At 36.0% G+C, this 71,744-nt stretch overlaps 5 protein-coding genes, 1 long non-coding RNA gene and 1 pseudogene across 7 annotated transcripts; 3 read left to right on the top strand and 4 right to left on the bottom strand.

Annotated features, from left to right (window-relative positions):
* Positions 1 to 8,885: 8,885 nt before the first annotated feature.
* LOC113724255 (uncharacterized) lies at positions 8,886 to 12,789 on the top strand. The gene is made up of 6 exons (XM_027247176.1): positions 8,886 to 9,839; positions 10,090 to 10,237; positions 10,321 to 10,519; positions 10,590 to 11,928; positions 12,097 to 12,240; positions 12,367 to 12,789. The coding sequence occupies exons 1-6, from the start codon at positions 8,886 to 8,888 to the stop codon at positions 12,787 to 12,789; spliced, it is 3,207 nt and encodes a 1,068-aa protein (XP_027102977.1).
* A 13,648-nt stretch (positions 12,790 to 26,437) lies between these two features.
* On the bottom strand, positions 26,438 to 28,540 carry LOC140035611 (uncharacterized). Its single transcript, XM_072076910.1, has 7 exons — positions 28,287 to 28,540; positions 28,167 to 28,236; positions 28,005 to 28,079; positions 27,653 to 27,822; positions 27,314 to 27,557; positions 27,003 to 27,251; positions 26,438 to 26,602 (listed from the first exon to the last, which is right to left on the bottom strand). Exons 1-7 carry the CDS (start codon positions 28,538 to 28,540, stop codon positions 26,438 to 26,440), a joined length of 1,227 nt encoding a protein of 408 aa, XP_071933011.1.
* Positions 28,541 to 39,707: 11,167 nt separating this feature from the next.
* Positions 39,708 to 44,133, top strand: LOC113727179 (cytochrome P450 CYP72A219). 2 transcript variants are annotated; one of them, XM_072075690.1, is made up of 6 exons: positions 39,708 to 40,053; positions 41,417 to 41,634; positions 41,905 to 42,149; positions 42,302 to 42,686; positions 42,886 to 42,964; positions 43,490 to 43,767. In XM_072075690.1, exons 1-6 carry the CDS (start codon positions 39,726 to 39,728, stop codon positions 43,633 to 43,635), a joined length of 1,401 nt encoding a protein of 466 aa, XP_071931791.1. In that variant the 5' UTR covers positions 39,708 to 39,725; the 3' UTR covers positions 43,636 to 43,767. The 2 variants fall into 2 exon arrangements, with proteins under 2 accessions (XP_071931791.1, XP_027106997.2); XM_027251196.2 differs by lacking the exon at positions 42,886 to 42,964 and having other exon boundaries at positions 43,490 to 44,133.
* Positions 44,134 to 44,972: 839 nt separating this feature from the next.
* Positions 44,973 to 51,201, top strand: LOC113724254 (uncharacterized; annotated as a pseudogene).
* A 2,180-nt stretch (positions 51,202 to 53,381) lies between these two features.
* LOC113723059 (L-type lectin-domain containing receptor kinase IV.1-like) lies at positions 53,382 to 55,704 on the bottom strand. The gene has a single exon (XM_027246325.2). The coding sequence runs from the start codon at positions 55,529 to 55,531 to the stop codon at positions 53,510 to 53,512; it is 2,022 nt and encodes a 673-aa protein (XP_027102126.2). The 5' UTR covers positions 55,532 to 55,704; the 3' UTR covers positions 53,382 to 53,509.
* Positions 55,705 to 58,342: 2,638 nt separating this feature from the next.
* Positions 58,343 to 60,169, bottom strand: LOC113724253 (uncharacterized). Its single transcript, XM_027247175.1, has 4 exons — positions 59,828 to 60,169; positions 59,545 to 59,724; positions 59,111 to 59,455; positions 58,343 to 58,774 (listed from the first exon to the last, which is right to left on the bottom strand). The coding sequence occupies exons 1-4, from the start codon at positions 60,167 to 60,169 to the stop codon at positions 58,343 to 58,345; spliced, it is 1,299 nt and encodes a 432-aa protein (XP_027102976.1).
* Positions 60,170 to 63,896: 3,727 nt separating this feature from the next.
* LOC140035298 (uncharacterized) lies at positions 63,897 to 68,452 on the bottom strand. The gene is made up of 2 exons (XR_011839319.1): positions 68,114 to 68,452; positions 63,897 to 64,410 (listed from the first exon to the last, which is right to left on the bottom strand). It is a non-coding gene; the product is annotated as an uncharacterized lncRNA (long non-coding RNA).
* Positions 68,453 to 71,744: the final 3,292 nt, after the last annotated feature.

Here is a 71,744-nt window from a genome sequence, read left to right as displayed (position 1 = left end):
ATGTATAGAAGTTACAATTCATAAATCCATTCATGTAGTGGAGAAACCGTTTCATAGGTTTCTTCATATTATTGTAGTAATGGATGTTTAACAAGATTTATGTACCTTTAATCTTGTAGTGCCTATATATAGAGGTACATTGAGACCCTTTGGGAGGATTTTTGTATCTTGTTAAAATATAAGGATATCATTATCCCTTTCTCTACTCCTTTCTCTAATACTTCTTTAATTTCTATTGTAGTATTTCATTTTATTAATTTTATAACACTATTGCGTTTAATTGGCTTGCACCTAGTACACATACCTTGGAAGAAAGGGCAGGAAATGAAAGCAATTCTCCAGTCTCGACTGCTATGTAGTGCGAGTTCGGGGCTTCAACCTAGTCTTGCTTCTAAACACGTTTACCCCAACACCAAGCCAATTTATACGCCCAACCACGTGTTAAAGATGAACTAAGTTTTTTGATACTTGAATTGCGTTTGGTTGTGTGAGAACTCATTTTGATTTTGGTTTGGCAATTAACCAAATCAGACATGAATAATATTTTTTATTGGGTAAAATTTCAAATTCAGTTTGAATTTGGCTCAATTAGCACATGATTTGAAACTTATATCTAAGAAATTCAAATTACATGAATTTGATTCGAGTTTAACTTGATAAAAACTCTTCTAAATTTAGTTTATCAAATAAACAAACCAAAATTAAATAATATTTCAAATTCATTAACATAAACAAACAGGCATTTGAGGGTCCAACCCAAAATACATTCACCTTTTTTATAAGTTTTATACACACACACACACACACAATTAAAAAGGTGTAATGGGTGATTTGTTTTGGTTGGGTTTTTTAAATTTATTTTGAATTTGCCTATTTTTGCCCATAAAACCGAAAAAGTATGAACTCAAGATAATCCATAAAAATGTCATACTGAATGTAGTCTAATAGATAGACATAGGACTTAGCTAATTGGACTGATGCATGCTCATACGAAAAGTACAATTCAGACATTAATTCATTAATTCAATCGATACTTTAAAACAATCCTAATTTTGCAAATGAAGTTAGATATGGAATCTATCAGAGTTGAAAGGGTTAAATCCAACTTTCGAAAGATAGATCGATGAGGTGAAAATTAGTAAAATACGTACTAAATCTTATTTAAATGATAGATCGATCAGTAGAACATGAAGCTGAAGTCCTGATTCTTTTCCACCGACAAAGACCTCAAAACCACAATCATGGCAAAGGGCATACTTATACTTTCTTCGATGCAGTTCATTGAACATCATCATATGGAATGACTTCCTTGCAGTTAATTACTATTTTGTCCTCCTCAATTTTCTTAGGACAGATTTTTTTTTTTTTTTTTTTATAAACAAGGGGTACTTAAATTTATTAATGGAATTGCTGAAAATTATCAAACACGATTTACTTTACAAAATCAGGAGGGAAATTCCAAAGAGATTCGTTAAGGTTGACAATTCTAACACAGTGAACTAAGTTATGCACAATCTTAATTGATATCAATACAGTGTTGACCTAATAAAGCAAGACAGATATTCTCAAGTATTGCATCTCTTATGATAGAGTTAATAGTAGGTTACTATAGGTGACTGACTAAACTATTTTTTTATGCCAAATAGCACACTGAACTCATAATAGAATTTTATCTTGATCATTCTGCCAACTTCCGCTATTCAAATAGATGAAAGTTAACCCTCGTGAGAGTCACGGCCATTCTCAATGAACAATTTAGATGTTTGGCATAAAACCCACTAGTTTTGTAACTGCATTTTAGGGAGTACAATACTTCTTGAGACCGGACCCAGTGAAATCATGATTGCTGCTCAATCAATTTATGTTTTCCTTTAATGTCATTGACTAGATAGCAAATATGAAAGTTTACATATTGGAAGTTGACCAGTAAAAAAAATTTTAAAATTGGAAACTCTAAAGTTCAGTATTTTACATCAGGTGATGTTTAGGAACACTATTGGTTACTGAAGCCTTTTTTAATCAAATTATGGAATTGAAGCATAAGAATTATTATAGAGTCGACTATACTGCTGGGCAATGAAGGCTACAATAAGGAACCAGTGCATTTGCATGGCAAAGCAACAAGAAGTTAATTTTTTTTTTTTTTGGTTTAATATTCATTCTGTAACACGACGGAAAGTAGCATAAGTAGTGTATAGACTAGCAATTGGATGGATTAGGAGATTTTTTGGACAAGTTAGTGATGCTGGAGGTCAGGGGTTCAACCCCTGCCTCCCACAAAAACTTGTCACTTTACGTGGCTGGTCTTCTGCCCCTACGGGATAGCTCGAACGGTCCGCTCCTCCTCCTTAGGGTATGGCGATTTTCCTGACTTGTCCAGGGTTCGAGTCCCATTGTTAACGTACTCGGAGTAGAGTGGGACCTCCTCTACCGGGCCGCAGGGGATTAGTCGAGCCCGTAAAAATTGATCCGGACACCCCTGTGTTGACAAAAAAAAAAAAGGTATTGAATTTATATTTAAATAGGTTGTGTCCAACCCACCCAACTATAGATTGGGTTGGGTCATATTGGATCAATCAAACTTATGATCCAGATATGATTCAACATATTATTTTATATATTTTGATATATAATACTCTTTCACACGTATTTGCACATATAAAATAATTTTTTCACATATATAAACAAATTTTCGCACACTAGAAGACTTTCACCCATACTAACACACAATCAATTTTTCAATTTCTTTGATGGAAATACATCATTTTCATACACAGACATACCAAAACATATACTAACATACTTTCACATATACAAACTTACACATACCAACTTTTTAAATTGCTTTGATGGATAAAATAAGGGCAGAAATTCTTTTTGTAAAAGCAAATCAAATCATGTAGAAATGCAATCAAAGGAAACACCAAATTGAACTGAAGAATTATAGAATTCAAGCAAATGGAGTTATCTAAACAATTTTTTTTCCTCTTTTCTTTGAACAACATCTAAATTGATGTTAGGCATAAAGACATTTTCGTCTAATTGATAAAATAGAGGTTATTACACATGCTTTATGGGCAAAAAAGGATAGAATTGTAAATTATAATTTATTTTTTGGCAAGTTATGGCATTAAGAATGTTTTACACGTGTACTATTTTTTAAACAAATCTTTCAATGTATAAAGCATGAGGCGTGAATCTGGTGTTAAAATTTTTTTATCTTTTTTTAGTTTTTCAATATTATCCTTATAAAAATAAAAATCTATTAAAGATAACTACTAGTTCAGTAACTTTCAATAACTTCCACTATTTTTACTTCCAAATTCCAATAACTTTTTTCTGTTCGCTAAAAAAATTCATAATATCTTTTTCTATTGTTTGCAAAATAAATGAATTAAACTTTTAATAACTTCCATTGGCTTTAATAAGACAACTTGACCTTTTCCTTTAATTTGCACACTCAAACAACTTGATTTAACAAAGTTAGCACACTCGAAGAAAGTAGAGAAAACCAAACTATAACTTTGAGAATTAATTTATAGGTGATATCTAAACAAACGCCTGTGAAATTCCTGACAGTGATAGTATGGCTAGTCCAAGAATCAGGTGTGAGATTCAGTTCAGTAAGTGGAAGTGGTGGCTTGGCTTTAAAACTTTGTGAGATGGAGTCTCGTCAAGTCTCGTCAAGATGGAGTCTCGCCAAATACTAAAGACAGCATTTTTTTTTTTTTGTATAAATCAAAGTTTGGGTGGATTCGGTTCCGATTATCACAATGGGTCAAGATATGCTTCTAAGACCATAGATGACTTATAAAGATTCTTATAGATTATCCACTAATACCACCCTCACATCGATAGTGAAATTCGGACACATAATCTTTTGTAAAAAAGTAAACCGAATACTAAAAACAGATAGCTTTCTCTTATTTGTTTGAATTTAAATATTATTAAAAAATAACAGGTTGGATAATGGATACCAAGGAGAGTAACCCGACCCACCCAATAAAACTTGTGGGGCTTGCTTGACCCAACCTACTAAAACTAATCATTCAGTTGACCCAAGTCAACCTTTGAAATGAGTTGAGCTGATTATTGGGTTTCGCATGTAATCACCAGCCCTAGTAGTGTAGTTGAGAATCTCTACAGTGAGATGTTAATCAAGAGAAGAACTATTGAACAAGCTGTTCACGTTCTTTTCATGCCAAACGGTTTATAAATGTAAATGAGTTTAAAATGAAAAAAAAAAGTAAAAATTTTGACGGCCATTAAACTATTCCTTGCATCTACTTTTAACCATCAAATTATTTTTCATCTCAATTTAGCCACTCAACTAACTAATCAGTATACTCATGATCATTTCGTCAGATTTTGCATTAATCTACAAAATAAACCAAACACATGCAATTCACGTGTCAAAATCTAAGGGTAAATATATTTACTGAACTTCTTAATTCGAATCTAAAAATTTCAGCGTGCACTAAACTATCCTACTTGTACACTTTTCACCACTCAAATATTTTTTATTTCAATATAGTCATTGAACTCTTAAATAGGAATATTCGTGGTCATTCCATCAAATATTTCTAGTACTGCTAATGGAGTGAGCTCCATTTTTATTTTGTGCACCAAAAAATTAGGACAATTTTGTAAGGAGTGAGCTCCATTTTTCATTTTGTGTACCAAAAAATAAGGACAATTTTTTGTTTACCAAAAAAATAGGAATATTCGTGGTCATTCCATCAAATATTTCTAGCAATGCTAATGGAGTGAGCTCCATTTTCATTTTTTGTACCAAAAAATAAGGACAATTTTTTAGATTTTTTTCCTCTAGAGCTTTATATTTTTTAAATTAAAGATCTATAATAGTTTCTTTAATATATTCTAATTTATAAATTTTTACAAAAATACTAAATTATATGCTCAAGTTCTTGTGAATTATTTCCAAGAATTCTAAAATTAAAATGAAAATGAAAATAATCGATATAATGAAAAAATTTAAATGAAAGCTTGCTAATATACTATTTTTTTTCTGAGTTGAGTGGACATTTTGAATGAAAGATCACTTAAAATATATTGTTTGTATAGTTAAATGGCTATTTAAGATTTTTGTCTCATCTATTTGGACGAATTTACCCATGGTCTTTGGTGTGTGTGCACATGCAATTCATTCTGTTAGGGATAACATCAAATTTGGACAAAATGGCCATTAATATACATATTTGTAAGTTGAGTGGCCATTTTGAATAAAAAATTAATTGAGTGATTAAAATTGTACGACCAGAACAATTTTGTTGCCACTGAGATCTTTTGTCTATAAGTCAAGAAAATCAATGGACATATTTACTCTTAGGTTTTGGCATATGATTTGCATGTGTTCAATTTAATTTCTAAATTAAGAGCAAAATCTGAAAAAATGGTCATAGGCATACTGATTCTGACTTAAGACGAAAAATAGTTTGATGATCAAAAGTAGACGAAAGAAATAGTTTAGTGGTCATTGAGACTCTTTGCTCTTAAAAAAAATGTCATACACTGGTGTCCAATGGCTTAATTAAAAGGCATTAAATTGCTTTAAGATCAATTACACTTATGACTCACAACAGCAAGCGAGATATTTCAAGGAAGAATCACATACTAAATTCTTTCCTAATTTCTCTTTACTTTTCTGTTCCCCAAGTTCTCTCTACTTATTCTTCTCTTCACGAAAAGACCTTCCTCTTCTGGAGGATCCCTCCCATGTTGTCAGAAAGTCTCTTCTAAAATTTCTTAGTGAGAGTTCTTTGGTTTTCTTAAGAATATCTAGTGAGAATTTTCTATTTTTCTAGGAGTTTCTAGTGAGATTTTTGTATAGTTTTTTCTTTGTATTAGATCTAAATTTATTCCTATCTAGTTATTAGATTTGAAAAAATTTTGAACCTTGCATCTATCCTGACAAATCTCATCATTTTTCAGTTTATTCATAATTAAATTGTGGATCTACTATTTCGAGTGCATATATATCCTGCCATTATATATTCTATGATGTAAATCAAATTGTGCTTGATAATTTATAACAATTTCGTCGATAAAATTTGCATTTTATATGCAAAAAAGGATATTCAAAAGAAGAATCAAGCAAATAGATAAATAACATGACGAAATAATGAAAGAGGCATAAATAAAAAATTTTCTAACTTGGAATTGCATTTCCTATAGAATTAAATCTTGGGTTCCGTTTGGTCGGCGAGCTTTTTTGACATGTTTTTAATAGACTAAACAATTTTTTGTCTTAAGTAGCCTTCTAAACACCCTAAAATTTTTTAAAATACACAACCTCAAACACACAATGTTTCCTTTCTTTCCTTTCTTCTTTTTCTTCCTCCTACCCCACCTCAACCCACCACTGCAGGTCTGCATTCTACTAGTGATGGCAATGGCAGCACCTTTCTTTTTTTTTCCTGCTCCCTCTTTCCTCTTCTTCTCCTCCCTCCCTCCCTCCCAACTCCTCCTCTCCTCTCCCTCATCCCTTTCTCCCCCCATGACCAGATGATAGAAACTTTTAACACTAAACTCACATTTCATGCTTTATATATAGAAAGATTTGTTTGAAAAAATAGTACATGCATAAAACATGCATTGCTTCCTTGTACATAAATTGATTGTGTGTATCCAATGTTTTGAAAATCATATCAGACCGGTTGATTTGATTGGTTGAATTGCGAACCAGCCATGCCTTCGATCCGATTCAATGCTAAAGCCAGGATTGACAAAAAACCAATCAAAACCGATGAACCAGTAAAAATCCAATCGAACTGTGACCTGCGTTTTTTGTATCTTTCCAAAATAACCCGACTAAAGGACATAAAGTCATAGTTGTAAACCCTAAAGTTAGCTTCCTAAAGTTCAGCTGTCAGACTTCCCTCTCTCTCTCTCCTCTATTTTTCTCTCTTTTCTCTAGCTTTGCTCCAATTTCTTTTTACTATTTCAAATTTACACAATTTCCATGGCTTCTCCTTAGGACTATAACCTTTTATCTCCTTTCTCTAGTTTGCAATCTCCATGGCTCCATGGAAACCAAAGCTTTTAAATCTCCTTTTTCTTTTTTACGATTTTTATTTTTATATTTCTTGTGTGCTAATTAATTTGCTGTGATTATTGTTTTTCTTGTTTTTCGCGGTTTTGGATTGCCACATCATGACATGGTTTTTCTTAATTTTGGCCGAGGTTAATGTTTTTCCATCAACTCTCTGATTTTGCTCTTTTTTTTTTCAATTTCATTTTTTATTTATTGATTTTCCTGATTTTTGTTGGAAGGTAATAAGATTCGATATGAGGTGGACACTACTTCAGTTATTTTGTTGAAATTAGCTTTTTTTGGGCTGAAGCTATCTTTTTGTTTTTGGCTGAAATTGTCTTTGTGCACACGATGAAACAATTATAGGATTTAACTCTTCCTTGCACAGTAGCTCATCTGAAATTTTTTTTCAGCAAACGCCTCTGACATTTTTGTGGAAGTGTTAAAACATTGGACGAAAGGGTGCAAAGCAAAATAATGGGCCTTTGTTGTTTGAAGCCAGGGTGAACAAGTGGACAAATCTTATTCTTGTTTTCTGTCTTGATCCTAATACTTGGCTCTATCGGCTCATGGGTCCTGGAACGTTAAAGAAGATGCTGTGAAAGTAGGCAAGATTCATAGATTGGTAAAAAAAGGTGAGAGGGTTAGGGTAAAAAAAAGGAAGTGAAGCATGTTTCCATTTTCTACTATTATTTCTCGCAAGATATTTTTTTTTTTGGAGTTGTAATCATGTTCAAGGTTAGATCTAAATACATCATATTAGCTTTGTACTATGGATTTATCATTTATGTGCTATTTTTTTAAAATATGTTTTTTTTCTTCCATTTCTTGTCATTTATCCTTTACTTCTTCCTTGTTTAATACTCCGGCAATTGTGGGATGTATTTTCTCAAGGATATTTATGTTCTTTTAATAGAATACCATATTATTCAGATTTTTAATTTTTAAAAATTAATTTAAAAATATTGAACCAATGAACTGGCTGGTTGAACTGATTGAACTGAGAAAATTGCGAACCGAAAGCTTAGCCAGTTCACTTGGTGGTTCAAGTTTCAAAAGACTGTGTATCAGGTACTGGAAAAACAGTCAACATTTTCAATGCCATAACTTGCGGAAAATAAATTGCATTTGCAATTTTATCCTTTTCAACCCAACGCCATAACTCAAGGTCAGGGAAGGAGGGATGGTAGGGATACTGGTAGCAAGTTGCTGCTTACGTATACAGAGGCTTTCCACAAGGGGGAGGATGGGTGTTATAAGGGAGTGGGAGAGGATATTGGGGAAAAGGCTGGGGGCAGACGGGAGGAGGAGAGAGCTATAGGAATAGGGGAGCAGGTAGGGAGTATGTGGGAGCAGGGGGATGAGGGTGTGGGGAAGGAAGGGTGGGGGGACAAAACTGTCCAGGGGAATGCTTGGGGGGATGGAGGGCAAAAAGAGCTGATGGAGGGCAGGTCAGGGAAGGATGCAGTAGATGAGGTGGTGGATTTACGTGGATTGATGGTGAGAAAAGTGGAAGTAAGATAAGGAGGGAGGGTATGGGGGCTCATGGGATGATGGAAAATAACAAGAAAGTGGAGACAAAGGGGGGGAGGGGAAAAGGGAATCACAAGGTCAGTAAGAGTTGGAAGAGGTTGGTACTGGAGGTTAGCAAAAGGAAGCCACAGGTGGAGGTTAATAGGGATGAGGGTGATTCTGGCAAAGGGAAAAGGAAAGTGGAGGAGCAGGCAGGGAAGGAAAATAAGAAAAAGTGCAAAACGGGAGTAGAGTGGTGTGAGCGGATAGCTTTCCGTGAGGGGATGGAGTCCACCCTTAATGCGGCTCCACATGCTCAATGAGAGCTGTGATGTGGAACTGTCGTGGTGCAGGGAGCCCCTTGACAGTTCCCTATCTGAAGAAGTCTATAAAACTCCACTCTCCATCATTGGTATTTTTATCAGAAACAAAAAAGAAAAAGAGCTATCTGAATAATGTGAAGCAATGGATAAAATTCGATCATCTATTTGTTGTTGATCCTGTGGGTTTGGTTGGTGGCTTGGCAGTGTTCTGGAAGAAGGAATTGCAAGTTAAAAAAGTGTTGTTCTCAAGTTTTACTATAGAATTGTTAATAGAGGATAGGGAAGTAGGTGGTGAATGGTGGTGTGTCTGTGTGTATGCTAGTGCTGATGTTAGGATTAGGAAGGAACAGTGGAAGGTCATAGCTAGGAGAAGTTGTCTGTGGGGAGAAGCATGGGCTATTATGGGAGACTTGAATGATATTACATCAAATAATGAAAAGTGGGGAGGGAGGCACAGGGCTGAGGTTAGTTTCCAGGAGTTTAACTCCTTTATAAATAGCAATGAATTACAGGACATAGGTTTTGAAGGAGTTCCCTGGACTTGGTGTAATAATTGGGGTAGTGAGGGAGAGGTTAAAGAAAGGATTGATAGAGTTTTGGGTAGTCAAGGCGGGATAAAGAGGTTTGAGAAGGCAAAATGTACTCATGTTGAAACTAAGGCTTTTGATCATTGTTTATTGGTACTGGATACAAAACTAGTAGAGAGGAGGTTCACGTTTGACAGGAGATGGTTAGGACATAGGGATATAGGGGAGGTTATTGATAAGGCATGGGGAGAGCAGCAAGGGGGATCTAGGATGTTTAAGGTTCAGAGGAAAATAAAACAGGTCAGATTGAACTTATTGAGTTGGAGCAAGCAGTGTTTTTGTAATTCAAAAAAGCTGATAGAGCAAGTGAAGAAGGAGATAAAGGAAGCTAAGGAACTAAAAAGTGATGGTTATAGGATCAAGGTAGCTTGCCTGAAAAGGAAGTTGGCTGAGGCTTATAAAAAAAGAGGAGATATATTGGAGTTAGAAGGCTAGAGTGGACTGGTTGAAAGAGGGGGATAGAAATACCAAGTTTTTCCGTGCAAAGGTGTCAGGTAGGAGGAGGTGGAACAGGATTAGTATTTTGAGGAGTAGGTCTGGTGATTGGTGTAAAAATGAGAAGGAAACATGCCAAGAGATCACTGATTATTTTCAGCAGGTTTTTACTTCTCAGAATCCTGAGGGCTTTGCTGAGATACTAGAAGGTGTTCCACAGACCATCACTGAGGAGATGAATAGGGAGCTTACCAGGAATGTATCAAAGCAAGAGATCAGCAAAGCAATCTTCTCAATGCACCCACACAAGTCCCCAGGACCAGATGGTATGTCCCCAATTTTTTTCCAAAAGTTTGGCCAGTTATTAAGTCTGACATTGTCTGTGCAGTTGACAGTTTTTTTCATTCAGGTTATTTGCTCAAATCTGTTAATGAAACTTTAATCAGTTTGATTCCCAAAACTAACACTGCTAGTTCCATTTTAGATTTCAGACCTATAAGCTTGTGTAATGTCCTTTACAAAATCATTTCAAAAGTGCTCACCAATAGGTTCAAACTAGTCCTGAGTGCTTGTATTAGTCATTCCCAGTCTGCTTTTGTCCCTGGAAGGCAGATTTTGGATAATGTTTTGATAGCTCATGAATGCATTCATTTCTTAAAAAAATAAGAGGGTTGGCAGGGATGGTTTCATGGCTATTAAATTAGATATGTCAAAGACTAATGATAGAGTAGAATGGAAATTCCTGGCTAAAATGATGATGAAGATGGGATTCTGTCCAAAATGGATTCAGTGGGTGCTGGAGTGTGTATCTAGTGTTACCTACTCTATTAATTTTAATGGGGAGAAAAGGGGGTACATTAAGCCAACAAGAGGGTTGAGACAGGGAGATCCTCTATCTCCCTATTTGCTTTTGATCTGTGCTGAGGGGTTTTCCTCTTTGCTAAACCAAGCAAAGGTACATGGAAGGTTGACTGGCTTGAAGATTGCTCAGGGGGCTCCTAGTCCATCTCATTTGTTTTTTGCAAATGATTCCCTGATCTTCTGTAAAACAAATGTTGATGAAGCTAGTCAGAAAATGAGGATTCTAGAAGTGTATAAACAAGCTTCTGGTCAGTTAGTAAATGTAGAGAAATCCTCTCTGTTCTTTAGCAGGAATATAGGTAGTAGTAGACTGAAGGAGGGGGTTATGAGGAAGTTGCAGGGAATGAGACTTGCTCAGCACAGCAAATATTTGGGGTTACCTCTACCCATTGGACGATCCAAAAGGCAGGCAGTTGAATTCATCAGGAATAAAGCTATGGAGAGGCTGCATGAATGGAAAGAGCAGTTATTGAGTCAGGCAAGGAAGGAGGTTCTGCTTAAATCTGTTATAATGGCCCTGCCCACGTATATAATGTCTTGTTGTTTGTTGCCAAAGGATCTGTGTAAGAAAATTTGCTCAGAGATGGCTAAGTTTTGGTGGGGTCAAAAAGGAGATGAGCAGAAGATTCATTGGCTCAGTTGGGGAAAATTGTCTGAAGTGAAAGCTGAAAGAGGCCTTGGTTTCAGGGATCTTCATGAGTATAATCTAGCCTTGTCGGCAAAGCAACTATGGAGGATTTTAACCAGGCCAAATCTGTTAATGAGTAAGGTTATCAAAGCTAGGTACTTCAAGGGGGTCTCTCTATGGAAGATGGAAAGCAATGGTACTGACTCTTGGTGTTGGAAAAGCCTACTGAGGGCAATGGGGATTTTAGAAGCAGGGCTAAGGAAGAGGGTGGGTGATGGACAATCTATCAGCATATGGGATGATAGGTGGCTTCCGAATTCAGAAGATGGGAGAGTTAAAACTCAAAGAAGGGAGGAGGTGGGTGTTTTTAGAGTTAGTGATCTCATACAAGAGGGGAAGTGGAACAAGGAGTTGATTGTTCAGGTGTTTGAGGAGCAAGAAGGAAAGGAAATTCTGAGAATTCCTCTGAGTGTATTTGAGAGGAAGGACACTGTATACTGGAGTAAGTCTAGCACTGGGAAGTTTAGAGTAAAATTAGGCTACAAGTTAGCTAAAAGTCTTTGAGGGAAGGGGGATCATGGGAGAAGAGGAGCAGAATCAAGCTATAGAGGGAAGTGCATGCCCCAAGGCTGGAGTTTTCTTTGGGGACTGAAGGTAAAGCATAAGCTGAAGCACTTTATCTGGAAGTGCTTGCAGGGTGTGTTGCCTGTAAACGTTGCTATCAAAGAAAGATGCTCAAAAGGGGATCCTGTTTGCAAATGCTGTGGGGAGTCCCCGGAAACTATTGAACATCTGCTCTTTTTCTGTGATAATGCTAAGGCTGTCTGGAAGACAGTACCTGTAAGCTGGGAAGGGTTAGAGTGTTTTAGGAACAGTTTTGGCCATTGGTGGGAGGAGTTGAGGGATGTCAGGGCATTGGAAAGTGGTTAGGAGAGAATTGAGTTGACCATGAATGTTCTATGGTAGATATGGAAATCAAGGAATAGGAGGCAGTTTGAGGATAAAAGGATGGACCCAATGGCAGTAGTGCAGAAGGCAACTAGGGAGTGGAGAGAGTTCCAGGAGGTTCAAGATTTGGAAGGGGGGACGGGTAGCTTTAGGACTAAAGGAAAGGAGGGATTGGGGGGTTGGAAGGCACCAGAGGGAGGTTGGGTTAAGATAAACTCTGATGCAGCAGCGCAACAGAAGACAGACAGTGCTGGTTGGGGGATGATTGCTAGGGACTGTTTTGGAAATGTGTTGAGAGCCTGGCCCGTGCCAAGCTCAGGTTGCTCAAGTGCTAAACAGGAGGAAGCTTTGGCTCTAAGAACTGCTATGCTTATGGCAAAACATCAAGCTAGAGAAGGGTGGTGTTCGAATCAGATTGCAAGCAGCTTATTGATAAAATAAATAGGGCGGGTTGGGGATTTTGATATTGTAACTATCTTGTCTGATATAGTTAGGTTGAAATCCAATTTTTACGAATGTTGTTTTTCCTTCACAAGGAGGTCTAACAACTCTGTTAGTCACTTTTTGGCAAAATTAGCTTTAAGCTTGGAGGGTCCTGCTGAGTAGAAGTCTGTCTTCCCAGCCTGGCTGCTTGAATTACTTCAAGTAGATTGTAAGGGCAGTTGCTCCAACAGTATGTAGTCAGTTTTGGTATATATCAAAGTGTTGCCGTTTTGGGGAAAGAAAAACCCATATAGCATGTGTAACTTCTATTTTATCAAATAGACGAAAATGTCTTTACTGCTAACATCGATTTAGATGTTACTCAAAGAGGGAAATAAACGGGGAGAGAAGAGGAGAGGAGATGGGGGCAAGGGGAGGAGTAGGGATGACAACAGGGCGGGCTTGGAGCGAGAGACCCTCCCCTGTGCTCTCACCCCTGCCCCGCGCTCCCCCCGCCCTACCTTGTTTCTTTCGTGGGTCTAATAAAAATTTGTTATATAATTTTATTATAATCAAATTTTAATAAATAATCAAGTACTAAAATATCAATTCATCACAAAATTATTATCCATTGTAGTTTTACAATTGAAACTCATAAAAATAATTAAACAAAAGTTATTTGAATACGATCTAATATGACGAAACAAATACAACTAAAGTAGTCAAGTTTTCACTTTTGATACAAATACAATTGCTAAATCATTATTTTTTTTGAGAGAAAAATGTTATTGTGTCAAATGTAATTAGAAATTTAGTATAAATATATTAGTAAATTTATTATAACTAATTAATAATGTCTATTAGTAGACATGTATAATTATTAGTATAATTGATAATATCAATTATATTACATATACTAATATACAATATATAATACATATAACGAATAATATCATTATTATAAGTTTGTAACTAATTAAGTTAAATATTATATATATATATATATATGTATATATGTATTTATTAATTTTTTAACGGGTGGCGGGACGGTGGACCCAACCCGTTTCTATACGGGGGAAAAAAATTCCCCCTCCTGTCCCACCTCAACCCCCGCCCCGTTAGCCCCCCACGGGTACCCACTCCAATTGCCATCCCTAGAGAGAGAGAGAGAGAGAGAGAGAGAGAGAGGAGAGACTGCTAGCACCGTCACTGGTAGCCTACGGAAGTGCCAACAACAGTGGCCAGCAATAGGGAGGGAGGGAGAAGGAGAAGAAGAGGAGGGGAAAGAAAAGGAAAAAGAAAAAGAAAGAAAAAAGGAAAAAAAAAGAAAGCTTTACATAACTTTAAAAAATTTTCTAAAAATTCCACCACAAGTTACAATAAAATTTTATACAAACATCCAAAAAACTCATCACCCAAACAGATCCTATATTAAAGGACATACGGGTAGAGATTATTTGAAATAATAAATGATCCATCCTAAGACAGGATTTATGGGGGAAAAAGATGCTTAAGATAGGGAGGATATTACTGTAATATTCTTAGCAAAATCAATCAATCAGACAAGTTATCAAAAACCTAGGACTGCACTCGGCCAGGCAAGAGGAGTGTGTCGTTCCATTACATGTGAGACCCCTCCCTCCATATGTCCCACCTCGGGGATTTGCAAAGGAAATAATTGATATATTAGTTCCAGTTCATGGGTTATTAATTTGTTTTGATTAATCATTTTAAATCTATGATTCCATTCAAAAGTTATTTGGGAAGTTCACGGATTCAAGGCATTATAGTTGGTGCATAGTGAATTTCATGTGATTTTTGCATGGGTGAGTTCGAAATTATGGTCCCTCTCTTTAGGATTTTGTGAGGACGCCAAAATCCTAAGGGGAGGATGAATGTGAGGCCCCCGTTTGTCTGTCCCACATTGGGAGTTTGAAAAGGAAATGATTGATAATGCGTCGGCCAACGGCCAACCAAGTGATGCGTTCGGACAAGAAACCGCAACAACTCAATTTAGCATCGACTAAATTTGATGACCATAACTCAATCCCCCGGGCCCCAAAAAATCACACACACACACAACACCACAAAAACAAAATTCCCATTCCATTTCTGATCACAACCCCAATTTCAATCCCAAACCTGATGAATCCCCGAAGCCTTGAGTAGAATCCAATGCTTCGGAGACCAATTCCAGGTTGGGCAAATACAAAGGCAGCCAAACCTTGACCATGAGAGAATTGTTGAATGAATTGAAGAATGGTGAGATGGTTCCTAGAGGAGGAGAGGAGGGGGACGGACGGGGGAGGATGAAAAGAGAGGGGGAGGAGAAAGGCGGTGGGTAGTAGTGCGCAACGGATCTTCTGTCCCACGCCCTGTGCCACTCTCTGTCTTTTGGGGTAGTAGTGTGGTGTTAATTTTTAATAAAAAAAATAAAAAAAAATTTAAATTCTAAAAATACCCCAAAATATATCCTAAAAATACCTCCAAAAATACCATAAAAAACATTTACAATAAAAATTTTTCACATTTATTGTTACAGTATAATTTTTCAAAAATACTGCCAAAAAGAGCTAATCCATACTAAACCAAAATGTTTTCATGACCGAATCCTCTTACTTACAATCTCTCCTATCATACCATTCAATCCAACCTCCCTTCACTTATAGTATCAAAGGACCTACTTGCAGTAGGGCCAAATCCACTTTGAATTTCATAAACTCACGAAGAACGCTTTCTAAAATATTGTGGGGTGTACTTAGGTCGGATAAACTCTTCTAGAATAAATATTTAGCAATGATGTTCGTGAAAAAAATCTCAAGATCTTATTCACGTAGAAGAAAAACAAAAGTTGCATTTTCATTATGGCCTTCAGAACGATAATTACTTAAATATATTTGTATTGTGGGCCATAACTGATTTTAACCATTAATCACCATTTCATTACGCTTCCAAAAGAATAATTTTCCACAATTTGATTGTTGGAGCATTAACACGTAACTTTCCTTTGACTGTTATACTTATGACCTGCCAATTACAATTGGAATTGCTCATTTTTAAGGCCATTGTTCATCGATAAAAGTACTTTACTATTAAGTTTAATTTGATGACAACGCAAACTAAAACCAAATTCCAAGATATATCACCTTAAACTCCATATCCTAACTTATATGGTCAAAAATAACTTCACAAGCAAGTACCGATATGGTGAAAACAATAAACAACCCAAAAAGAAAAGGTATTTCTTTTTAGAAGACAAAATTTCCATTCCCGCCCTGAGTTCATTAGACGCATATTAGCTGCCGATGTAATACATGTGACTACTTCTAGAGTAGTTCCGGTGCAAGGGTGTAAACCTCCCCCTAGTCACCGAAAAAAAAACTATTTAAAGAATAATTTTTTATGGAGCCAGAATTTTTTTCCGAGTGGGGGCCCAAATTATCCTAACAAAATTATGTGAAAATGTTATGTTCCAAATAATTTCCATCAATTTAAATGCATGACATCTAAAAACATCAAATATCAACTTTAATTATAAAGGTATGTCTATTTCATAAATATGCATCATAGTCGTAACAAAAATTAAAACAAGAAATAACCTTTGATTAAATATCTTATGATATCATAAACCATCTGAGTTACATATTATGAGAAGATGCTCCAATATGTCATTTGTGTAATACATATATATATATATATATATATATATATATATATATATATATGTATATATGTATGTATGTATAAATGTAATATAAATATAACTATTTTCAATTAAAAAAGATAAAAGTTAAGTTAACATATCTTGAAATTTCAACCTCTTTTCTTAAAAATAAATTGAGTTTTATATTCTTTCATAGAACTAAATTCATCCATGATTGAATTAGTGCTAAATTTTTCAATGACTTCCTTTTCTTTGTGCATAGATTAAATCAGTGTTAAATTTTCCAGCAACTTCCTTTTTTATGTTCACAGTTAGGCAACCATTCAAGAAATTATCTTCCATTTTGTTCTGAAACTTTGTTTTGATTATCTTCATGATTGAAATTACATGTTATGTAGTTGTTGTTGATACAGGAAGAACAATAACAAAACTAATCAATTTGTCAACAAGAGAATAGATCACTGATTTTCTTGTCTTCACCAAGCATTGAAGTAATTATTTGTATATGGGTCAACGAGAATACAGGCTAAGTTGAATGTTTGCATATGGGCCAATAAAGTTATTGTTTTAGCCCATTGAAAATTATGAATTAGGTCTTTTATTATAATATATCAAATTGGGTCAATTTATTATGGTATCATCAAATTATACGTTTAATTTTTTGAATGTTAATAATTAGCACAATAAAAAATAAATAACATTTTTTGAAGAAAAAATTTAATTCAAAGGTGGCTAGTTCATGTATGTATATGTGTGTGTGTATAAACTCTCATAATATAAACTAAAATTATAAACAAGCAGGGGGCAACTTTATCTTATACATATATTTGCACACTATAAATTAAATTTTTCAAAATTTAGGGAGGGCCCTGGCCGTCTTCAACCCCCTTGGCTCCATCATTGTCTATGTGTGTGTGTGTGTGTATATATATATAAACTCTTATAATATAAACTAAAATTATAAAAAGTTAGGGGAGACCAACTTTATTTTGCACATATATTTACAAACTATAAATTAAAATTTTCAAAACTTAGGGAGGGCCAAGGCGATGGCCCCTTCAGCCCTTTGGCTCTGTCATTGCATATGACGGAGAGAAGATGGTGATGGGAAAGGAGAGAAGATGAAATGGAGAAATTTCAGGTTTTATTTTCATTTGAAATTCTAACTTGGGTAATGAAAAGATAAATGAAGACACTTGAAAGGATTGAGTAGTTTGATAAAGATGTGAGTCCAAAGCATTTAAGCCACAATTTCTCCAGTTTAACTTTCGATATTTTTTGGATTCTATCGATACAGGGTAAACAATTTTTGCTCAAAAGTGTGAATTTTGTTTATTTACATCAAATATTGAAGAAAATGCAAAAGTTATATGTAAATTAGCATTTTGACCCGTGCTATGCATGGGCTTATATTTCAATTTCAAAATAATAATACATATTTATATATTGTAATATAGGATAAAATATATGAAAAAGACTAAAAAATTATAGTAAATTTATAATGTAGATCAAAATTTATAATCATATATCAAAATATATAATATAAAAACATAAATCATGACTAATTTATTTTCGTCGATTTTAGAAAATTTTTTCTCCTATCTTGTAGCCCTAAAATTGTTGAGTGCTTATAAAATAATGTTTTTCATAGATTTTAGTATAGATTAACAAAATCTTTGTAACCTGTGTTTTTAGAATTTTTAGAATTATTATAAACTATCATCATTTCATCCTCTTTTACTTGTTAGCTGGCTATCTATTGTCTCATATGACCTTTGCAGCTTCAATCACAATGTCATTCTTCCTATTAGGTTTTTACCACCTTTGCCATACCCCATAATTCCCTTCTTTCTTTCCCTTTTTCTCCTCCTAACTTTGTAGTTCACCTTCATTTTTTTTTAACTTTTTCCGCCACTCTTTCACTCCTCAATATTCCATTCCCCTTTCCTCTAACTTCCTAACCCTGCCCCCTAATTTTTTACCCCTTTTTCTTCATCATTCTCCTAAACCCTTGGACAGCCCCTCCAACCTCCATCCCTCACATTCAACCTCCTCCAATTCCTTTTCCCTTACTCCTCTCTTCTTCTTCCACTTGGCCAAACCAAAATAAATTAATATTACAATTTTCCATTTAAGATATATTATGCTATAAAAAATTTATAGTATTCTCTTATATACTTATGAGAATTATATGTACGCGGCATGTATATGCTATGTTGTGTTTGTATTGGAATTGTCTTTTTTAAATAGTAGTAATTGCGATTGGCATTTCCCACTTCATTGGCCCAAAAGTCTTAATTTCTCAATTTTTTTTTATTGAAAGCATAATTTAGCATATTGTCAATGTTACACTGCTATAAAGTAAGTTTGGCAAGTAAAATATAAAAATGAAAATTCAATACAAAAGCATAAAAAATACCAAATTTAGTTATTTTTCATATTAATTTTGAATTGGCCACACACAAAAAAAACATTGAATTAAATGATTTCAAATTTTCAAAGGAGAAATTTTGTGATTGAATCCATATTCAACCTCCAAATTGAGGGGTTAACCTTTGAAGTAAAAGAAAAAATTTCCATAATGAACAATACCCAAGGTTATTCTTAGCATTTGGGCTTTGCACAATTATTCAAATTTAATTAGAGTCAAATTTGGATCAGATATATACAAATTAAGTAGATGCAGTTTAGGGTCAAATGTTCTATATTTTTCCATGCTGAAAGGCCAGTAGGACTTCGTTTATTTAGTGATTTCATACTTTAAACTTCATGAATAGTACTATTCTTGATTTTTTAATCTATGACTAATGAATATTATTTCCTTTTTGTTTTCTATATAACTTGCCATTTCAGTTAAAATTACTAAATTGAAGGGTAAAATATTGTTATTTACTTTTTTTACTTTTAATAGGTGTGGTAATGTTTCCTCTTTATTTACCATCATATTAATAGTTTTCAAACTAAATTTCTATTTAAGTGGAATAGCTTCTTACATTTTAAACTTGAAAGGCGTGAAAAGATATATAACAACTTAGAAAATCCAAATTTCTACCAAAAAAAAAATGAGGAGTTGGAAGCATTTTTACTTAACCATGCTAAAAATCCATTCTCAAATTTATATAGATATAGATGTATACTATATATTGTAAGAAGTACAATAAATAAATACAATTGTACCAAATCATAACCGCTCAATTAGGGTAACTAATAAAATTTTCTCCATTTTTTCCTTTATCATTATAACTTTGATATTTCTAGAACAATGAAAGCCCAAAAATTTGCTCCTAAATTTTCTTCCATGTCTCTTTTCTAAAACCACAAAATAAACCTGCCATTATGCCATATTAAAAAAGAAGTATAATTTACAGATGATTAACATTAGAAATATATACCACATTGCCACCTATTAAAGTTTTCTCGGTTGTCTTTATCATCACAAATTTGATACTTGTAGAACATGAAGGAAAGCCCAATATTTGCTGCTTAAATTTTTTTCATTTCTCCTTTCTAATTTAATAAAGAAATTTTACTCATTTCGCTTTTCTGTCACAAATTTCCAGACTGTGCCTCAACTTTTGATTCCTTTATTATTTTTTCCCCTCAATCTTTGTCAATTTTCACCATAAAATTTCTAAAATTTCTCTTCGGACGTCATAAAGATAACATTCTTCAATTTCCCAGTATAAATATGAATGCAAGACCAGCTGATTACTGTAAACCTTTAACTACACCTCAGTAATGGAGATAGCCTCCAGCCAAATTGCTGTATTTTTTTTCCTTGTATTCTGCTCTTGATTTTAGTGCTAGCATGGAAAGTATTCAACTGGGTGTGATTAACTCCCAAGAAGCTTAAGAAGCGGCTGAAAGAGCAAGGTCTCTGGGGAAATCCTTAAAAACTTCTCTATGGAGACGTCAAAGACATTTCGACCCTGTTCAAGGAAGCTCATTCCAAGCCAATCAACCTCACTGATGACTTCGTCCAGATAGTTATTCCTCATTTTTCTGCATCTGTCAAGAAATATGGTAATCTTCTTTTTCAATCTCCGGATGTTTTCTTTGCAATATTTCATGGATTTCTTCAAAGATTGCAATTTACCTTTCAAGACTTCTCTTTTTTTATTTTCTGTGGACACACACACACACACACACACACACACATATATAAAATATTGCTCTAAGTCTTCCTTAATCATTTATTGTAGTTAAAGGACATTTTAGGAAGTTTAAAAAGGGATTCTCAACAATTGTTAAATATAATCGTACCAAATTGATGAAGAGGTTTTCGTATTGTTTTTTTGCATTCGTCCTTAAAATCAACGACAAGGCGCAATTAAACTACTGAGGCAGAATTCAAGCACGCTAGGTGCCCCGAGGCTTGGTCTGGTGGCAAGGGGTTGCTGAAGATGGGGCTTGGTCTTTGGTTCGAGTCTCGTTGCCAGCAAGTTACGGGGCAGGGAATTTAGTTTACGGGGTCCACTCCTTGCGCGACACCAAAAAAAAAAAAAAAAAAAAAGCACGCTAGGTGCATGCCTTCAAGTATTTCGAGTATGAATATGTATAATATATCGTACATGGGAAAATGAAATCAACAATTACAAGAATTGTTTCACTTGATATTAAATTTGGATAAAAGAAAATATTCCAACTAAAAATGTCACTTGGATGACATACTACGTCTTGTTGAAGTCTGAGTCGAGTTTTCTCTTGGTGGCTAGTCTGGTAACATAATTAACGTTGACAAATCTGGCTAGAAGACTTACGAGTTTCTTGTTTTTCTTCCTCAGATAACTATGATATTACACGACGTCTTAATGTTATATCCACTAGTACCAGTCAATGGTCGAATAACAGCTGCAGAAACAAAATTAGGAAAATTTTCTCTTCCCACTGGTATGGTTTTCTTGTTACAAACCCAATTAGTTCATCATGGTCCTGAAATATGGGGCGAAGATGCGACAGAGTTCAAGCCAGAAAGGTTTTCTCAAGGAGTTTCACATTCAACAAAGGGAAATGTTGCACTCTTCCCATTTGGTTGGGACCTATTGTTGGTGCAAATGAGAGGAATGTAAGCGTGTGATGGAAAACAAGAAGTTGGATTCAAGTCGTGAATTAGATTTACTTTCTTTTAGAATAAATTCATACTCTATATTAGTGCAATACCATAGTCGAATTATCTTTGGGATAAAATGAAACATGTCTTGATAGTACTTTACACTAGTGTTCAATACTTCTAAGTGTTTGGTGTAATTTTACAAAATATCTAGTATTGATAGGATGATTTTTTGCAGCAAATTAGCTCTCAATTGATCTCTTTATAGACTAAGAGATGTCACACATTGGTTACAACCATGAAAATGATAACCTTTCAGTAGTTACTTCAATTGTGAGGATACTAGAACGATACATAACACTTCACACTTGTATGAACAGTCACCTTAAAACCTTTTTTTTTTTTCGAAAATCTTCAACACCTCGTATTGGTCAAAGTCATGCTATGTTGGAAGCTAAGCTGGTGCTGACAATGATTCTGCAACGCTTTTCCGTCGAACTTTCACCATCCTATTCACATGCTACCATCTCATTGATAACACTTAACCAGAGTACGGTGCTCCTTTGATTTTGCACTAGCTATAGATTGAATACATAACTCGAAATTCCACATTTAGTTTTGATATTACTTAACATTAATCCCATTATTACTTTTGTTTGTCTAGAACTGCCAGGCAGTGTAATGTTCTTGTATTTTGAAATTTAAAGAGTTTTTCAGAAAATTGTTCAAAAGTTTCTGCCTGAGTCTTAATCTGCTTCCTCTCCGGGTTTCTTGTTGCTCAGAAGCAGTTTCAAGGGTAATCAATCTTAGGGTGCTAGGAAGATTGAACCTGAAAAATGAAAAAAGAGTTGACCATTTTCATGTTCCTTCAATGAAGAAAAGAAAGTCTAACATTGGCTTCATGGCATGGTATGCTAATGCTTTTAAAAGGCAAACTTGGTTTAACATTTCTAGTTTTCAGTCACAGTATCCTAATCTTGGTTAACAGATTGTCAACGTAATAAAATTATTAAAACCATCTGATTATTTATAAATAGGCATGAAAATAATATGCGATTGAGCCTTTCGGGGGAAAAAAAAAAAAGAAAGAAGAAAGATTCTACGATGCTACTGGGGATGAACGAAAACTTCCTAGAATTATCACCACCATTGGATTGTCTACATAAAAGTCTAGAAGGTACATTGGCATAACACATAAGACCCGAGTCCGGACAATTGTCTGCTGAGATCACTAAGAAACATTCACATAACAAGCTTCTAGATATCATATTGGTAAAATGAGATTATATTACCAATTAAGTGATTTTAATAGATTTTGATAAAATTTATATACCAAACCAAGCCTGTATGTGCATGTTTTGATCAATGATTTATTCAAATACTACATTTTTTTTTAAAAAAAATTTCAGCAGAAGAAGAAGGTGAAATTTAGGGGTGATGATCGGGTCAGAAATGGGTTGGCAGGTCAGGTTGAGACCTAGGTATAACAGGAAATCTGCTGATCCGAACATAATCCGCCAATCCACAATGGGTCAGGATACCTGAACCTAAACCTGTTTGGGTTGGCGGATTGGTACGTCACTCGAATGACATGATATGATTTGAAATATAATTTCAATTTATTAATTTAATGTTGTAGTTTCTAACATAACTAATTTCACACAAGGCTAATTACATAATCAAGTAATAAATATCTCGACAAAATAATTCCAAATCATATCTAAAATAAATTAAAACACTATAAAAGTGTTTTATTCCAAGCCAGATCTAAAATAAATTAAGACATTATACAAGTAGAACATAATGTAATACATTATTTGTCCAAACATAATAATTCCAATTTCACACAAGTTAAAGAAATTCATTTAGAATTAAGTGATTAATGCCTTTGGGAAAAAAGAATAACTTAATTTAGTTAAATAAAATATTTTTATATTCATTAAATTCTTTTTAATTTATAAACGGGCTATCGGATCAATTCATGTGTGACTTGAATTTGACATATTTTCTTTTCGGGTTCATTGGTTCGACCCGATTCTAATCCGAACCAGCAAAATCTCAACCCAAACCCATTAATTTCACGTTAGATTTGTGTTAAAAATTGCCTCCCTTAATAAAATTTAAAAAACAAGAATTGAAAAGAAAAAATTTGAATCCAGAATCTCTAAATACTAGGAATAAACGACTAAATAATTCCTGAACAATCAAACCTTCAATGGAAAAAAATGCATGTAAACCCTTGGATTAAAAAAAGAAAAATAAGGACCGGAAAAAAAAATGTATGTAAACCCAAAGAGAAACAAAATGCAAAAAATGGATTTGACTTTCACGGGTGCGCAAGTGCAACGAATTTTACATGTGTAATTGCATAAGTCGTCTCTTTCAACAATTGTTGAAAATCGGGGTCCACGTCTACTCACGATCCAGGTTTTTTTTTCCATTCCCTCCCCCCCCCCCAAATCCTCTCGCACCCCAACTGACTGGTCAGGGGATCGATCCCCTAACCTGTCAATTAACTCCTTCCCCTGGCCACCAGCCCAAGAGCTAGTGGTTGAAATCTAGTATGTTTGGGTGCCAAGACCCCACCTGATATCTATCATTACTTCTATATTTTCAGGATATATCTTTGGGTTAATTGCATTTTACACTCTCAAACTATCACCAAATTGCAGTGTGACCGCGAACTTTTAATTGCAACAACCTAGTGCCTTCAACTATACATCTTTTGCATATCACCACATGAAAACCAATTTCTGGCAAATTCAATCAGAATCATCCAATCCAAAAATAATGAAAAGACATTTTGAACCCTTCATTTATTTTTCTCCCCAAGATGCCCTTCTTTGTCTGATAATCATTTTCGCCTCAATATCAAAATCCTATCTTCATCCATAATCTATCTTCCCAAATTAACGTAGAACTCTCCCCATCTTGCAACAATTTCATCTAAAGGTGCGGCTGCTTTGTACTTCATCAAATAATAATCAGTACATCATTAATGATGGAACAAATTATCACAATATAGTAATGGGAGTTTCCAGGAAGCCTGTTGAAATTCTCAAAATCAATTTTATCTTGCAAGACAAGATTGTAGTTATCTGATGGTTTTACAGGAAGTGGTGTTGTGGTCATTGATCATGGGCCAGTATTTGTTACCTTTATATGCAATGAAGATGCGCTTCCAGATTCTATCAATGTTATACAAGTGAATCTAGATTCTTGTTATTTTATCCTATGAACTTAAAGTGAGTCCATTAACCATCATGTATCAGTGCGGTAAGTCCAAGATACTGAATATGTAAGATAACTAATGTATGACATTTGTCTAGGTTGAATATAGAAGAAAAAACACTGTGATAGATTTCAATGAACTCCTTATAATTCAATTTTAGCTACATAAATCATGGCCAACAATTGACCAGAATGTCTTGCTTATAAAAGCTATTAGGAAATTACACATCTGAACTTTGGGAGATTGGTTACCAGGGAGAACTATATATTTATACTCTGAAATTTTGTCATCAGTCCATATCATTTATTATATTTTCCTCAATGCAGCGAATTGTGATGCACTCGGTTAATATTCTCTATTGTGGGTTGGAATATACATCATTGAATTAATTCTTAAAGACAATACAGGAATATCCTAGATCTGTAGTTCATCTATTAGTTGTCTACTATATAGATCAACTAGGACTTTGGACCATCTGGTAATGCCTAGATCTATCCTATTTGGCAAATGATGGCTTATTTAAATTCATAGTTATCTCATCTTTACAATCCTTTTCTCGAATTTTCTATGAAGAACTCTCTCTTGGTATTCAACCTAGTCCTCGGCTTCTATTTCACACCGTTCGATCCTATGTACTCCTCTGCAGTCATGTAAGTTGCTATCAAGAGCGATTGAAGTAGTGTTAGAGAAGTGTTTGCATATCATTTCACGTGATTAGTCAAATTATTGCATCATCTTTTTTTTTTTCAAGAGTTATTGCATCATATCTTGCTACTAATGCATGGAAATGAAGCACACCTCATTCTTCTCCTGTCATCCTCTTTTTTGTTCTAAAAATGTCTATATGAGACTGGGACAGTTCTTAAACACTTCCAGCTTATAGATCCTTAGTTGATCATTTTTCAGTGAATTTTCCTATTGGTTTTTCATTCTACAATTAACAGAGGACTAAATGTTAAGAGAGAACCTGTTGAGGCACCATAAACCATCCAAACATAGCAGAAGTATTCTAATCAATCATTATTTAAAGCAGTCCAGTAGGTAAGTACTAAAACATACCAATCCATCATAGTTTTAGAAATAACGCTGGCAAAGTAGACAATATAAATAGGGAACATAAGTTCCCACACAAAACTGAAGTCCTAAACAAAAGACGCCAAATTGTAACTACAAAAAGTCTTCAGAATAGTCAATGAAAATGCTTAGAAAGCAGCATATTCTGAGTTGGATTGAGATAGTCCCGGAAGGTGTAATGTTACTAGATACTTGACTTGAACTTACTCCAACTTCAGTTCTTTGTCCTGAATTGTCACCGGAAACTAGAGTTTGCCTGAACATTGCTCCCCTAAACTTGTTTGCCTTATAATGACTTGTATAGTTCAAGTGAATGTAAATTAAAATCAGAATGATATCATTTTTGTATTGACCTTTAACATGATATAGTGAAGTAACCAAATACCTGAGTAGTTGAAGTTGGTTGATGGGGCTGAAATAGTTGGACTGGGTGAGTGTACATTGGAGTAGCAGAGCTGGACTAATTTGCACCTAGTTAGGATCCTTGAGTTGCAACATTCTAGGTTGGTTGGTTTTTTGATTTCCAGTCTTGAGCAATTCCTCCCAATCCATATGAGCTTCCTCTTTTCCTACTTATAAGGGATTCACCAATGAATGACAATCCATTAGGACCAGGAGGATTACCTCCTCCACTAATTCTTTCCCTTCATCTTCTACCACCCCTACCTCTATTTACTCCTCTAGTTGCATCTCTACCTCTAGCATAGGTGATAGGAACGTCAATTGTTGCAACTCCAGTTTCTATGACTTTTCCCTTACCCTTGTCCTTCCTATTGGCAGTAGTATCTGATTTCTTCCCTTTGTTAGCATCCTAACCAAGCAAAAGACAAATAGTTTGAAATTAAAATATGATGAGAACATACTATGATGAAATAAAGTGGGTGTATTAAAAGACTTAACCTGTTTAGGATGTTCTTTGCATCTTCTCTTATTGTGTCCATATGCACCACAATTACCACATTTTGCTTGTTCATAGTGCCTACTAATTGAAGTAGCACTTTTCAACTCATTGGTGCTTTCTTTCATAACTTTTTTGGCCTACCAGGTTTGATTCTCTTAAAGGGCGGCATAATAGGATCATATTCAACTTCAACCCACATGCTTTCATCTAGAATAGGTGTGATCATATGCTAATATGTCAGTCCATATGCAAGTTTGCTATACTAGGGATGAAAATATTCTAGAATATTAATGTTCATATGCATACTAACTATAGCTGCGTGAACACATGGTATTCCAGTTAAATCATATATTTTGCCGGTACAAGATCTCTTCCCAATGTCAACAATGGCATTTTTAACTCCAATTACAACCTCAAAGATCTCTTTGCCTGCAAGTGAAACATCACATGTAGTTGCTCCAAGTCTTGCCTCCTCAATTTTCTCCATAATCCTAGGACAAATGTCACCAGTAAATGCAGTAAGTGCCTCTCTTTTCTTTTGAAACCCTTTCATCAGTTTCTATACTAGGGATGAACATATTCTAGAATGTTAATGTTTGTATGCACACTAACTACAGCTACGTGAACACATGGCATTCTAGTTAAATCATATATTCTGTCGGTACAAGATATCTTCCCAATGTCAACAATGGCATTTTTAAGTCCAATTACAACCTCAAAGATCTCTTTGCCAGCAAGTGAAACATCACATGTAGTTGCTCCAAGTCTTGCCTCCTCAATTTTCTCCATAATCCTAGGACAAATGTCACCAGTAAATGTAGTAGGTGCCTCCCTTTTCTCTTGAAACGCTTTCATCAGTTGCCTCCTGATCATTTCCATATTGTGAGTATAGGATTGTCCCTTGATTCTTTAATAAGTTGGTTGAAAGACTCGCATACATTGTTGCTTAATGAATCACACTTGGGCCTACATGAGAAATGAGATCTAGCCCATGTGTTTGGAGGAATCTTCATCAACCAATCATGGGCAACTTGATTTGTATTCTTCAAAGCATTCATATGTTGCTTGAATTCCTTCATAGTATATGTTGATGCAGCAAGCCAGAGCAGTTCCTTCAAGTCATTTCCTTTCTACAACAGTTTAAATTTTGCATACAAGTGTCTAATGCAGAACCTATGTTCTACTCTGGGGATGATTTCATTGGAAGTCTCAATAAGTCCCTAAACAATTGAATACTCACAGAATTACGAAAACTAGTAGTAGCATATAAAAGAAGAGATATTTTTTTAAAAAAAATGAATGAATGGTATACCTTTTGCCTATCTGATATAAATACCCATCCCATATCTATTGGTCTTTCAAGTATATCAATCATCAACTTGAGAAACTACATCCAAGAATCTTTGCATTTAGCTTCTATTATAGCCATGGCCATGGCAAGTGGATAGATTTGGTTGTTTGCATCTCTACTCACTATAGCAATCAATTGCCCTCCAAATGGCCCCTTCAAGTGACATGCATCCAAGCCTATGACAGGCTTACACCTAGCCAAAAGTCCATTTTTTGAGCATTAAGCATAATGAATATTCTCTACAAATGTACAGATGCAGTGGGTATTGTTCTTTGAACCTCAACTTTAGCCACACTTCCATTGTTCTGCCTCTTTACCATCTCATAATAAGATCTAACCTTCAAATATTGATTCTCGTGACCTCCCTCAATTCTTTTCTTGGCTTTCCACTTTGCTCTATATGCTTGGTCTAAGGATACAAATATATTGAAATCCCTTTTTGCAGCCTTCATAAGAGCAGTAACATCCATTTTAGGATCATCAATCAACTTATCCATGTATTTTTTCAGCTAGCCAAGTAAAAGTCACAGCATTCATTTTAAACTTTCTAGGATATATTGTGAGGACCCGAATTTTTTATTTTACTTAATTTTATTTCATTTTACTGGCTTATTTAATTATTTATTTATCCGTTTACTCCGAATAATTTATTTCATTCATTTTAAATCCATTTGTATGCAAAAATGTCTCATTTATATTTTAAAACGTTTCGTTAATGAATTTAATTTTTCTGCGGGTCATTTAACGAGAAATAGTAAATGCACATTTTTCGAAGCAATAATCTTGAAAACTAAGGATGATTAATAGTAGACTAAAAAAAAGTTAATTGAGGGTTTAGATGTGAGTGAGTTAAGTTAAGCTCAATTAGGAGCGCTAATTGCACATTAATCGGTTGTTGACTTTTGAGGCCAAGACCACCTTTATGTCATTCCTTCTTACACAACATCACATCACCCAACTGCCACACAAACTCCTTCTTCCTCTCCTCCCCCTTGGCCGATCCTCCTCTTCCCATTTCCCCTCAAAAATTTCAGCTTTTGTCTTCCATTTTTGCTCCACAAAAGCTCTCCAAATTTGTTTCTTGTCTTGGGTCTTCATACAAGCTTGAAATAGGACTTGATCAAGGAAGAAACTTGGTGATCTAAGAGCTCAAATTCAAGTGTTTAGTCTTCATTTTGGCAGCAAAGTAATCATCCAAGAAACCCTCAACTTTTCCTCTCAAATCTTAGTAGTAAGCTAGTTTAGTTAGTTTAGTTGTTGGGTTGTTGATAGGTTCACAAGAACCTTGACATTAGGTAGTGGACTTGAAGTGGCTTGATAGGCAGAGGCCTTGAGGATTTTGTATATTTAATTGCTTGTTTGTTACTTGCTTTGATGAGATATGGTATAGTTCTAGTTGGAAAGTTGAAAAAGCAAGCTAGAGGATGAGAAATGCTTGCTGGCTGAAATTTGCTGGTTGTTCCTCTCTTGTTAATTTCGAAATTTTGATGTTATTTTGGTGCAATAATGCTTGATATGTGATGATGGTTATGTGTGTTAAATGTCTTCCAAAAAGCTTTCCAATTGGTCGTGTTAAAGTGGAGTGAAATTGAGGAAGAAATCTGCAATTTTTCTGATCAAGTGACCCCAACCAGTGTTCACATTTTTGGTCATAACTTTTTTTTCTGATAATCTAAATTGAGTACTGTTTATGGGCATCTGAAACTAGGCTTCGAGAGCTTTCCGTCGGTATAAAATGCACCTCCTAACTCATTTCTTATGAGCCATAGTAAACCGGCAAAAATGACTGAAATTCTTCACTACATTCATCTGAGAAACAATCTTAGCTGCAGTTTGTAGCTCAATTTTGCCTTTCTTGCAAAATGAATTTTGAGACAGTTTCTCCAGTGATTTTCAGCATTTTCAATCTAGTTTTCAATGCCGCAAACCACACTAAATTTCGAGTTGCGTAGCTCTATTTATAATCAGATTCTAAAACTCTGTCAAGTATGTCAAAACTGGAATTTTGTAAAATAGGTCCTAAAAATCAGTTTTCTTAGAACTGTTGTATCTTGGTGTAGAAAGGTCCAAATTGAGTTTTGTTTGTTGAATTTGAAACTAGGTTTGGAGTTTTAATAAGGGCTGATTCTATTCCTAAGAATTTTGCCGAATTTCCAAACTTCACTGAATTTGCAAGCTTGTTTTGCTCTGTCCTGTATAGAAAAGTGACTTTGAGCTAAATTTTGTATGACTTTGAATTGGAGTCTGAGAAAAGTGTCTTCTAAAAATTTTTAGTGCTTTGAGTCTAGTTTCCAAGGGTATAAAGTTTTGAATTTTTGGACTTACGAAACTTGAGATATGATTTTTCCAAATGGTGTTGCTCTAAGCTGGAAAATTTCTGATTTCAAATAAATACACTTTTTAAGAACTTCCTACCTTCCTTTGCGATTGTTGGACTGTTTTAGGTGTAATTTCATGGTTGAATACACGGTTCCTTTGGAATTTTAAACTTTCATTTCAAATCTTGGTTTCTGAAGGTTAAACCTCTCTTGATGTTTTTTCTTAGTCAAATAACTCTCTTGATATATAGCACCTCTCTTCATACTTGAATTAGGGACTTCAACCCCTATTCTTATAATCTCGATTTCCATGAGTTTGAACTCTAAAAAGGGAGCGTTTTGACTAGAGTAATTCTTAGTGAATTTCACTAGTTTATACTTGAACCTTGGGAACCTTAGCCTTGACATTTACTATGAAAGTGAGTGGAGTTGTGGGATGAGTTTGACTCCATTAGTTTGGAAAAATATGAACGCTCTTTATATTCTAAAGTGTGAACATAGGATTTGAAGTTTTGGGAGATAAAAACCATCTACCCTTTTTACTCGATTTTCGTGTCGAAAGTAGAAATGGTACTTTCTTTTAAAATTAATATTTCTTACCACGACTTGAATCTAAAATGACCTTTGAGCTCTTTTGAGCATTATTTCTATGAATTAGCGAGAAAAACTTCTTTTAACTCGACTCGAACTTGTGACATTGAGAGTGGGCAGCGAGAAAATATCTTTCTTATTAACCTTGGTCGAGCACCTAGGTAATCGTGAATGTGCATGTTTCAGGTGGTCACGAGGACGCCGAAGAGCTTGTTTGACTTCTCGCTTCACTATTGTTGTGCCCTTGACTTGTAGTGAGTGCCAAGTGCATATTCAATGCTAAATGATTGAAATGTTATTTGTACAAGTGTTATATGATACGTGAACTTGCCGAGGCGAGAGTGTGCTTTATCGCTCTCATCCTCTCCCACTTATAATTGAATGATACTTGTTAAATAAATGTATATGACTTGCACTTGTACATAAAATGTTTTAACTCGTGAGCATTGACCGGCTAGATGTATCACGCCCTATTTGGGTGGGAGGTACCGCTCAACCCGACTCAGTGTTATGAATGATTATAAGTCGATTGGAACGCTGTCTCATTGACCAATCATGCTTGTGGGGGCGTTCCAACTCATTGGCTAACCTTATAATTCGAGCCGGCAAGGGCTTGATTGAGAAGTTTGGTGAACCTTGGGAAATAATATAGTTTGATCTTTTGAGATTTCGCTAGGCATACTCGAATAGTATCGCCTTTACATGAATGCTTGGTTATGGATCCGAGTGGGTGTTATGTTGGTTAGAGGTAGTAAGTGGAGTACTACGGTCCTATTACTTCTTGAGTTGACGGAGAGTCAACCCTAAATGGTTTAAATCGGTCGAGAAGTGGAATTAGCTCCTGAGAGTTCCCGTTTTCTTCCATGTGTGTTATTTTCTACTTGTGCACTTAAATGAAATGCCATGTTTAGAAGTTGTTTAAAGCATGTTATTTGATTGATTGTGGTACTTGCTTGCCCGTTTATTTTCTTGGCCTCATTTAGCGTTCGCTCACCCTTTTAAATTTGTTTTCCTTAACAGGTTTTGGAGGTGGATTGGGAGTTCTAGACTAGCAACTTGGTGGAAGCTCGTATACCTTTTGTATGAATTTGGTGAATCTTTAAGTGTTGTTATTGTTGGTTGGTGGATTGTAATAATAATTTTTAGCTTAGAAGTTGTGGCTTGTACATTTGAAGTGCTTCTTAATTAAATCGATGGTTGTTTTGTGGCTCTATATTAAGCTTGTACGAGTGCGTGAGTCCTGACAAGAGTTGGGCAGGCATTCTGCTGATACCCTATGGTTTGCCCTAGGGAAAGATGGGGGCGTCACAGTTGGTATCAGAGCACTAGGTTTGAAATACCCGGAAGAGGGTTAGAAGTTCTTAGTTGTGAACTTTTAATCATAGAAACCCGTGGTAGATGTTAGGTTAAATTCTTAAATGGTATCAGTGAATGTCAGGACATAACCTTCAGTTGTGGGTTACTTGTAGGATATGGACAGCAGCAGTGATGATGATGTGGTTGAGGGACCTCTCCCCGTGATCCAGTACTGCCTGGTTGGAGGTGGACCCCTTCTGCGATATTCACCTGCTAGGAGGGGTAGGTCATGCCCATGCCGAACTAGATACTCTTATCCTAACCGTCTGGTATTAGGAGTAGCTGAGGAGTGGAGGCATTTGGTTCGTGACCTCCGGATAGCCCTAGCGGAGAGAGAGGAGATGGAGGCCACTATGAAGGCCCAACTTGCCCGGATCCAGGAGCTAGAGGCAAGAGTACTTGAGGAGTGCCAGAGGGCTGACGCCTCCCATATCCGATTTTAGGAGACTGAGGGACTCCTCATCCAGATTGTCCAGGAGGTAGGGCATTGAGGAGGCTGCGTGTGGAGTCATGTATGACCGTATAGAGGAGGCTCTACTTGGGGATGTACCTGGAGAGGTTGCACCTGCTGTGGAGGTGGAGATTGCACCGATGGAGAAGGATCCCAAGGAGGACCCTTCTGAGGTTGTAGGATCTTCTAGCTAGGTCCACTTGTACTAAAGACCGTTTGGCTTTTGACTTTTGATCAGGATTTCGTAGGGGTGAGCCTCGCTATGAGCCCTTTTGTATTTTGTGCATGTATCCCTGTATTTTGAGGCATTTAGATGCCTATGTCCTGTATTTGATATCACTGACTCGTTGTATGCACTCTTGACATGTGACATGACTTCTAATCTATGTAAATATCTATGCTTTGATTTTAAAGTGTTCTTGCAATCTGTACTTGTTTTTCAATTTATACGCTTAATTTTCCTCTTTTATTATGCATTTAGAATCTTGCTAAATAGATGGGCGAGAGCGTGGACGGAGGCGTGGGCGTGGGTTTCGGCAATCCCGCACTCCCGAGGGAGGTGAGGGATCTGCGACTGGACCAAACCAAAACCCTAAGAACAAAGAGGATGACCAAGTGGCTACGACCATTAACCGCATAACCGATGTTCTTGAGCGTTTAACTGAGCGCCAAGGACCTGAACTAGTCAACCAACTTAAGAATCAAGAGAGAGGTGAGAATAGAACCCTAGAGCGATTTTTGAAATTCGCTCCACCTAGGTTTCATGGAGGGTCTGATCCTGAGGTAGCGGAGAATTGGTTGGAAAGGATGGTAGAGATTTTTGCCGCTTTAAACTATGTCGAGGAAAGGCAAGTAAATTTTGCCATTTTTTAGTTTGAGCGAGCAGCCTGCTCGTGATGGAACGTTGTTAGGGTAAAGTGGAAAAGAGAACAAACCTCTTGGATTTGGGCAAACTTTGAGAGGGAGTTTAATGCCAGATCCCTTCCGCCTTTGATACAAGAAAAGAGGTAAGATTATTTTATTAAATTGAAACAAGGGTTACTAAGTGTGGCCGAATATGAGGAGCGGTTCACTAAACTTTTCAAATTTGCCCCTGATCTTGTGGTCACCAAGTGAAAAAGGATAAGGAGATTTATTCAGGGGTTAAATGTAAAAATCCAAGAATTTGAAGCAGCCGCTCAAATAACGACTTTCACGGACGCCTTAGAGAAGGTACGGAGGGTAGAAAATGCTAAGTCCCAATCTAGAGCTTTTCACGCTAGAAAGAGAGGTAACCCAAGTAACACCCCCGGATCGTCCGAGAAGTCTACCCAACCCTTTAAAATGGGAAGAGGGGCTAGAGGAGTGAGAATACCTGAAAAATCAGTAGGAGCTCCATCAAGGGGAGTCCCGCCGAAAGGAAATTAGGGTGGAAGAGGTCAATAAAGAGGGAATTTTCAAGCTAGTCAGGCGGTGACTCCTCGTGTGATTTGTGGATACTGTAACATGCCTAACCACACTGAGATTGAGTGCTGGAGAAAACAAGGGAAATGTCTGATTTGTGGTAGTGCCGAGCACCAGATTGTGAGTTGCTCTAATGCCTCTAAAAAAGGAGGAAATACCTAACAACCTGCTAGGTCTGCTTCAAACCAGTCAAATATCGGAGGGAGCCAACCGAAAATGCCAGCTAGGATTTACGCTTTAGACGACCAGCAAATACCTAATCCGATCGAAGTGGTGGAATGTACGATTCCTATTTTCATCGCCTAGTTAGGGTTTTAATTGATCCTCGGGCAACCCACTCTTTCATAGATCCTAACTTTGTGAAGGGTATAAATGTAAAATGTGACTTATTACCTTTTGATTTGGAAGTTAAGACTCTTACGGGGAACCAATGCTTGATTGTTAATAAAGTTTATAGAAATTGTGAAATTTGGGTTGGTGAGAGAAGATTGGGAATAGATTTAATGAGTTTAGCAATTAAGGGGTATAATGTGATATTTGGAATGGATTGGTTAACTTAATACCATACTCAATTGGATTGTAAGATGAAGTTAGTAGAGTTGTACATTCCTGGGGAAACAATTTTGAAATTAAACGTGAGAGGTAGACTAGTATCGTCTGCTTTAATTTCAGAGATTCGAGTTAGAAAATTGTTGAGTAGTGGAGCCAAAGGGTATCTAGCCTTTTTTATCAATAAACCTGGGAATAAGGTGAAGTTGGAAAACATACCGGTAGTAAAGGAGTTTTCGGACGTCTTTTTCGAGGAATTAGAGACGTTATCTCCAGAGAGTGAAATAGTGTTTAAGATTGATCTGGCTCTAGGGACAGCCCCTATCGCTAAGACACCTTACAGGATGGCTCCTATTAAATTAAAAGAATTGAAGTTGCAGTTGCAAGATTTATTAGAAAGGGGTTTTATCAAAAAAAGTGACTCACCATGGGGAGCTCCAGTGCTCTTCGTTAAGAAGAAAGATAGGAGTTTGAGACTATGCATAGACTATCGAGGCTTGAATGATGTGACCATTAAGAACAAATATCCTCTGTCTCCCATAGATGAGCTATTTGATCAGTTGCAAGGGGCGGTGGTATTTTCAAATTAGATTTGAGGCAACGTTATTATCAATTGAGGATTCTAGAAGCTGATATGCCTAAAACCGTTTTCAATTCAAGATATGGGCACTTTGAATTTGCAATTATGCCATTTGGGTTAACTAATGCGCTAGCAACGTTTATGGATTTGATGCATTGGTTTTTAAGCCGTACTTGGATCAATTTTTGGTGATATTCATCGATGACATATTAGTGTACTCTAAATCTTGAGAAAATTATGAACGACACCTGAGAATAGTTTTGTAAACTCTGAGGGAGCACAATTTTTTTGCTAAGTTCAATAAATGTGAGTTCTGGTTAGAAGAAGTAGCCTTAAAAAACTTTCTATAATTGATATAAATATAGATATCAGAAAATACAAATAATACATGTAGAAACCAAAGAGGATATGAGAGATAAAGGAAAAAGAATTCACAATAGTAATTTAGATTAGGATAATACATAGCTAAAAATACATGTCAAAAAAAAATTCTTTTTCCTCTTAAACATTAAAGTCGTGTGTATCATCATGTTTTTAGGATTTGAAATAATTTAACTTTTGAAATGATGAGAATATAGTCTATAATCAAGATTTTAAAATCAACTCATTGCATTTTATGAATTAAAATAAATAGAAAATCTCCAGAAAAGGAATTGACATTACATTTTAGGAATTAAATAAATAGAAAATTGAAGAAAAAGTAATTGAGAGTTTGGAGGTCTAGGAAGGCTTCTAACTAAAACGTCCCTCTGCAATTTATATAGATATAGATATTAAAAACACAAATAATACATGTAGAAACCAAAGCTGATCTTGGAGATAAAGAATAAAGAATTGACAATAGTAATTTTAGATTATGATAATACATAACCAAAATTACATGGATTAGAAATTCCCTTTTTCCTCTAAAATGTTAAAGTTGTGTGTGTCATCAAGTTATTAGGATTTGAAATAATTTAAATTTTGAAATGATGAGAATATAGTCTAAAATCAAGATTTTGCAATCAATTCATTGCATTTTAGGAATTAAAATAAATATAAAATCTGGAAAAAAAGGAATTGAGAGTTTGGAGGTCTATGATGGCTTCAACTAAAAGGCCCCTTTGCAATTTATATATACTAGCATTCTGACCCGTGCTATGCATTGATTTATATTTCAATTCAAAACAATACTTAAATATTATAGTATAAGATAAATTATATAAAAAGACAAAAAAATTCAAAGAAGTGTATGCTTAACATGTTAAAAAAATTATTTCATATGTTCAAAATGGACTTTCTTAATTTTAATATCTTAAATAAGTTGAAACCAAATTTTGTTAACCTATTGTTTGTCAATATATGATAACAATTTTAATAAAATAATATAATTTATAACGATTATATGATAGAGCAATTGTAAACTTATTTATCAATATATCATGTTATACCCATATATCATAATTTTTAACATTAAAAATACAAAGTACAACTAATTCATTTTCCTCAATTTTAAAAAAACTTTTCTCTCATTTTGTAATACTAAAATTGTTGAGTGCTTATAGAATAATGTTCTTCATAAATTTTAATATATATTTAAAATAATCTTTGTAAGATGTGTTTCAAATTTTTCAAAATTATTAAAAGCTATCACTCTTTCTATCTTCTCTTACCTGCTAATTAGCTCTCCGTTGCCTTCTATGACTTTTAGACCTCTTACCACGGTGCCATCTTTCCTGTCATATCCCTACAATTCCATTCTTTTTTTCCCCTCTCTTTGTCCAATCTTGTAGTAATTTACCTTTATTTTTCGACTTTTCCCACCACTCTTTAACTTCTTGCTATTCTCTTTCTCTCGTTTATAGCTAACCTATAACTTTCTATTTTTGCCACCCAATTTTCTATTCTTTTCCCTTCACCATTCTCTCAAACCCTATAAATTCATAATTTATTTTTTAGGTTAGTAGTACTTTGTTTTCTATTTAGTAATTTCATAATTTAGGATTCACAAATGGTACTATTATTGATATTTTAAATCCATGACCAATGAATATTATTTTCTTTTTGTTTTCTATATAATTTGCCATTTTACTTAGGATTACTGAGTTGAAAAATAAAATATTGTTATTTACTTTTTTACTTTTAGTAAGGTTGGTGGTTTTCCTCTTTATTTATCCTTACATTAATAGATTTCAAATCAAATTCCTATATAAGTGAGCCACTTCTTACTTTTAATTTCAAAAGACATGAAAAATATATAACAATTAAAAAATTTAAAATTCTATAAAAAAAATAATGAGGAGTTATAAGCATTCTGATTTAATCATCCAAAAAACCCTACCTACAATACCTATAGATATAGATTTTTATAGTATTATGTGTTTTACCCTATTTCTCATGTTAGACAAATTGCATTTTCTATTCCTTATTTTCCTTGTAAGATTGTTAGCTTAATTATTTATTTAATTCAGAGATCAAGAAACGGAATATAAACCCAATGGTGGTCTCACATTTGACTCATTCCCTCTCCATATCTCCACAATTTAGTGCCTGTTCCTCATTCTCTCTAGAAGGAAGTTGAAAGAGATGGTAAATTGCAGTTGTTTGTGAAATTATGTTGTTATCTCGTATTATTGGGTTAGAGGAGTTTTAATTGGAATGGAATTGTTAATTGGAGGAGTATTAATTGGAGTGAGAAGGTGTATGAGGGGAGGAGTGTTAGTTGGAATGGTATTCTTATTTGATGAAAACAAGGACATGATGTATTTTACGAAATAAATTAAATGTAAAATGCTAGAAAAATGGAATTGAGAGTGTGAAGGTATGTAGAAGCTTGTTGTTAAAAATCCCTTCTTAAATTTATATAGATTTAGATATAGATATATCGATATATATATATATAGCTATTAGAAACCACAAATAATATATGTAAAAACTAAAGTGGATCTTGGAAATAAAGAAAAAAGAATTCACAATATTAATTTTTTATTAGGATAATACACAACCAAGAATACATATGGATCAGAAAATCTCTTTTTCCTTTCAAGTATTAAAGTAGTGTGTGCCATCAAGTTATCCAGATTGGAAATAATTTAAATTTTGAAATGATGAGAATATAGTCTAAAATCAAGGATTTTGCAATCAACTCATTACATTTTAGGAATTAAAATAAATAGAAAATCTGCAGAAAAGGAATTGAGAGTTTGGAGATCTAGGATGGCTTCAACTAAAAGGTCTTTTTGCAATTTATATAGATATAGATATCAGAAAACACAAATAATATATGTAAAAACTAAAGTGGATCTTGGAGATAAAGAAAAAAGAATTCTCAAAAGTAATTTTTGATTAGGATAATACGCAACCAAAAATACATATGCATCAGGAAATCTCTTTTTCCTCTCAAGTATTAAAGTAGTGTGTGCCATCAAGTTATGGGATTGGAAATAATTTAATTTTGAAATCATGAGAATATAGTTTAGAATCAAGATTTTGAAATTAAATCATTACATTTTAGGAATTAAAATAAATAGAAAATCTACAAAAATGGAATTGAGAGTTTAGAGATCTAAGAAGGCTTCTAACTGAAAAACCTTCTGTAATTTATATAGATATAGATATAGATATTAGAAAATACAAATAATACATGTAGAAACCAAAGTCGATCTTAGAGATAAAGAAAAAAATTTGCAAATAGTAATTTTAGATTAGGATAATACATAATGAAAGCTCCCTTTTCCCACTCAAATGTTAAAGTTGAGTGTATCATGTTTGGATTTGAAATAATTTGAATTGTAAAATTTTGAAATGATTAGAATATAGTCTACAATGAATCAAGATTTTGAAATCAACTCATTACACTCTAGGAATAAAGATGAGTAGAAAATCTATTAAAACAAAGGAACTGACATTGCATTTTAGGAATTAAAATAAAGAGAAAATATATGAAAAAGGAATTGAAATTATGGAGGTTTAAGAAGGCTTCTAACTAAAAATTCTGCAGTTTATATAGAAACATAAATATTAGAAAACATAAATAATACATGCAGAAGTCAAAAGTCTCTTGGAGATAAAGAAAAAAGAATTCACAATAGTAATTTTAAATTAAGGTAAATATATAACCAAAAATAAATGTGGATAAAAAAATTCCTTTTTCCTCTCAAATTTTAAAGTTTGTGTATCATCAAGTTGTTAGGATTTGAAATAATTTAAATTTTGAAATGATGAGAATATAGTCTATAATCATGATTTTGCAATCAACTCATTACATTTTAGGAATTAAAATAAATAAAAAATCTACAAAAAAGGAATTAAGATTTTGGACTTCTAGAAAGGTGGTAACTAAAAAACCCTTCTACAACTAGGGACTAAAGATTAACTTGCTCTAAAACTGAATTCTTGGCCTTGCCGGTATAAATATGAATGCAAGACCAAATGATCACAATAGACCTTTAACCTCTGTAATGGAAACAGCATGCAGCCCAATTGCTGTATTCTGTTATTGTATTCTGCTCTTGATTTTAGTGCTTGCGTGGAAAGTATTCAACTGGGCGTGGTTAACTCCCAAGAAGCTAGAAAAGCGTCTCAAAGAGCAAGGTCTCAGAGGAAATCCTTACAAACTTCTCTATGGAGACTTCAAAGAGAACTCAACCCTTTTCAAGGAAGCTCACTCCAAGCCAATCAATCTCTCTGGCGACTTCGTCCCAAGAGTTATTCCCCACTTCTGTGCAGTTGTCAAGAAGTATGGTAAGTGGTAGTATCTTCTTTTTCAATCATCCGATGCTTTCTTTGCAAGTGTTCATGGATTTCTTCAATGATTTCACTTTACCTTTCAAGATTTCTTCTGTTAATTTTGTGTGTGTGTATATATATATTTTCTTTAAGTCATAGTTAATCATCTATTGTAGTTAAAGGACCATTTAGGAAGTTTCAAGAGGGATTCTCAACGATTGTTAAATGTAATTATACCAGAGAAGATATGCCACAGATCGTTCTATTTTGAATGTGAGGCAGAGATTTAGTATACCGTGCCTCTTGTGAACATGACATGTTGCTGTGTTGGCATCTTTGTATATAATTCCTTTGGCGTTTACATCTGTTATTGTAGTGCTTACAGTATCTCAAATAATTAAAAGGGATAATTGTTAAGGCCCTTAATTTGGTACTTTCAAAGTTTCACACGTACAACGTGACAATTCATTACAGCTTTACACCTTTGTCCCCCCAAAATATCGCCATCAGTCTGGAAGCATTTCATACGGATAGTTCTATCTTGTCTTGATATGGCAAATAATGCAATCTTGTCCTTACGCTGTGAGGATTGATTTCCTTTTCTTTTTCCATTTTCATTGGCTTTTTATCTTGCCTTGTCCTTTCTTTCTTTCTTTCTTCCTTAGTTACGAGTACCAGTTCATATTTGAGGTTGGAGGAAACTTTTTTGGACTAGTGGATACTAATCTGTTTTCAATATTCAGTAAATGAGACAGCTGTTTCTAGCAAGAAATTTTCTTTTCCCCCTGTTTTGAGTACATGAAGGAGATTGCAGAATAAATGCAAATTGGAGCAACAAGAGAGAGTTGGACCTTGGCATATGAATACAAATGGGAGGATGTGCTAATCTGGACAAGTTATTCTAAATTAGGTTGCTTGTCAACTTTCCAGTCTCAAGAGTTTAAACTCAATGATACTGTAGCACTACAGGAAGCCTCAATCTTCTCATGATTAATGTAAACCTCAAACATGGTGAATCAAATAGATAGCAATACTGAGTATTCAAAAATAAATGAGGCCTTTATATCCTCCTGAGTGATTGGTTAAGATGATCAGAATTAAATATTATGATCATAATTCATCCAAGGAGCCCAATTTATCTACTGTGAATTGTTAGTAATGCAATTGTTTCAATCGTGCTTGTTGTATACATTACTGTCTGATTTTCAGGTACTGGCAGGAGTTCATAAGGTCAAGTACCCTCCAGTATCTTGGTTTCAATATATCCATCTTGTCAAATAATAAAAGAAACGGATAAAGATAGTGGTACTAAGTACCCTTGATTGATTTAAGATGTTTGTTCAATCTTGAGTTGAAACAAGTGGTGAATGACTCTCAGGTAAGAATTCATACATGTGGCTTGGACCAAAACCGATAGTGATGATCATGAACCCTGAACACATAAGGGAGATCACAACAAAGATTTACATCTTTCAAAAGCCTCGTGCTAATCCACTTACCAAATTGCTGACACAAGGGCTGGTGAGCTATGATGGAGATAAATGGGCTAAACACAGAAAACTCATCAATCCCGCTTTCAATGTGGAGAAATTGAAGGTTCTCTCTCATTTTATCTCGGTATTTAATGAATTATCTCTTCATCTTTTATAAGATCTACAAGGTAAGGTTGTCATACCAGAAACCTTGGAAACCTTGATTAGTTCATTGGAACGAATGATTTCCCTGTGATGAAGTGGTAAAGTATCTGATTACAGGAAAAGCGAAAACAACTATGATACCTAGTTGACAAAATGAACTGAGAATTCTTACTGGAGGAATAGCATTGTACATGACCTCTTTTTCGTTTTCCCGTGTTCTTGCCTGTAGCAAATGGTCCCATCATTTTATGCAAGCACTAGTGAGATGTTGGGTAAATGGGAGGAGATTGTTTCAACCAATGGCTCCTGTGAGTTGGATGTTTGGCCGGATCTTCAAGCTCTGACTTCTGATGCAATTTCACGGACGGCATTTGGAAGTAACTATAAAGAAGGAAAAAGGATATTTGAACTTCAAAGAGAACAGTCTGAACATTTCCTAAAGGCTAGAGAATCAATATACATTCCAGGATGGAGGTAAATTTTGTTAACTCACTGCCTTCTCTGTTCTAAAGAAGCTTTTGACTTCTAAACTCAATGTTATTGTTTGGAAAAGATCCCTTTACCCAGTAAATGAAGTTCGATATATAATCTTTTGTCGCTTGTTTGTGAAACTATGTTCTTTGCAGGTTTTTGCCAACAAAAAGAAATAGAAGAATGAAACAAATTGCTAAAGATGTTCAAGAATCTATTAGAGAAATTATAAATGCAAGATTGAAGGCAATGAAAGAAGGGGAAGCATGTGCTGATGACTTATTGGGTATATTACTCGAATCCAATTCTAAAGAAATTGATAATCACGGCAACAAGGATTTTGGCATGACTATTAAAGAAGTTATTGATGAATGCAAGCTGTTCTATTTTGCGGGGCAGGAGACCACCTCAGTGCTGCTTGTATGGACAATGATCTTATTGAGTAGGTATCCAAACTGGCAAGCGCGGGCTAGAGAAGAAGTTTTGCAACACTTTGGGACTAACAAGCCTGATTTTGAAGGGTTAAATCACCTAAAATTGGTAAGTACTATTTACAATTTACATATATCGTTGTATCATTGTGATATTCTAATGCTTTTACAGTTGCTCTGTGAATATTTGCATAGTTCAGCAAATCCAGCAGAATGTGAATACTGAATATTCAGCTTACTATAAAACGTCCGTGGGATTAATACTTATTGTTTCTGTCGATTAAATATCTTTAATGGAAGCCTTGTAGGTTAGGAATTGGACCAGAGCCAAAGGGTTGGTACCTGAGAATGATGATAACATATGGGATGATCCTCAATTACAAATAAGTAATTCTCTTTAGATTTCAATGTTTTTCTTTTATTTCTGTGGTATTTGACAACAAAATTTTGGTTAATCACCAGATAAGTTTTTTTTTTTTTTTTAATTTCTACCTATTTATTCCTTGCAAAGAAGAAATGTATGATCTGCCATTTGGCACGAGACATCTAAGCCAACAACATTTTTTGAAACTTTTCCTTAAAAATTTTTATATTTTCTGTGAACACATTTCTGAATCACTTTTTTATCTCATACACATCGTACCATAGATGTAAAATCTCCTCAAACTCTTGAATATGTACACTCTATAGTTTCTTGCTTAGGAAAAAAAAATACTTGGATGTATATAATGTAGCTTTGCTAAATAGATCTTAATTTACTTTTGACTAATCTTTATTTGCTTTCAATCTTCAATATTAGAACAAAACTCTATGCAATAATCTTGTCCAGTGAGGTCTCAAGAACAGATACTCTTAAAATGGTGCTATGGAGAGCTTTAGTGGGGAATCTGAGTGGTTTATCATCTGTAATAGGTCACCATGATACTACACGAAGTTCTCAGACTATATCCGCCAGCAGCTACCATTGCTCGAAGAGCTGCTGTAGAAATTCAGTTGGGAAATTTAAATCTACCAGCTCAAGTGCTGTTATCATTACCAACAATTTTGTTGCACCATGACCCTGAAATATGGGGCAATGATGTGGAGGAGTTTAAGCCAGAGAGGTTTGCTGATGGAGTCTCAAATGCAACGAAGGGGCAAGTTGCGTTCTTCCCATTTGGTTGGGGACCTCGCATATGCATTGGCCAAAACTTTACCATGGTGGAGGCAAAACTGGCAGTAGCTATGGTTCTCCAGCGTTTCTCCTTTGAACTCTCCCCATCTTATGCTCATGCACCCCGTGAAGTCATAACTATTCAACCGCAGTATGGTGCTCACTTGATTTTGCACAAATTGTAGTAAGTAATTTGCAGCTGTTTGTGTCCATAGCTTGTAAGGATACAAAAATTAAGATGTTCAAATTTGACTTCTCTTCCAAAATCGAGATAGTTCTCATGTACTCCTTCTGGAGTGAACAACAGTTGTATGGAGCAGTTTGTCCCTTCTGCATTTACTGTATCATGTGGTGTTCATAAATGCCTCAAACCTGATCGTAAATTCTAAGCAAGCATTGTTAAGTTTTCTTGTTTGAAGTCATTTACAAATGAACAAAAACTCAGCAGTCACACTTGTCCGCATAGGGCTTCACTTGCTCGAAGTCAGATTCGTGCGCAGCTGCCTAAGTAATGACATGTTAAGCAGAACTAAATCTGCAGTTGCTAATGGTAATAGATGCAACTTAAAATCGTGTTTGACAATTGACAGTGATGAATTACTTAAACACCAACTATTAAAACATGTATTCTTTTTGTAATTGACATCATTCCAGACTTAGCTGTGAGGAATTCGCTTGGTCAATAATCAATACTCAGTTGCCTGGTTCACGAGAGACAAAGAAAAACCATAAATGATTCAATTAACTAATGAAATGAATGCCAGGAGAGTAAATTTCTCGAACTTTGATGATTGTAAAATGCATAAGAACAAAGTATAAAGAGATTAGAGGTGGTCATGCTGTTATTCAATCTCGTACTTAGGCAATATTAGTATTTCAACTAGCAATGTTATAGAGGTTATTTACTGTATCAAGTTTTCAGTTCACATAAAAGATCATAGGGGTGATGTGGATACTTTAAAACATATCCAATCTATGAAATCTACAAAGGCGAAATATGCAAAATCAAATTGTAAGAACCAATACCTGACAAGACAATAGGACATGGGCTAAAATCTCAAATCTGCCCAAAATCATAGCATTGGATTGCCCTTCGGAATGACTTTCCAAAGTCGGCTATCCAATTGAAAATTCTAGCGTTGGATTGCCCATCATCATTATTTACAAGTTTGCCCTTAGATTAATAGAGCGACACATACAAACGGCCATAAATAATGAAAACAATTTAAAGAAGAACAGATCATGGAGTCGAAGCCCCTTCATCCCGCTCCACCAGATAGCCAAGACCCCGACTCACAAAGCTTCTCCTCAAGCAATGGCTCAAGGAAGAAGAGCTAATCGTCAACAAAATAGCCCTCAAGGAGACTTAAATCGACTCCGTCTGCAAAGAAATCTCCCAACTCAACTGTTTCTTCTTCCTCTTCCATTCCACAGCCCTCATCCTCCTCTTCAGCGCTGCCTCCTCTACAGGCCGGGCCTCCTTCTGCCACAGGTCTTGGATCCCATCTTTGTGTTCCCTGTTGTGCTCTCTCGGGATCATATGGGCTGTCAGGTACAAGATTGACGTCCAGGGCCATCTGGAGAGGAGAAGGGGCAGGGACGGTTAATGGCCAAGATTTGGCCAACAAAATTTGTAAGGTCCAGATTTTAACATGTGTGAGACCCACAAAATATTGTTCTAGTGCTACTTGCTGTTATTTCAGTGTTATATCATGTTAGGACCGGCCCCGGAAATAGACAAATTCAAGTTAGAACAAAGTAGACGGTATAACCGACCATATAATAGATAGGCGGTAGATACCAGCCATATAATAATTAGGCGGTAAAACCGACCATATAAAGACAGATAACAAAGCAAATAAAAGACACAGAAGATTTACGTGGTTCGGTCAAATTGACCTACATCCACGGGCGAGGGAGAAGTAATATTTCTACTATGAAAAAGAAATACAAAAACCGTAGAAAAGTGGTTCTTAGGCCAAACGGCACTTATACAAGGTTTAGAAAATATTCCTAAACACAAAACAAGAGAGTCTAAAATATTTGACTACAAATGGGCTATATGACTCAAGAAGCTAATAACCCATATAACTCTCTTGAGTGGTACACCTTAAACCTTCATACTCTTCCCTATTTATAGGAAAACAACAAAAGGCTTTCCTTGGCTGCCATCGATGTGGGACGGAAATGTTTGCCACACAAGTCAAGCCGCAATGCTTGACAATTCAACAAATCTCCACCTTGGCAAAATTTTAGTTCCACTATCGACAATAGTAAAATTGCTCCACCTTCTCCACATAAGCCTCATGGGCATAAATCACCAACAATGAACACCAACCAAATCCAAACACTGCTTGAATTTGTAAACTGGAAGAGGTTTCGTAAACATGTCAGCTGGATTGTCCTTGGTATTGATTTTCTGAATAAGGATCTTTTCTTCAGCAATGATATCCCGAATGAAATGATACTTCACATCAATATGTTTCGTCCTCTCATGATACATCTGATCTTTAGTCAAGTGTATGGCACTTTGACTATCACAGTGAATATCAATAACACCTTGATATAGACTTAGCTCGCTAAATAAACTCTTCAACCACAAGGCTTCTTTGATTGCCTCGGTCACAGCCATATATTCTGCTTCTGTAGTAGACAAAGCTACGACAGGTTGTAGAGTAGCTTTCCAACTAACAGTACAACCGCCAATGCAAAATACATAGCCTGAAAGCGATCTTCACCTGTCAAGATCCCCAGCGTAGTCTGAGTCTACAAAACCAATTAAAGTGTTATTATTTTTTCCAAACTCCAAACATGCATTTGAAGTACCTCGCAAGTATCTGAGAATCCACTTCACAGCCTGCCAATGTGCTTTACCGGGGTAAGACATATATCTGCTAACAACACTGACTGCTTGTGAGATATCTGGACGAGTACAAATCATTGCATACATAACACTGCCGACTGCACTGGAATAAGGAACCAGTGCCATATAATCTTCCTCTTCATCTGATTTTGGTGATTGAGCAGCAGATAACCGAAAATGGCTAGCAAGAGGAGTAGATACTGGTTTAGCATCTTTCATGCCAAAACGCTCCAAGACTTTCTCAAGGTAATTTTTCTGAGTCAAGAACAACTTTTCTACTCCTTGATCTCGCTTAATATCCATGCCAAGAATTTCCTTAGCTGCTCCCAAATCTTTCAGTTCAAATTCACTATTTAACTGCAGTTTCAAAGTGTGAATTTCTGACAAATTCTTGGTAGCAATAAGCATGTCATCAACATAAAGCAGCAAATAAATGAAAGAACCATCATTTAACTTCCGGAAGTAAACACAACTATCATACATGTTCCTTGAATAACCATGACCCAACATAAAGGAATCAAACCTCTTATACCACTGTCTTGGAGACTGCTTCAATCCATATAAGGATTTCTTCAATAAGCAAACATGGTCTTCCTTATCTTCAATTTCAAAACCCTGGGGTTGTTTTATATAAATTTGTTCTTCAAGTTCACCATGCAAAAAAGCTGTTTTAACATCAAGCTGCTCTAACTCCAAATCATACATGGCAACTAAAGCAAGCAAAACACGAATAGAGCTATGTTTAACAATAGGTGAGAATACATCATTAAAATCAACACCTTGTACCTGACTATAGCCCTTTGCAACCAATCGTGCTTTATACCTTGCATCTTCAACCCCTGGAATACCTTCCTTTTTCTTGAAGACCCACTTGCAACCAACAATTTTCTTAGTTGACGACGGCTTTACAAGAACCCAAGTTTCATTTTGATGAAGAGATTCAATTTCTTCATTCATCGCAATTAACCACTTTGCAGAATCATCACAAGAAACTGCTTCTGAATAGGTGGAAGGCTCACCATCTGCATCAGTTTCTTCTGCAACAGACAAAGCATATGCAACTAAATTTGCATATCTTTGTGGTGGTCGAATGTCTCTCCTTTGTCTATCTCTGGCTATGGAATACTCATCTTCTTCTCAACTATCTTCAACAGTAGATTCAAGTGCATCTACTGGCACTTGCTGAATAGAAGATTTGAATTGAGACGGACCAGAACTGCCAATATCAAACTCCACCTGCTTCTGTGTACTATCAGTAGTACAAGAACTAGAAGACTCCTTCTTGGAAGATAACATAGATAATTTATCAAAAATAACATCTCTACTGAATACAAATTTTGGAGATTTGGGATCAGGACACCATAATCTGTATCCTTTCACCCCAGAAGCATACCCAAGAAAAATGCACTTTTTAGCCATAGGCTCCAATTTTTTGTCATTCACGTGCATATATGCTGGACACCCAAAAACTTTTAAATTGGAGTAATCAGCAGGAGTACCTGACCAAACTTCCTCAGGAGTTTTGAAATCAAGAGATGCAGAAGGAGAACGGCTGATAATATAACAGGCCATATTGATCGCATCTGCCCAAAAGTCGTTTGTCAACCCTGCATTGGAGATCATACATCTTGCTCTCTCCAAAAGCGTTCTGTTCATACGTTCAGCCACACCATTTTGTTGAGACGTCATCCTGACGGTGTGATGCCGAACAATTCCTTCATTTTTGCAAAATTCATTAAATTCACCTTCACAAAATTCCATGCCATTATCTGTTCTCAACCGCTTAACATGTTTTCCTGCTTGTTTCTCAATCAAAACTTTCCATTGCTTGAAAGTTAGGAAAACATCATTTTTATACTTAAGAAAATAGACCCAAACTTTTCTTGAATAGTCATCAATGAAAGTCAACATGTACCTGGCACCACCTTTAGAAGGAGCACGAGAAGGATCCCATAGATCTGAATGAATGTAATCAAGAGTACCTTTTGTCTTGTGAGTTGCTGGTAAACTGAAACTGACTCTTTTCTGCTTTCCAAAAATATAATGTTCACAGAATTCCAATGGCCCGGTACTTTGTCCACAAAGAAATCCTTTTTTGCTCAGTATGCCCAAGCCTTTTTCGTCCATATGCCCCAAACGCATATGCTATAATTTAGTGATGTTTGTATCTGACAAAGATGCTGTTGAAACAGCAGCAGCACCTACTACAGTAGATCCCTGTAAAATATACAAAGTGCCAGATCTGTGTGCCTTCATAACAACAAGAGCTCCTCGAGTGATTTTGAGAACTCCATCTCCACCTGAATACCTGCACCCGATAGACTCAAGAGTGCCCAAAGAGATGAGATTTTTCTTCAAATCTGGAACATGTCTAACATTTGTGAGCGTCCTCACAATACTATCGTACATTTTAATCTAGATTGTGTCTTTGCCAACAACTTTACAAACAGCGTTGTTGCCCATTAAGACAACTCCACCTTCAGTTGATTCATATGTTGAAAACCAGTCCTTATTGGGACACATATGATATGAACAACCTGAATCTAAAATTCACTCATTGTTAGACCTAAAATTATTTTCCGTTGCACAGAAAATAGTTCCATCATTCTCATCAACGGCAATACTAGCTTCGGTGGTTTCACTCCTTTTCTCCTTTTGCTTTTCTTTATTTTTCAATTTAAAGCAATCAGAGATAATATGGCCCTTCTTTTTACAATAGTTGCACACCACATTTTTATGCCTGGACTTGGATCTATTTCTATTTTCTGTGTTTCTCTTTTCAGATCTACCCCGAACAAACAAGCCATCGGCTTGACTCCCACTAGTTTCCCCAGTAATATCCCCATCTATCTGCTCTTTAGATTTTAATGCAGATTTAATTTTCCGATACGAAATTGTTTCCTTTCCATATATCATAGTATTACGGAAATGCTTAAAGGACTGGGGAAGGGAACATAAAAGTAATAGAGTCTGATCTTCATCATCAATTTTCGAATCTATATTCTCCAAATCCATAATAATGGAATCAAATTTATCAAGATGGGAGAGTATAGATGTACCTTCAGACATTCGAAGCATATACAAACTCTGTTTCAGATATAGCCGATTCTCGACTGTCTTCTTCATATACAAGGCTTTCAATTTATCCCACAAAGCCTTGACCGAAGTCTCCGTTGCTACCTCACGCAATATCTCATCGGAGAGATTTAACATTATGCTGGATCTGGCCTTCTTATCCATATCGGCGAAATCCGCATCTTTTACATCTTCTGGCTTGTTTTCAATTCCTTGTATTGTCAAATCAACTCCGTCTTGAATAAGAATGGCCTCCATCTTGAGCTGCCACACGCCGAAGTTGACATTTCTGTCGAATTTCTCGACAACCGTCTTTGTTATCATCATTGTTGCCACAAAATCTATAACTTAAAATTTGTCTCAAAAAACTGGCCAAACAAATATGCAAATCTAGTGAGCGGGCCTCACAGGGTAAGCGGACCCCACGAGATAAGCGGGTCCCCCGGGATGAACGGGCCCCACAAGGTGAGTGGATCCCACGGGATGAACGGGCCCCACAAGGTGAGCGGATCACACGGATAAACGGACCCCACAAGATGAGTGGGTCCCACAGGATGGACGGGCCCCACCAGATGAACCTGTCTTGCAAAATATAATAACCAGCTCTGATACCAGTTTGTTAGGACCGGCCCAGGAAATAGACAAATTCAAGTTAGAACAAAGTAGGCGGTATAACCGACCATATAATAGATAGGCGGTAGATACCAGCCATATAATAATTAGGCGGTAAAATCGACCATATAAATACAGATAACAAAGCAAATAAAAGACACAGAAGATTTACGTGGTTCGGTCAAATTGACCTACGTCCACGGGCGAGGGAGGAGTAATATTTCTACTATGAAGAAGAAATACAAAAACCGTAGGAAACTGGTTCTTAGGCCAAAAGGCACTTATACAAGGTTTAGGAAATATTCCTAAATACAAAACAAGAGAGTCTAAAATATTTGACTACAAATGGGCTATATGACTCAAGAAACTAATAACCCATATAACTCTCTTGAGTGGTACACCTTAAACCTTCATACGCTTCCCTATTTATAGGAAAACAACAAAAGGCTTTCCTTGGCTGCCATCGATGTGGGACGGAAATGTTTGCCACACAAGTCAAGCCGCAATGCTTGACAATTCAACATATCATTTACAAATGATATTATATCGTGTACAAAATGCACACAAGCATCCAGAACGGTCGTCTGTGCAACCGTTCCAGCCCAGGTCCATCTGGAGAAAAGCTTCTGTAGAGGGAAAAAGAGGAAGACAAATTGTTGGCCACGTGCGTTGAGGAGGTGAAGAATAAGGGGGCTGAGTTTGACCTGTTGAAACTTGAAAGAAGTGGACGCGCTGAGGAGGGTTGAACCATCCAAAGCAGCCAGGAAATGTTCTAGGGACTTTGTCTCTCTTTTTCTTCACTGTGGCTTGTTTGGATGTTTGAACCATCCAAAGCACCCTATTTTTGTCCTTTGTATAGCATCTTTCTTAACTTTTTCCTCAACTTTCATAGTGTATGTGGAAGTTCCAGTTAGGATTTAAGCGCGGAACAAATAATTATTGAAATATCAAGTACATAATAATTTAATGACAAACAAATCGCAAGCATGAAAGATAAGCAAAACACAATATTTTGTGGTTCGACTCTACCATTGAACCTACGTCCACGAGAAGAAATCCGTTCTTTATTATGAGAGAAAAATCCTATACAAGAATACAATTTAAATTCAAGTCTAGTCCTTATATATCATCTCTAATCTCCTAAGAATTTTCTCTTACCACCCATGTTTAAGGTTTGCCTCTTGTGTATTCTTGTGTACTATGCCAACCCACCTATTTATAGAGAATATTATTTGGCCAAAACCCAAAAAATAATAGAAAATTAGTGTTAATTCCTAAACTAGTTTAGAATGAGAAATAACTTCTATTCCTAAACTCATACAAAAAGGAAATTCCTTGACAACTATTCCAAATAACTATAACCAATTAGAAAATTAGTTATTTCTACACAATAAGAAATATGCCTAAAAGAAATTAAACGAATTTTTTAATTAACAAATCTCCACATTGGCGAAAATTTCTTTTAATAACCATTTATCATCAACTACCAAATAATATAGTACCGAACTACACATCCAAATCAACTACCAAATAATATGGTACCGAACTATATATCCGAATTAGTACAGTCCTGATACCAAATTAATTTAATCGACAAATGAACATGTGTAGTTACCTCAAATCCAACCTCCAGTTGACTCGTGAGAAGATGTCTCAATTCACCATCTTCCTTCGCAGGATTTCTTTTCACCACCACTTGCAACTTGGGATCCCCTTTTGTGAGTTCTAGCCCTAATCAAGTGATAACATCACCATATTTTTTTCCCATCCTTAGAACTGTCTCGTCACATGTAGTTTCCAAGACTCCACCTAACACAAAAAACTCATAACTATCAGTGGTGCATGAAAATTAGATCGTTTTGTTTCTTTAGGACATGTGTCACACTATCCAAAGAACATAATCGAAATCTAAAAGCCACTAGGATGAAGTTCAGCTGTTGGAGGTGTGAAAAAGTTTCCAGCGATTCATATCCAAAATTAAGATTGAATTCCACCTTTTCCTTGACCCTTAAATCATCTGTCTTAGATTCAACGTCAAGTATCTTCATACTTTTCGACTTTCTATTCTTCACCTTCAATGTTTCTTACCAAACTCTTGAAACAAGAATACCACCTATTAAATTGTTCAATTGATAATAGCCGCCAATCCACTTGATCTCAATAGGTAATTAGGATCCAACCATGAACCCCGCTCTGATATTAGTTTGTTAGAATTCAAGTGCTTGTGAGCAATCCAATTTCGTAACCAAGTTCTGATACCACTTGTTAGGATCAAAATATGGAACAAACAACTATTAAGATATCAAGTACATGACAATTTAATGACAAACAAGTCACAAGTATGAAAGATAAGGGACGCACAATATTGAATGTGGTTCGACTCCACCATTGAGTCTATGTCCACGGAGAAAAACCTGTTCCTTATTATGAGAGAAAAACCTTATACAAAAATATAATTTGAATCCAACCCCAATCCTTGTATATCATCTCTCATCTTCTAAGAATTCTCTCTCACCACCCATGTTTAAGGCTCGCCTCTTGTGTGCCTTTGTGTGTCTCTTGTGTAGTATGCTAACCCACCTATTTATAGAGAATATTATTTGGCCAAAACTCAAATAACAATAGGAAACCAGTGCTAATTCCTAAATTAGTTCAGAATAAGAAATAACTCATATTCCTAAAATCATACAAATAGAAAATTCCTTGACATCTATTCTGAGTAACTAAAATCAATTAGAAAACTAGTTACTTTCATACAAAACAAAAAACTTGCCTAAAAGAAATTAAATCAATTTCCTAACAGATCCGTTAGAAGCTTTAGAAACCAAAAGTTATAAACTGCTACATTGTTGGTTTTGGGGCGTGGATGACAGCTGCAGAATCCTCTATTCTGCTTTCTGTTAATTTGGAATTATTTCAGTATTCAATACAGAATTTGGTTTTATTTGCAGAAAATATCTTTCTTGTACTATCATTTTCCAGAAGATATAGTTCAAGCAAGGCCCAGGATGGTGCTATATAGGTTTTGTTATGAATCAATTACTGCTCAATATTATCTACCAATCTCATTTAAACCTACTAAATTCTCATTAATGGCTAGCTTTTGTTCTTTATGTACATCGCTTACTCCCTAATGCCAAACTAAACAGAAAGCCAATGTCTTATTGATCAGCAATTACATCAATTGCATAATTTTCCCAAAGTCATTAACCGAAAGCTTTGTCCTCCATCACCGACCTCCAGACAGTAGCGATTCTGCAGCAGAGGAGGAAGCGTGTGAAAATGGCTTGTCCATTGAGGATGGGTATGATAAGTTAAAATCACTGAAACCTTCTTGACTTGCAAAAGACAGGCCAGTGGCAGAAATCCCAAGTGACTGTAAATCTGGCAGTGCCAAGGCGCTGTCCAAGTATAGAACAACTTGACGCATGCTTGGCCTTGCTGTGGGCTCTGACTGCGAGCACAACAATCCGAGCTTCATAACCAATTCCACCTCCTCTTTCACATAATCAAGTCCCATGTTTGCATCAGCTGCTTCAAGAATTTGCCCTTTCTTCCAGCAAGAAAACACCCGATCAACCAAAATATCATCCTCTGTTGGGGAGTGCGGCTCTATTGGTCTTCTGCCACAAACTACCTCAAGCAAAAAGGCCCCAAAGGCGTATACATCTGTTCTGGTTGTAGCCTTGCCAGTTCTAGTATGCTCTGGCGCGAGGTATCCAAGTGTTCCAACAACATGAGTTGTTTGAGGGTCTGTTCCATGATCATACAATCTGGCAAGCCCAAAATCTCCTAATCTTCCATTCAATTCACTGTCTAACAGGACGTTGCTGGCCTTTACATCTCCATGGATCACTATTTGTTCCCATCCTTCATGTAGATAAAACAATCCAGATGCTACACCTCTTATGACTCGAAATCTTTGGTTCCAGTTCAGAGTGTACTCAGGCTGCTGGTATAGAAACCTGTCCAGGCTTCCATTTGGCATGTATTCATAAACCAATAGCAGTTCATCTTTTCGCCTGCAGTAACCTAAAAGTGGAACCAAATTTCGATGGCGTAACCGGCCTATGCTGACAATTTCTGCCACAAATTGTTTCATTCCTTGCCTGGATTCATGAGATACCCTCTTGACAGCAACCTCAAGTTTGGAGCTAGGCAGGACTCCATGATATACCCTACCAAAACCCCCTCTTCCTAGTAATCCCTTGTCCCTGAAACCCTTTGTAGCGATATACAAATCTTTGTACTTGAATCTGTGAGGACCAAACTCACGCTCCCACTCCTCAAGCACTTCGGTAAACTTCTTCTTTATTCTCACACGATAGATTACACCAGAGATTCCAATTGACAGGGAAGCAATCAAAATTATAGGTAAACCAATTGTTAATGCTTTAGACTTTTTCTTATGTCCAACTCGTGGGAGCTTAGGAAGTTGAGAAAGATCAAGCCCTTGAGCCACACCGTTCATCTTGAAACTCCACCCCAGAAGGTAATGGAATGTTAGCACTGAACCGGTAGATGATGAAAATCCAATATACATGGTTTCATGTAATACTGAAGAAAGATCATAGGTTAAAGATAAAAGAGGTTTGCTTGGTTCACCAGCACGTATTGGAGCTAATGTGACACTAATATGCTTAGCTGTTCCATCATAGTCCACCCAAACTTGCATTGCTTTACCACTAAAAAGAGTCAAATTCTGAAAAATACCGTTGTCATTGGAATAATAACCTGCAGGCTTTGCTTGTTTGGAGTTCAGTCCGTTGATGTCTATCCCAACGTGGTTATCATTGATATCATTGAACTCTTTGCTTTGGATCGTGTCAAGTTCCACTGCAAAAACATGGTTGGTGTCATTTCCTGTGTTGGTTCCGTTGAAGAGGCCGAGATACTGACTAGGAAGAGCTCCTGGAAGGCCTTTTGTCGGTGCAATCACGAAGGCAATTCCGTGGCCGCACAAAATAGGATCTTCAGACACTATAGCAAAGATGAAGGTGGTGGAAAAGGAGAAAGCAGAAGAATTCGGAGGATTCTTGAAGCTGACAGGATTAGGAAAGAAGGCATGACCTTTCTCTTGCCTGGTGGCATTGGTTAGCTTCAAGAGGCCATTTGGCGTGACCTCAGCTATGCCATCCAGACTCAAGTTTGCAGAACGGAATCCATTGTAGGTGATGCTAAGGTCCTGGGAAGATGCAAAGCTAACTAGAGCAGAAACCACAAGCAGTATAAGCTTGATCAGAACCAACATGGCTGATGGCTCAATGCTGATACTAGCTTGAAAATTCCTCCAAAATCCGATGTTGGTTCAAGTAATTTATCAATGTGGAATCAGCAGTATCGATTGACTCTAGCAAACCCGGAAAAGAGGTTTTGATTTCTAGGCCTAGTGGCCCTTGGAAATATTGGATGGTTACGCTAATGGTGGAGCTTGTTTTAATTCCTCCATTCACTATTACGAGTCCATCCGAAAACCATCACTTTCATGTACATCGTACTGTGACTGCATTATCTGCACAAAAGAATTACTTCCATATGTTGACTAATCTATACAATCTTGAGATCACATTCTGAGAAACTTTTAGTATCACTTAGAATAGTTGAACATAATTCCGCGAAGGTGTTAAAAGTCATATTATTTCATCTAGAACATTAGATATATAATTGCACTTGATTCCTGTGTACCTTGATAATACTACGAAATGAATGTCCCCACAATGCTGGTTGCCAGCTGTGCTTTAGGACCAACCCGTTTGTGTGTACGTATCCCCAATTTCAGTGGTCCTTCGTCCCATTTCTGCTGTAGTGAAACGAGACTGTACAACGAAGGGAGGAAATTCTCTACGCAAGATTCCACGACTCTTAAAATCCTTCCAGATAAGTATCGGAATTGGAAAGCTATAGACTCCCGAGTTGACTTTGTGGAAGATTAAAAGAACGGAATTATTAATAGGACTAATTTCACTTTGTACCCTGCACTTGTTAGTGATTCTCACAATGCTTGCTAAATTTTAAGTTTGAATACTTTGCAGTCTAACATCTCAGATTTATCCCACCTAATTCCAATCGATAATAATGTTAGCAAAACTAAATAAAATAGAGGATCATGCAAATTTACACATTTTTGATAGACTGACAGAGATTGTAAGATGATGGTAAATACGCTATCACTTTGTAGAGTGATAGAGGTATAACGATGTGTGTACAATATTTCATGGAATAAATATGAGAAGTTAGTGTGTAAAGGATCTAGAATTAAAGCTTAAGGTACAAAATTAGGATAGGGTATAAGTTTGGAGGTGCAAAATGAAATTAGTCCTTATTAATAACCAAAACAATAGTAGTTAGGTTGCTAGGTTAGGCGTGTGTAACTTTGAAAATTACACACAAGTGTAACACTCCCTCCAACCTTATTTATATTGTTTTGGAATTTAAATAATCCGAAAAATATCTAGAATTAAATTATGTAAAAGATAGGGATTAATTATCTATTCTTTGCGTCATGGAGCTGAAAGGTCTGCAATTAATATGTTCACTATTTTAAAAGGCATTTTTGGGGTGAGCCCCAAATGTCCCAAAACGTTTAAACAAGACATTAGTGCTATTGTGTGTTTGCCCCACGTTACAGGGCAAATCCTCCGCGGGAGGGGGGGGCAAATGCTCGGTAACGTCGGATGAATGCTCGGATGAAACTCTTAGTCAATGTTTTTAAACTCGGATCGGCCAGTAAATCGGAGAAGGGGCCAGTTTGCGGTTCGACCGGTCCGACCGGTTGGTTTATCGGTTCTCTGTTTGTTTTTTTTTTTTGCAACTTTAATGCTAAGTACTTCATGGGTCTTCACTCTACACTTGAATTTAAAACTAAATTTAAATTGAGATAATAATAAATTTCCTAAAAGTTATACATGAAACTCCAAAAAATTGTAAAATTATAATAGTAGATAATACAATTATCACAAGACAAACGGCATCTCTGTCATGGACTAGTTGAAATTTTTCTTTTGATAAAATTTTTTGAATATTTGTACTGAATCATTTGCAAATAGAAATAGAAAACAAAAATCTTGAAAAGGAAAAAAAATTAAACTCATCAAAATGAAAAAACTCTTATGAAAGTTGAAGCTTCCAACTTGCTTATAAATCAACTAAGATTATAACTTGATAATAATGGGGAAGGCTTGAGAAATATTTTGTCATGGGTATTTGATTTGGAGGTGGAAAGGTTACAAAGAAAAAAATGAAAAAAAAAAGAGAAGAAGCAGAGACAGAGAATCGAGGATAAGGGAAACAAAAGCAAAAAGTGTTGTTTAGTGTCCGTGTCTTAGTGCTAGGGTTTCCTTTTGTTTAATTAGATTTTAGTTTTTAACTTAAGATAAATAGCATTGTACACAACAAAAAGCTTGTCTTGTGAATATAGTCCAGTGGTAGCAAGCCTTTGATGTGATTGTGGAGACCTGGGTTCGAATCCCAAGAGCTCCATTCTTATTATTGGTTTGAAAATTTTGGGTGAATATTTGAAAATTTTAAAAAAAATCGCTGGTTTATGGTTTGAAGGGTTCGCTCGGTTTTCAACGGTTTTTCATTACCTTGCGACTTTAACACTAGACCGGACCGGTGACATGTCCGGTTCGCGGTCCAACCGATCGAACCGGCCGGTCTGGTCCGGTTATGAAAACACTGCTCTTAGTTTGTAATTCCATATAATTTCGAATGAAAAATGCACAAATTTAGTGTGATGCGTCACCAAGTTTGCCATTTTTTATAGGAAAGTGAGAAGGTGTCTTAGTAGGTGTAATATTTTTTGTCAAACATCATTTCATAAACTTGATAGTACAAGATTGGATACATCAGAATTGCTTCCTTTGTAATCATTTTGTGCACTCTCATGGAGCCACATGAGAAAGTACTCTTCCCATTCAACATTTTTAGTTAGCTTTACCGCAAACTTTGCCAAACTACGTGCACAACAATTTCCAGTTCTATGGACAAAAGAGAAAGTACATTTTGCAAACAAACATCTCATATTCGCAATGTCCTCAAGGATAATATCTACCCTTTATTGCTACCCAGTTTCCTTGTTTATCATATCCACCACCTCTTTGCAATCAGATTGGAATTCTACTGCCCTCCAGTTTGCTTCTTGAGCCATTTGCATTCCTATCCTAATTGTTGATGCTTCCTCCATTTGTGGTTCACTAGTCTTGTGTGCAGCTCGTGCCCAGGCTTTCACCAGTTTGCCTTCTACATTTCTAGCCACAGCACCTATGCCTGTTCTCCCCATGTTTTGTGAGAATGCAGCATCTGTATTTATCTTTATCAGCCCCCTTGGTGCTGGAATCCATTTCCCTCTACTGCTTGAGTTTGTTGTTTGTTGAATGGACTCTCCATTTATGTCTTTTTGAGCTTCTATATGCTCTTCCCACTCTACTATAGCTTGCTGTACTAACTTTCTGGGATCTGCCTCTTTTGCCTCAAAAGCTTTCCTGTTTCTTGCCTTCCATATTTGCCATAGGATATTTACGGTGAGAGCAATGTGCTCCTATCCGTGATCCCTTTGTTTTGCCCCTAATATCCCTTCCCACCATCTTACAAAATTGCTTCTCATATCCTTCAAACCATCCCATTGCACTGGTTATAGTTTCCAGGTGGTTTCAGCATTTTGGCAGAAGAATAGCATATGCTCGATTGTTTCCGCCTCTTCCCAATAGCTTCTACACATTGGACTACCTTTGCCTGTCCTCTAACTTATCTGTACATTCATTGGCAGACTGTGATGTAGACACCTCCAAATGAAATGCTTTAATTTGTGTTTCAGCTATAAGGACCATACATTCTTCCAGATTTTTGAGCTCTGTTGGTCATAGCTGGTGCTTCCAATATTTGTTTGCATCCTTCCCCTTTGCTGCTCTTGACTTACTTCCATTGCTGCATTATAGGCTGATTTCACAGTGAATACGCCTGATTTGGTGTATCTCCAGTACAATCTATCTTGGCACCCTGTGGTACTTATTGGAATAGCCTTTATGTTTTGGATATCCTCCTCTATAAACCAACGTTTTAGAGTTGCCTGGTTCCATTCTCCATCCGTGATTAGTTCAACTGCTTTCCTGATCGTACATTGTGGATGTCTTTCAGTCTTTAATCTTCCATTGTCACTCCCTGGTATCCATTTATCCTGTCAGATATCAATTGTTTTCCCATCACCTACTCATTTTCCTGTCCCTTCTTTCACCATTTCCTGGTTCCCATTATGCTTTTCCATACCCAAGAGGCTGCTTTTGGGGGATCTTTACTCCAGTTCTGTGGTTTTGTTAGATATTTGGCCTTCATCACCTTACTTACAAGCAGATTAGGATTGGTGAGTATTCTCCACATTTGCTTGGCCAGGAGTGCTTCATTGAATTTTTCTAAGTCTCTAAATCCTAGATCCCCTCTACCTTTCACCTGAGACATTTTTTTCCAACTAGTCCAGTGCATTTTCCTTTCATTTTCTCCCCCCACCCCACCAGAATACAGCTATCATCTTGCTTATGTTCTTGCTCAATACTTTGGGAATCTTGAAGCATGACATGGTGTAGGTGGGGAGTGCCATTGCCACAGATTTGATAAGGGTCTCTTTTCCTGCTGGACTTAACAGGTTTCTCTTCCATCCTTGTAGCTTGTCCTTCATCTTTTGCTCGATGTAGCCAAATACCTGTTGCTTAGACCTACCTATCAGCATAGGTAGGTCTAGGTATTTTCCACTTGCCGCTTCCTTCATATTCCCTAGTGCAGTACAGATGTTCTTTCTCATTTCCTTACTTGTGTTTGCACTAAAGAACACAATAGATTTTTCATAATTGATGGCCTGCCCTGAAGCTCTCTCGTAGATAGCAAACATCCCCTTCATTTGTTCAGCTTCCTGGATACTAGCTTTACAGCAAAAGAGAGAATCATCAGCAAAGAGTAAATGAGACAATTGTGGACATTCCTTTCCCACTTGGACACCTGTTATAGCTTTGTTTTGTATTCCTTGGTTCATCAAGTTGGACAGCCCCTCAGCACATATAAGGAACAAGTAAGGGGATAGGGGATCTCCTTGCCTTATACCCCTCTGTGGTTTGACGTATCCCACCTTTTGGCCATTGACATTCCCCCCACACCAAGACAATGCTTGTCCTCAAGCATTTCAAAACTCAGAGATACAACCACGGTTACATACATATAGCAGTTCACCATGTGAACACAAGTACCTTATCATCCTATCAATGTTATCAAATTCAGAAATTGCAAGACTTAACCCTCTCTTATAGAATGGAGTATGATTACTCACCACACTGATATGAAGCTCAAAAAGGGTCACTCTCATCACACAATAAAATGATGTTACCATATGCTTGCTAATATATCATATCGCTACCACTAAAACCAAATTTAATGCAAAAATCGAAGGGTCTTGATGCGGGTTGTAATGGGGTTTAGGCATGGACAGGATCAAACGGGTAATTTAGGCTCATTATGTTAAACAAAATACTATTGACCCACTGCATGACTTTCAACTTCCTTCTTTATTCCAATGATCTTTTCAGAACATACCCATAATTTTTTCAAAAATTAGCAAGTGCAAGCACAACCAAGGACTTCACCCAATTATCTCAAAAGAACACATGTTGATAACAACACTTCAGAACTCTTTTTTTTTTTTCTTTGTTCTTTTTTTTTTGTGTTTCTTTCTTTCTTGGAGTGCTCTTTTTTTCTCTTTCTCCCCTTCTCTATTTTTTTCTTTCTTTTTCTTTTTTTTTGTTTTTGCTCCTTTTTTTTGATGTTTCATTTTCAATACGCCCAACTACATGGGGATATACACACACTTGCTAATTTCAATCATCCTCTTCAACCCAATTTGAAATCATCATACACTGAAATCAAGGCATTTCTTTGACGCGGGTAAAAAGAAACAAAGAGGGTTCGAACACGAGAAGTTTAGGGGTGACAAAATGAGTTATTAACCAAAGAAAAGGCTAGGCTCAACCATGGCCAAATAGGGGAGATCTGATTAGGGTTGGTCTTTTAGAAAGCCAAAAAGGGTTAACCTAATTGCCTTTGTCATTTTAATGCATCAAACTCAGGAATGTGATCTTGACATGGACAGCAAAGCAAGTTCTAGAACAATCAAATCATGTGTGATATCACTCAATGAAAGAAAATAGAGCAGTTAACAATGAAATGCTCATTGGCTCAATAGCTCACAAAATGGTTACTAATTGTCAAGTCTTGCAAATTCATCATTCAATTCCATTATTAAGAAGACAAGATATTTAACTCGCATAATATCATTGCTCATGCTTGTAGAGTAATTGCAATCATCATCATAGCATAAAGTTCTAAAAACTTTTGACTACTTCCCCCCACACCTGAAACCTACATTGTCCTCAATGTAGCAAAGAAAAATAGAAATCAAGTAGAAAGGAGCTAGATTCTTTGTTTGAATGGTGGAATGGACTTGCAAGGCTCTTTTTTTTTCCTTCCTCGCAATGGTTGGAAGGCGTGGGCATGCCTTGAAATCCATAGTTTTCTGTTCATCAAAATCTAACCCAGTAAAATGTCACAGAACACACCCAGGATCTACAAATAAAGATTTTTTATCAATAGGAATCCAAAACAACTTGCACTTGAACACAAAAATATGAAATAAAAACACAAAAAAAATGACTAAAGATTGAAACTCTTGGGTTGCCTCCCAAGTAGTGCCTTTCTTTAATATCTTTGGCTAGACATTGCCTTGTTTATTTACGGAAGATAAAATCTTGTGGCTCATTTCAATGTTTCATCCTCTGTATAATCCTGATAACCCTCGTAGATAGAGTAATCTTTGAGCACACGATGTACGGTCTTCCATGGATTTGTAGATGGTGCCAAACATACAAGTAATGACCTTAAGTCTTCACTCACTCCTCCATCAAGAGCATTTATTAGTTCGAGATATTTTGTCATCATGACTCTTAACTTATTCCTGTCATGAAACTCAAAATTTTCTGGTATAATAAAATCAATCTCACTAACAGGAATTAAAGAATAAGAATCAAGAGCATATTGATTAAGGAATGGAGGAGATATCACCACATTCGGCGATTATTCACTGGATTTATTCACTTGAACAATTTGATGTTAGGGTCTCATTTCTTGCACTTTAACTTTCTTTTCAACTGTATCTTTAGATCTGTTTTCTTGAGACTTTTGCAGTTTTATGTCATTTGTCAGGATAATTGCACTCTCATCTTTCTCATGATCGATAATAGTCTGTGAGGACAATTCTTCACACATTTGAGAAGTCAATTGCGTTATCCTAGATGCTAATTGATTCACTTGATCTATCAGGTTACGCATGCTCGCTTGTGTCTCCTGATGAAAATCCATTATCTCCTGCTGAAGTTGATATGTCTCCTGTTGAAATCTCTACGAGTCCTGCCACATTTGACAAATGCTATCAGCTAATGATTTAACCATATTTTCAAGAGACATACCTGATATTGATGATGGTTGTTGAGACCCTTTCTGTTGAGAACTTATTGGCCTTTGTTCATAATTAATATTGAAATTATCCCACCATCTTTGATCATATCCGGTTGAATAAGGGTTACTCCATGTCTGATATTGAGGTGAAAAATCTCCAAAAGTTTCGATTGAAGTACTCAGGCCATTTTGAAATGTGGGGTATAGGCAAAATAACTTTCACAATTCGCAACAACCAATTGATAATTAGAAAAGGTATAAGTCCCATAAGCCCTTTTAGAAATAAAATCCAGTTCATCACCAAAATATGAAAGATTAGCAGCCATAACTAGGAAAAAAAAAGTTGGAACGAGCTTGTGCAACAAATCACTTCAAGCACCAGTTCCCCGGCAACGGCGCCAAATTTGGTGGCTGTCAAACTACCAAAGATAAAATTTATAATGATACCTACTCCCAAAACTGAATGAGTATAGTAGTGAGTAGGTCGTTTCCATAGGGAACTGGTAGATTTATCACACATGGATAATTGGAGAATTCTTAAAAGAGAGAGAGATAAATGAAACAAATTAAAGACTTAAAATCACTAAACGAACAATCACAATGAATGCAATAACTTAAGAATGAAATAAACAATTAATTGACACAACCTAGTTAAGGAGATAATCTCGGCACCGGTTCACACAATTGATCATAGATACCAAGGATCACAAATAAATTGGTTCTAACAATTTAGCAACCGCCAAACTCCCAATCTCTCCTTAATCATATGGTAATCCAGAGACGCTCGTAAACTACCCTTTTGTAAAATAGATAACCCCAAAGATGCTCGAACGATTTAATCTAATTATAGGTTTAGGAATTAGAGAGACCCAATTCTAGTTAATAAACACACATGCGGGTTCATTTAAACTAGATTAATTATTCTTACGACCCAGATTAGACTGCTTGCGAGGCAATGAAATTGGTACCGTTTGCCACTAATTTAAGACATTCAAGTGATATGCACCCCTGTCCTAATTGGCAATATATTATTTAGGCAATTGAACAACTGGCCATATTGATCCAATAAATCCAAACAATAATAGGCTGTTCAAAAAAAGAATAATCAAATACTTACAAACACAGAATTTAGAATAAAAAAAATGATCTCACAATTATTCGTGCTCTGGGCCTTGATTACTCCTCAACTAGATAAACGATCTAGCCTTGCCGCATAGTCAGGACAACAAAGCAATTCAAAGTTTTCATGGAGTTTTTGTTGATGAAAAGTAAAAGAGTATCGCCGCCAGTTTAAGACTTGCATTGAGAAGTAAAAGACAAAGATGAAGATGATAGACCCTAGTCTACTGCTATCTTATTTAAAGTCTCGCCGCCGCCTCTTTCTTTGCCAATCGAGAGTTTGTTTCCATAAAGGATAGCTTCCTTATTTTCTTCCTTATGTTGTTGCCAAAGGTATTCTTTGAAGATATTTCCTAATCCCACGTAACTTCAAACACATCTCCCAAGAATTGCGGCAGCTTTCAGGGACAGGTCCCGCAGTCCGTCTTTTTCACGCATCTCTGCGGTCTCTGACGTGGGCATGCTCTGGAATGACTAGTCTTCTGGAATTTGCCTCTTTTTGTCACTTTTAACACCGGTTGCCTGCAAATAACACAAATACCAAATATGAGCAGAAACCCATTACTCTGGACAATAAATGGTCAAAATCAAGACCAAATATCAATGAATAAAGCGTACAATTATCTCCCTATCAGACACTAAAAGAATAAGCTGCAGTAGTGATACAGCTTAGGATCCATTCTACCCAGATGGGGTAGAACCCCATTTTCATTATCATCCTTTCTAGAAACTGCCATTCTACTCTATCGTAGGCCTTGGATAGATCGAGCTTTAGGGTCACAAAACCATTTCTGCCTGTTCTCTTATTTTTCAAGAAGTGAATCAATTCCTGGGCTAGGATAACATTGTCAAGGATATGTCTACCAGGGACAAAAGCAGATTGGACATAGCTAATACATTTTGGGATGACTCTTTTCAGTCTGTTTGCCAACACCCTTGCAATGACTCTATATATGACATTACACAAAGAAATAGGTCGATACTGGGACAAGTTAATAGGGGCTTCTACTTTGGGAATCAGGGTCACTATTGTTTCATTTAAAACTTTGAGCAGAAGTCGACCATATAGAAAACTTTGAATGGCCAACACAATATCAGTTTTGCAAATATTCCAGTACTTTTGGAAGAAGAATGGGGACATAACGTCAGGGCCTGGAGCCTTATCTGGATGCATAGAGAATAAGGCAATCTTCACTTCCCTCTCCTCCACTGGTTTAGTCAGCATTGCATTCATCTCCTTAGTGACTGTACAGCGAACTCCCTCAGTAACTTCTTTGATGTCAGATGGCTGAGAAGATGTGTATACTTTCTTGTAAAAACTGCATATTTCCTCTTCAATTTCCTGTTTTGTCTCACACCATTTCCCAGTTTCATTTTGCAAGCATGTTAGTCTATTTCTTTGCCTTCTAGTTTTCACCCTTGCATGGAAGAAAGCTGTATTTTTGTCTCCCTCTCGCAGCCACTTGCATCTTACCTTTTGTGCCCAGTACATCTCTTCTTGTTTGTAAGCCTGGCTAAGCTTCAGTTTTAATTCAGCTATGATCCCTTTATTCTTTTCATAGTTCCCTGTCTTTGCTTCCATAATCTGCTGCTTCAGGCTCTTTATCTCTTTCCCAAAGTTTGTATTATTTTCCTTACTCCACTCTATCAAGCTCATTTTATAGCTTTTCACCTTCCTTGTCAGGTTAAACATTTTGGATTCTTGTTTAGGTTTTTCCTAGGCTCTACTTATCACTTCCTGAATTTGTTTCTTCTGAGTCCATCTTTTATCAAAATAAAATCTCCTCCCCCCTTTCTCCCTCTTGGCATTGTGTCAATCATAAGCAAACTATGGTTAGATGCCTCTTTTTCAATGTGGATACACTTTTCTTTTTCAAACTGTTGGGTCCATTCCTAGTTTGCTAGTGCTCTATCTAGTCGTTGTTTTATCTCTTGACCTTCCCAATGAGAGCACCAGGTCCAAGGCTTGCCCTCATATTCTATATCTACTAAATTATTCACATTAACTAGTCCCCTAAAGTCAGCAAAATTCCACTCAGGTCTTTGTCTTTCACCCCACTTCTCTCCATTTGACAATATATCATTAAAATCACCTGCTATGATCCATTTCTCACCCCATTTATTCATTTTCCTCTCTATCTCCCTCCACTGGTTTCTTCTCCTTCCATCATCCGTACTAGCATAAATTCCAATAAAAGTCCATTCACACCTGGCCTCTATGTCCATCATACGAGCAGCAATGTAAAAATTTGAGAGTTCCACCTTTATCACCTTGATCCAATGTTTCCAAAATAAAGCTAAGCCTCTAGCTTTGCCTACTGAGTCTACTATAACACTATCTTCAAAGTTCAACTCCTGTTTTACACTTTCCATAAACTTTTTTTGGTTTTTTGTTTCACTTAGAAATAAGACTCACGGGGAGTGAAGATGTATTACCTCCTGAACTTGGGGAACTGTCAAGGGGCTCCTTACACCTCGACAGTTCCACACCCCAACCTTCATTGATACATTGGAGGCCCTTTAGGGATTGCCTCCGTCACCCTCAATAGTGTTTCCAGTTGTACTTCTTTCTTTGGAACCTTTGTTCTTCCCTATTCCATAGGTTCTGAGTCCACCATCATGTCATCTGGTTCATCCCTTAACATGGTCTTCCTTTTCTCTCTCAAGCTGGGCTGCTTTTGTTGCAAACTTATCTCTGTCAGAGGGACTCTTCTTCCTCTCATATTCCCTCTGGCAAGTCGAGACTTCCGTTCAGTTCCCACATTTTCCTTCAGGACCTCCTTCTGTTCTAAATTCTTCCCTTGTTCTCCTGTGCTATTCTCCTCTACCTCATTTCCTCTCTGTCTCTTGTCTAACTCTTGTCCTCCCTCTCCTTCACTTACGTCTACCCACATCTCCTGTACTTTATCTCTTGGCTGATCCCCAACGTATTCATTTGGACATGTGTTTGATGGAGTATTCACCTGATTATGCTCTCCTTGTCCCTCATTCTTCCTTTTTTCCTTCTCCTCCAAGTTCCTTTTTTGTACCATTTCTCTTCCTTCCACCCGTCTTTCCTCTTGATTGTCTCTCCTCAGCATGATCTCTTGTCCTTTCTCCGGCACCCCTTTATTATGAGAGGATCGTTGCTCTGGCCCATCTTTGTTTAATTTGCTCATTTCATGTCCGGAATTTAGTGTTACCAGTCCTTGTATTTGGACTTGTGTTTGTGCCTCCTAAACTGGCACTTTTCCTCCCACTATACTTCGCATGGGCGATGTTATAATGTTTCTTGCTTTCAGCCATGCTCCATACTGACCTTCTCTCAAAAGTCTCCCAGTCTTATTCTCAAAGTTACAAGTTTTATCACTATGTCCAATCACCCCACATCTGTAACAAAAATCCGGACATCTCTCATATTTAAATTCTGCCCATACTTCAACCCCATTGTGTTTGACTGGAAGTCCTCTAATGAGAGGTTGGGATATATCTATTTCAGCCAGGATTTTCATATGCTTTCCGTCTTTTCCTCCCCCCCTGGGGGGATTATAACCTCCTTGACTGATTGAAATACTTCCCCAATTTTAAAGCCTGCTGCTCGGCAAAGCCAGTGAATTGGGAGCTGCCATACTTGTATCCACATGTATGAGGTATTAAACCTCTCTGGATCCATTTCAATTCCCTCACTCCATGGTTTTAGCACTAAGAGCTGATTGTCCAGAACCTAGGGTCTGCCGTTCAGAGCTCTCTCTTTATCTTTTTCCTCCTCAAAGTTAAACAGAAACACATTTGGGCCTAGCTCTGTTACCCTCATGTTCCTAGGGTATCCCCATACGTGGTTTGTGAAATTTTTTACTCCTGTGAAATTTGCAACCTTTTCCCCCATAATGCGCCCCACCAAGCTGAGGCTACACTCCTCCCTCCCTACTTCCACATCTCCCCAGCTTAGGTCTACAGCTCCTATTTCCTTTTCCCCCAGATCAAACTTCTGAAAAGCTTTGTGCAAGGAGTCAGCCATGGTTACGCTATGAAGGTTCCCAATACAGTCACTACAGATGTACACAAATGGATTCTAAACCTATGGCGACAAGAGGTACCATACACTTAGATATTAGATCCAAAAAGGCAAGGCAAACAGACGAGATAACAAAAACAGAGCTAGACTTAATAAGATAACGACAAAGGGTTTATAGAAAGAACTTTCCTTTTCTGTTTTGCAGGTTTTCAAAGCAATAAATGATGCTACCTGGTATATTCTTGTATAAGAGAACACGCAGAAATACTTCTTTCCCTATATAGCGGTTGAACTTCCCCTTTTTTATTTGTGCTCCCCGCCTTCAAACAGGGTTTGTGTTTCCCCCGTGCAGGCCCACCACCATAGCTTCGTGTTTTTTCCTTTTCCTCTGGACTATTGGTCTGAATGCTGGTGTAGAGATCAGGTCTTACGGATTTGAGGAGGTGTATAAGAAGAATGGTTGTGATTTGCGCTTTTTTCTTAGGACAATTTCATCAGTTTCCAACTTCAAAGTTAAAAGTTCAAAAACCTTTTTCTCCTACAGTGAGGGGGGAAACTCTACTAGAGAGAGAGAGGCTCTCATTTTAGAGAGGGAAAGTATTCGCTACTTATCTTTAGTAGGTATAATAGGATAAATGCTTTTCTTCTTTCCTTTTAAAAAAAAAGGACCAAAATGCTCCAAACGTTGAGTATCCGATAAGAACTCGTATGTATGAAATGGGCCCTTTTCAATAATGTTGGTTTGTTTTCTTTGACCTCAACTCCAGTGGTCATTCTCCCCATTTATGCTGTAATGAAACTAATCTGTACTATGAAAGGAAATTCTCTACATAAAATTCCACAATTCTTAAATTCCTTCTGGACAAGCATCGGAACTGGAAAGCTAGAGACTCCAGAATTGACTTGGTGGAAAATTAAAAGAATAGTAATATTAAGGGAAAATTTCAGAAACCTTACCTGAGATTTTTGACTATTTCATTGACCTCTTTTTAGGTTTTAAAAATTCCATGAACCTCCCCTGAAATTAATTATCTTGTAATGTTTAAACTCAATCGATAATTAAAAAGTAATATTAGGAGAAAGAAAAAAAATATGATTGCATCATTGCCCCTCATCTACTACATTATTTAATTAATTTAATACCAAGCCACACATTAAACATAAATACTAAAATTTGTTGTTTATCCATGGGGATTAAATCATGTAGTATGAAAATAAAGTATATCATGTTATATTTTTCGTTTAATACAAGATCCAAATTATTCGTTTCAGTTACATACCTATTGTCAAACATGATCAACAACAAATAATCAAAAAATTTGTAACTAAAATATTACAGAGAACAAACTTTAACATCACAAATATTCTTGTCAACATATTAAGGTTAGTTGTTGAGATTTTTATGGTATTAAAGTTCACTCTTTGTAGTATTTTGATTACAGATTTTTTTGATTATTTATTGTTGATTATATTTGATGATGAGTTTGTAACTGAAAAAGAGCTATTTAGATCTTATATTAAATAAAATATATATAATCATCTACTATTTTTTGTACCATATGTGATTTAATTCCTGGTGATAAATAGTAAATTCTAGTGTTTTTGATAATGTTTGGACATATACTAGATTAGTTAAACAATTTAGTAGATTAGGGCAATGGTGGAATCATATTATTTTCTTACTTTTTAACTGTTGGTTTGACCTAATGTTATAAGATAATATATCTCAAGAGAGGTTAGTATAATTTTTAAAACCTCAAAGGAAGCCAATGAAATAGTCAGAAATCTTAGGGGAAGTTTCTCAAATTATCCCTAATATTAATAGGACTAATTTCATGTTGTATGCCGATCTTGCTAGTGATTCTCACATTGCACACTAAATTTCAAGTTTGAACACTTTACATCCTGACGTCTCAGATTTATTCCACCTAATTCCAATCGGTAATAATGTTAGTAAAACTAACTAAAATAGATGATGGTGCAGATTTACGCGTTTTTTTGATTGTCTGATAGAGATTTACTTAGTAGAGTAGTTGAGGTATACGTCATGCATATACACACCTCAATTGAACAAATATGAGAGCTTCAAGTATAAAGAGTTTAAAATTAAAATTTAAGTTACCAAATAAGAATAGGGTACAAGATCAGAGGTGCAAAATGAAATTAGTTCTTGTTAATAACCCAAATGATAGTAGTTAGGTGACACTCCCTCCAACCTAATTGATATCATTTGGAATTTCAAATAATCGGGAAAGTATCTAGAAAGAAAATATCTGAAAGATGGGGATGAAAATATACAATAACGATAGGGGTAAAATATTAATGGTTGAGAGCGATTTGTAACTCTCACAATCACAGCAATTGTCATCTTCATATTTTTCCTAACCAAAATTTGACTAAATTCATAAATTCTAATTAATCTCATTCGAGAATCTTTGTTAGTTTTGAAATTCTTACAGTTGAATGGATAACTTTCTCAGCAAAAAATGTAAAAACTTATAGGCATTTAACAACTATTAATTTTGGTATCTATTTTATGCGTCATGGTGCTGAAAAGTCTGCTATTAATATGATAATATCTGCACAAATTGATCTTGAATTGCAGGTTCAACTCCACAAAAGGCAGCTAACAATATGCTAATATTTCCAATCAACTTTGTGGTATCTATTTGTGTTCGAGGCTTCACAAGCAAATATCCATTAGAGACTAGATGGTTAATTAGTCAACACTCAACAATTTGTTGTGAAAAACAACAAATTTTAGCAAGTTTAACAAGTTCAATTGGTTCGTAAAACTACAGCCTGCTTAAATCTGTTAAAAAAAAAAAAAACTGTTCAAAGGAAACTCTTACTTTGTAATTCCAGAAAATTTTGAGTGAAGAATACGCGAATTTATTGTGATGCTTGGCCGAGTTTGCTATTTTTGATAGGAGAGTGGGAAGGTGTCTTAGTCGATGTAATAGGATAAGTGCTTTTCTTCTTTCTTTTTTTTTTTCTTCACTTTTTTGGTTAAAAAATCAAAATGGGATGATGTTCATGCTCCAAACGTTTGAGTATCTGATAAGAAGTTGCAAGTGTAATGGACCCTTTTCAATAATGTTGGTTGCAAGAAATGGGATAATGACACCCAATCATCATTAAAGGCTGATATGTGAGAACAATAACATTAAATTGTTCTAATGACTTGTCAATTGAAAAATTAGAAAACCAAAGAAGATGCCATGTATGTGGTTTTATTCTTCCCATTTCTTCAGTTGTTGTAGAATTTTCATTATATTCCGGTAAGCAAAGTCTGCCTCCACGAAACGGTCCAAACAATTTCATAAATGCAATTAGAGAAATTGTAGAATGCGAAAGAAGAACCAGACCTATTCCAAAGCACACTTTAGAGGGACTAGAGATGTCGTAGACGGCAGGGTGTCGATCAGGTTTCATAAGCGGACTTTAATAAATTCAAACTCAATTCACAAAATAAATAGTGTTTTCGGACTTTTAGACTCAATCTCAAATTAGAAGCCTTAAATTCAACTCACACTATAATACGAGTTCCAAATTCAAATTAAGCTTAGTTCAAACTCATAATTAAATATATAACTATATATAATTTGTGTTTAATATTTATAAATTATTATAAATTTATATATAAACTATTAATATTTTTGCCTGGCTTCATTAACAGTCATTGCAGATAGTACACACCTATTTAAAAGCTTGGCTGTCATCATGCAAATGTATGCTCATTTGGTTTGGCGGAAATCATTAAGAAGGGAATTCTCTATTTGTGTTCAAATGGCTTGCACCAATTACCCACGCCTAGGAAGTAAGCGTTGAAAAATAATCTGAACAATGCTAACAAAATTGA

This window comes from Coffea arabica, chromosome 2c, assembly GCF_036785885.1.
Source record: "Coffea arabica cultivar ET-39 chromosome 2c, Coffea Arabica ET-39 HiFi, whole genome shotgun sequence".
Lineage (NCBI taxonomy): Eukaryota > Viridiplantae > Streptophyta > Magnoliopsida > Gentianales > Rubiaceae > Coffea > Coffea arabica.
This window is presented reverse-complemented; position numbering and strand designations above follow the sequence as displayed.

Coding starts and splice junctions, on each gene's coding strand:
- LOC113724255 (XM_027247176.1), top strand. CDS start 8,886: ATGAGAGCTGTGATGTGGAACTGTCGTGGTGCAGGGAGCCCCTTGACA. Junction 10,238..10,320: donor CAAGTCCCCAGGACCAGATG/GTATGTCCCCAA, acceptor TTTTTCATTCAG/GTTATTTGCTCAAATCTGTT. Junction 10,520..10,589: donor TCTGCTTTTGTCCCTGGAAG/GCAGATTTTGGA, acceptor GAGGGTTGGCAG/GGATGGTTTCATGGCTATTA.
- LOC140035611 (XM_072076910.1), bottom strand. CDS start 28,540: ATGGATAAGTTGATTGATGATCCTAAAATGGATGTTACTGCTCTTATG. Junction 27,823..28,004: donor TTATATCAGATAGGCAAAAG/GTATACCATTCA, acceptor AAACTGTTGTAG/AAAGGAAATGACTTGAAGGA. Junction 27,558..27,652: donor CATTTCTCATGTAGGCCCAA/GTGTGATTCATT, acceptor GGAAATGATCAG/GAGGCAACTGATGAAAGCGT.
- LOC113727179 (XM_027251196.2), top strand. CDS start 39,726: ATGAATGCAAGACCAAATGATCACAATAGACCTTTAACCTCTGTAATG. Junction 40,054..41,416: donor TGCAGTTGTCAAGAAGTATG/GTAAGTGGTAGT, acceptor AATGACTCTCAG/GTAAGAATTCATACATGTGG. Junction 41,635..41,904: donor TCAATGTGGAGAAATTGAAG/GTTCTCTCTCAT, acceptor TCTTGCCTGTAG/CAAATGGTCCCATCATTTTA.
- LOC113723059 (XM_027246325.2), bottom strand. CDS start 55,531: ATGTTGGTTCTGATCAAGCTTATACTGCTTGTGGTTTCTGCTCTAGTT.
- LOC113724253 (XM_027247175.1), bottom strand. CDS start 60,169: ATGAAGGGGATGTTTGCTATCTACGAGAGAGCTTCAGGGCAGGCCATC. Junction 59,725..59,827: donor CATGCTTCAAGATTCCCAAA/GTATTGAGCAAG, acceptor AAAATGTCTCAG/GTGAAAGGTAGAGGGGATCT. Junction 59,456..59,544: donor CCCCAAAAGCAGCCTCTTGG/GTATGGAAAAGC, acceptor GATATCTGACAG/GATAAATGGATACCAGGGAG.